Consider the following 72,089-nt stretch of genomic DNA (forward strand, 5'->3'; position numbering starts at 1 on the left):
TACAGGTGCCCCCCACCCACAACCTCTCTGAAGAACTCTAAGTTTCTCCCATCATTTGTCCTTAAAATGAGAAGGACCTATGCACTCCCATAAGATTCCTACTCTTCTCATTCCTGCTCTCCTCCTCTGTCATTCAACCTTAGAGCAGGAAAGGAGGAGATCATGGGTTCTTAACAAAGCCTGATGGGCATATATGGCCAGAGCTCTTGCGGCTCCTTCTCACATTCCTTCTTAGAATGTTGAGTATTGGGGCGCCTGGGTGGCACAGCGGTTAAGCGTCTGCCTTCGGCTCAGGGCGTGATCCCGGCATTATGGGATCGAGCCCCACATCAGGCTCTTCCGCTATGAGCCTGCTTCTTCCTCTCCCACTCCCCCTGCTTGTGTTCCCTCTCTCGCTGGCTGTCTCTATCTCTATCGAATAAATAAATAAATAAAATCTTTAAAAAAAAAAAAAAAAGAATGTTGAGTATTTAGTGTATCTTCACCCAAGTTTTGGACCCCCATTAGTATCAAAAGGAAAGAGGTAAATTCCATTTAAAATCATTTCCATTAATGTGACTTAATAATATAGAAGAACTAGTCCTACCCTCCTTGTTGGCAGGTTCAGTAATACAACTCCTCTTCTGCCTCAGCAACAACTCAGCTCAAATCTTGACCCAAAGAAGTTGCTGAACAAATTGGGGGTGCTGAAGGCACGAGAAGAGCTCCCTACGGAGACTTGGGAAGAACTAACTCCACTCCCAAGCCCAGCAAACATCTGTTTCTGACACTTTCTCAGAAATCATAACAATCCCTGTTGAAGGAAAGGGAGGAAGGGAGAGTTTGACAGGTCTGCATTTCTTTTGGTTGAATAATCACCACTGTCCTAACTGTTTAATTAGACAAGAAAGGGAAAGGCTCACTTTCAGAATGAAGGATGAAGAAAAATTACCTCGTCTGAAAAATATGCCCTCCCCCCCAAATAGAGTTTTTGGCTTGTCAACACAATCACCAACCTTGCTTCCTACAATACGGTAAAAGGGAAGTTGAGAACTGACGGTTGAAGTCAATTTATCAGCAAAATTTCTCCGAACAGGTTTTGGCAAGGTGCTGGTTCTGACTTGGGCTAGAAGCAACAACAGGCACACTGTAGACAAAGGAAGGAAAGCGAGCCTGGGTGAACTTTATTTTGGTTATGCATATGAGTCTTCAAATGAGAAGCATGTAGTTCACTGGCCTTAGAGGGGACAAAATATATTTAACCTGCCTTGTGAAGGGAGATTCCAACATTGCTTTTATGTAATCAATTCTCTCCCCAAAACTTAAAAAAACAAAAACAAAACAAAAAAACGTAAGCTGAATCCCAATGTTGTTATTTTTTTAATTTACTTTTTTTTTGTCTCAAACAACTTTTTACTTGTCCAGAGAAAACAGGCCCCCAAAAAAACAAAAAACAAAAACAAACAACAACAACAAAATACATGTGGCGATACATAAGACAGAAGAAAACCCCATAACTCAGGAACTGTAATATTCTTTCCCTTTGCTTGGAGTTTGGATAAGTCAAAATACCAACAAAGTTTATATCCTTACAATAATGCTATGAATAATTTCTAGAATTTCTGTAACTATTCACAGCTTATAGAGCACTTTCCCTCATAAGATCTCATTTAGACCTTGGAACGATCCTGGAAAATTGCTATTTGCTATCTCCAATTTTATAAATAGGAAAGCAAACACATTAAGTGTAAGGGACCTGCTTAATGTCTTAACAGCTAAGCAATGTCAACGTTAGATCTTGAAACAAAGAGTCATGTTTCCCTTTCCCCATACTGTATTTTCCCCTGAATTAGCTCACTGAATTGTCCAATATCCTTCCTACCTATTTGACTTCGTTTTGTAGTAATCTGACACAAAGACCAAACTTAGGGCATTGACTTCGCTATTCCCTCAACAGCGGCCAACTCAAGTGTCAGACACTAAATAAATGTTTGTCTGATGAGTGAATGCATACATCATTTACTGAGAAGACATTTCAAGTGCCTTACTTGAGGTTCTTATACCTCGATTTTGTCTGGTCCTTAAAATACCTCCACCATAAGGTGTCATTCCTATTTTATAGGTGAGAAAGCTAAGGCCCAGAAAAGTTACTTTTCCCAGGTCACTCGACTTGAATGTGTAAACGAATCTGCACACTATTTTTATTCCTGTATCTCTCTTCTTCTCCCCACATTTCTCCTTACCCACTTTGTACTATCCAATACAAGAAGTACTAGTGACGTGGGGCTATTGAGCACTTGAAATGTGACTAGTCCAAACTGAGATTTGCTATTAGGTGTACAAAATGTACCAGATTTCAAAGACTTAATATGAAAAACATGAATGTAAAATCTAATGTTTTCATGTTGATCACATGTTATAGATATGACAGATTATAGATTGGATAGATTAAGTTAAATATATAAGTTAAATAAGTCTCTTTTCTTATTTTTTGCTTGTGGCTACTAGAAAACTTAAAATTACGTAAGTGGATCATTTTTGTAGCTTGTGTTGTATTTCTGTAAGACAGTGCTGGTCTCAATATTCCACATGACCTTTCAAGTCTTACCTTCTCTAATATTTAACCAAATAGCCTTTCTTTAAATTTATAAGTCACTTGAAATAAATATATACCATGAAAACATAGTACTTGCTTAAATTTGTTCCTAACTCTTCTGTGGAGAAAGAGTCAAGCAATAAAAATATTGCTTTAATCTGCTCCTTTTAATTTGATTCAATTTTGGTGTGAATTCAAGTTCTCATTCTTTTTCTCTAAACTCTCTTGCATCTCTGCCTAATAAGTACCATTTTAAAAATATGTACTATTGTATTGTACTATAGTATATTGTATACAATATACTATATTCTAGTATAGGCTAGAATATGCTCCATCAATGATCTTAAAAACTAACAACAAAAGTTCATTTTTTCACTGGCATAAAATCACCTGTAGGTATGGGTTTCTCCCTAAATATTGGCTCATCCTCCAGGTCACTTTGATTTTATGATACCTCCATATGAGCATAGATTTTGTTATCATGCCAAGGGCCCATAAAATTAATACTTCCACTCAGAACTGATATGTGTTACTCCCACAACATTTCACTGGCTATAGAAAGCCTCATGGTGGGGTGTCTCGGTGGCTCAGTCGGTTAAGCATCTGATTTCAGCTGAGGTCATGATCTCAGGGTCCTGGGACTGAGCCCCACATAAAGTTCTGTGCTCAGCAGGGAATCTGCTTCTCTCTCTCTCTCCCTCTCCCTTTCCCTCCACTCATGCTCTTTCTCTCAAATAAATAAAATCTTAAGAAAGAAAGAAAGAAAGAAAGAAAGAAAGAAAGAAAGAAAGAAAGAAAGAAGAAAAAGAGAAAAGAAAGAAAAGAAAAGAAAAGAAAAGAAAAGAAAAGAGAAAAAAAAAGAAAAAGAAAAGAAAAGAAAAAAAGAAAAGCCAGCCTGCCGTGTGGCTAGGCTTAACTTCAAAGGAATGGGGAAGAACAATTCTATGAATTTAAAGTAAAGATAACTGAGTATTAGTGAACAGTAATAATGTCTTTCCATAACAGCTTGTTGTGTGTGGCAGTAAGTGGCCTTGTGCTAAATATTTCTAATTCTTACAACAATCTTCTAAAATGTATACTAACATGATTAAACAGAGGAATAAAAGAGAGATTAAGTAAGTTGCCCAAATTCATAGCAAATCAGTAGCTGAGTCAAGGTTTAGGCAAAACCCAAATCTCTCTGGTTTCAAAACCTGCAAATTCCTAATTTTTTTTTCCTCACACTTAGTCTAACAGAATCATTCATACCTTCCATGGGTCTTTCTAAGCACTTGGTTCAAATCTGTAGACTTATAATTCATTCTTTGTGACTGTCTATATGGTTGACTTTCTAGCTATATTCTGAGTTCCTAAAGAGAGATGATTATCTACCTTCTTTGCCTAAAAGACTATACAGTACAGAGCTATGGCATAGGCAATGTCTTTTTAATTGAGTGACTACACTGATCCATTTTCCAGGCAATACTATGGAACCACTCAAATGTGTAAAGGTTATCCTATAGACCTTAAGTAATTTAGAGTTCTAGCTGTACAAAAGGACATTTTTATATGATAACCATAAGGGGAGAAGTTTTTATAAAGTACTCATGTTCTAATTGAAAAAATAAAGGTAATTGAAAAAAAAGCCAAACAGGAAAAACAAGTCAATGTGATTCTAAAGTTGGCCCAATCAAGCCAGTCAAACCCAGTGATCCAAAAACAAGCATCTAGAAAACCAAATCCAGCCTCACTTGTTTGTTTAAATATTGACTATGCTGCTTTTGTGCTACAGTGGCAGAGAACTGTATGTGCAATAGAGATCCTGCAAAGATGGAAATAACAACTCTCTGGCCCTTTCCAGAAAAACTCTGGGAGCCCCTGGTCAAAACAGAACTCTTTGATTGAGAGCTAACCAACCGTATTGAAGCAATAATTTAATCCAAGGGTTTCATTAGAGAATGAAATTTTCAGTGTTCTCCCATCAAGGACAAACAATACATCTATAGTTAAAGAAAGTTAGTTTTACTGGCTCACTGCAACGAGAGAGAGCATTCCACGGGGAACTGTAAGGTGTCTCTGCAACAGGACTGGAGGAGGGAGTTATTGTAGCATTGTGTTTGTGTTAGGTGATTTGGGGAAGGGTTTAAGACAGTGTAATGGGTGCTACCAGAAAGTGAGGAAAAATTCTGATCAGGTATCTGCATTACACAGGGTTCTCCTGAGAAGCAAAACCAGTAAGAAATATGTATATATAATATACATTATGCATGCATACATAATGTATTTCTATAGATGATAGGTAGAAATAGATACAAGGAGATTTATTACGAGGAATTAGCTTACAATATTATGGGGGACAAGAAGTTCCACTACCTACTATCTGCAATCTGGAGACCCAGGAAAGCTGGTAGTATAATAATTATGCATGAGCCCAAAATCCTGGAAAGAAGAGAACCAATGGTATAAATCGCAATCCAAGGGTAGGAAAGGATGAGACGAGACGAGACGACATGACACAGCTCAACCAGTGAGGCATGGTTTTTTGGGCTTTTTTTTTTTTTTGCTTTTTTAAAAAATTTAAATCCAAGTAGCGAACATACAGTACATCATTAGGTTTTGATTCAGTGTTCATTAGTTGCGTGTAACACCCAGTGCTCATCAGATCACATGACCTCAATACCCATCACCCTGTTACACCCCTCTCCCCCTTTCTGTAACCCTCAGTTTGTTTCCTGGAGTCCAGAGTCTCTCATGGTTTGTCTCCCTCTCTGCTTTCTTCCCATTCAGTTTTCCCTCCCTTCCCCTATGGTCCTCTGCGCTATTCCTTGTATTCCACCTACGAGTGACACCATATGATAATTGTCTTTCTCTGCTTGACTTATTTCACTTAGCATAATAACCTCTAGTTCCATCCATGTTGATGCAGGAGCAGGGCTAACCCATACAGAAGCAGCTGTCACTCTTATTAGCTGGGGAACGGAGGTGTTTGATCATTGTTGTGATTTGAACAGTGTTCTTGCTTTTGTCTGTGCCTCAGATGATATAGTGGTATTGTTTTGACTTGTTCCATCATGGTTACAGAGTGACCTTGTCTGATATTGGGTTCTGTGAAATTATTTATGTTCAACAGAAGAACACCATGGCCCAGCTCAGGTGACAGTAGTTGAAGGACTGATTTTTTTCTCTCTCAGCACCTCACCGTAAGCTCTTCACAGGAACTCAACAAAAAACAACACCCCCTCTTAAGTTAGGGAGAGCACTTAGTGTCTTATAAAGAGTAGGAGGTTTGAAAGCAGATAGATCAGAGTTTAAAATCCAAGCCCCACCATTATTATCTATGTCATTTCTAAGAAACCTTAGAATACCTTTGTTTTTTTCATATAGACCTTATTTTTTTATATGTAAAACAATGAAGTTGTTATAAGGATCAGGTAAAATATTGTTTGTATACACACAAAGTATATCACACAGGAGGTTCAAATAAATGGTAGCTACTATTAATACCAAATAATGACAGGCATTTCTTGCATCAAATATTTTAATGAACATGAACAATAAACAACAAATATGATGCTGTTAATTGGTAAATAATAAGTTTACCATTTTTTGTGATAGACGATTTGGTGACCTAGAAAAAGATATTGTAACATAGCATTTAGTGCATTTAGTGCATGTTCCCAATTTTCATGAATAAAATATCTCTGGATATTGGCCAAGTTGACTATTTTTATGTACCTATCAGTGATTTATATCTCTCCTTCCATATGTGAAATATTCATGTTCTTTGGCCATTTTTATCAGATTGTTGAAATTATTTTGTACATTACCAAGTCCAAAATAAATAACTGATCACTTTTTTTTAAAGATTTTATTTTTAAGTAATCTCTACACCCAACATGGGGCTTGAATTCACAACCTGAGATCAAGAGTTGCATGCTCTATTGACTGAGCCAGCCAGGCTCCCGTGATCACCTTTCTTTTAAAAAGGTCTCTGTACTGACATAATGATAAGGAGGAGAATCACATTAACTGACTATTTGGCTCCTATGTTATAGTTTATGTCATCATGTTGAAAAATGATATAAAAATGAAATAAAATGATAATTAAAAAAAAGATTTTATAGGACTAAAGGAGCTAATTTTGACTGTGAACTGCAGAAATGAGGTAGGTTGAGCCAACAAAAGGAATACTATGGGCCATCTGGTTTTCACTGAATTGTTCTTAGAGCTGACAAATATGTTACGAGCCATTAAAAACTCTTTAGTTGGCCATACATAAATTATGGCCCTAATTAGTTGGTTCAGTTTTGATATGGTGGTTTATGAGGCACCAGACGGAAAAGACCAGCTCCTGCCTGACTTTAGAATGAGTTCACGTTAAATGTTGGCAATAGGGCAAATACATCTCAATTACACGTTCCAGTAATACCAGAAGAATGTGGCACAAATTCCATATGGTGAACAAATAGGCCAAAGAGTTCTGGGTGACATCAGAGCACATGGAAACCTACTGGCATCTTGCTACTTTACCAAGTGCTCAATAACAGATGGGATGTTAAAAAAAAAATTAATTTAAAATTGCATGTTTATTTTTCTTAATGGTTGCCATGGGATACAGTCAACATATTTTAATACAATGAGTTAAAAGAAATATTTTAATACAAGAGTTAAAAAAAATAAAATGTGAAACATCATAAGTGAAATTATCTATTCAAGTTCAGAAAGTTTACAGGACACACATTTTTAGTGACTTAAAATTTGAAGTGGAAATTAATATATTTGGAATTCCTGGGAGAGTAAGTTAGAAAACATTTTTCCCCAAAAAATACCACTTGTGTTAAATTCTGGGGCATGAGACTGAAAGAGTAAATTTCCTTACATAAGGCTTTCAGAATTGATGGCAGAGACATAATTAAAAAGATCAAAAATTTTGTGACAAGAACTAAATTATATATAAGGGCTATCCATATAGAACTAAAGCATAAAAGAGGTAATGCTCACTGGGAGAGACTAGTCAAAGAAGTGGATGCTATTGAGACCCAACCAAAGTCCCCTTTACCAGCTGTTGCATCCAAGCCCTGGCTGTTATAAGTGCTGGCTGATGACAATTTAGCTCTCCTCTTCTCTGGAATATTACCTTTGTCCAAAGGTGAAATGCCTCCTTGGTATATTCTGCATATACTTCTAGATCTTGGCCAGTCACTGGGCACTAGCAAAAGGTTATTCCCCTTGCCTCAAGATGGAAAATAACTCTGGCACACAATTTGTGCTTCAGACTTTCCCCCAAGGGATCAAATGGAAACTAGTCTCCGGCTGATGCCACATCCTTGCTGAGACCATTTTGCCCCTGCCCTTCCCTGCTTCCCTTATTCCCCTTGTACCGTGAACGCTCCCTTAAGAATTCCCTTGTACAAGAATTCTTATCTCAGATGCTGTTTCTCAACAGCTTTTTTTATGGTCCAAAAGACCAAGCTAAGTGTTAAGGTACATGCATCTTTTCAATCTGATAAGAAATTCAGTTGCAGGGATGGAAATACTTTTTTTTCCATCAACATTTCCCTCTTCACCATGTACAAAGAACAATAATGCCTAGACTATAGTGCATTAAAAGTCATTTACTTCTTTGATATACGCTTGGTCCTTTTTTCTCCACAGTGTCTCACTCTAGAAAGTCTACTTAGCTCTTTGTACTTAATTTGCCTTTTTGGCCCAGGCTTATGAATTTAATCTCAAGTAGATGATGTCTCTTTTATGTTCAAAAGATCATGCCTACACTTACGAAAAAGCCTTCCTTCTAATCCAGAAGCTCTTGATTTCTAGGACACTAAGTAAGTGAATAATAGCATCAGCAAATTATACTTTGGTGTAGACTGCAGCCCTAAATAACTGATGAGAGTTCTTCTGACACTCCCAGGGGTTGCTCTGAACAGCATGGTAAAGTAGTTGCTGTTTGCTTCCCCCCACTATTCCAGCTCTATGTCCCCTTTCAAAGGAGAGAAGAGACTTTTAACAAGTCGTTTAAGCCTGAAACCCCACTACATACTTGAATCCCCAGGTGAACATCTTGACTTGGTCATTCAAACTATGTATGAACATTTTGGGGTCACGAAACTCACCCAAAACAATCCTTTGCATCCTAAAATTATAGAATATTTTAAAGTAAAGAATGTTAGAGACGGAAAAATCCAGGTTCTTCATTTCATTGGATGAGGAAGTTGAAAATCAGAGATGGGGAATTCCTTCAGTGCTATATAGATACTACTTATTATTTTTCGTATGGTGCCACCAATTCATCCTTTCCTGGAGTTTCAGCTTTTTGTCCTTGCTCTATCTTGCTCAAAACAACAACAAAAAACAAAAACTGACAAACTCAGTGCAGCAGATGACTAACTAGAAACTTGGTAGCCAAGTTTATTAATGCTGTGAGCTCTCTGAAAGTACATGCAAACTTTGGCTATGAAGATCAAGAATAGCTGCCAAATTTATTAGGCAATCTGCCCATATTGTGAAGCTTCATTTCTGCTTTACTGAGATGCTTAATCATTAACTTGCCTCACCTGAATTCTTTATAAAGTAGCCAGACAAAATGATCTTAGAGCTTAAACTGCAATTTGTATCTAACGTTATTTCTCAAGAGAATCTAGCTTAAGCTGTAAATCTTGCAGTTTTAAGGTCAAATATGGAATTTCTGTTCCCCTGTACTGCAGCTAAGGAAACAGCATCCCAAGGACATTATGCATTTTTTTAATGTACAGCCCTTAAAAATAAAATAAATAAAAATACTTTAATATAAAATAAAATAAATAAAATAAAATAAATAAAAATAAATAAAATAAAATAAAATAAAAATACTTTTATTCATTCATTCAATAAATATTAACGAGTACTTATTAGGTATCAAACACTGTGCTGAGTCCTGGGATTTAGGAATAAAATTGCTCCCAATGTAGGAGGAGGACTGATAAGCAAATAGTTATAATGCCCATCATGCATATTTCTGCCTTGAGACAATCCCTGATACTGAATAGCATTATGTATGTATATATGTGACTGGTGGTTTCAAAAAAATGATTGTATTGACAATTTGCTAAGTGGAAAGGGAGAAATCAATAAAGCTGCTTAAGTGTATTTCACAGAGAAGAGGGACTTGAAAAAGGCTCAAAAAATAGCAGGAATATGCTAAGTGTATAATATGCCAAGGATCAAGCCCTTCAGGCAATGGGAATGGCATGCAAGTAGGTTTAGAGGTGTAAAACAGCAAGACGAGTTCAAGACCTTCAGGTTGTTTTTTTTTTTGTTTTTTTTTTCCCAACTGAAGTATAAGGCATATGCATCAATGACAAGACATTATGAAGTATAAGTAAGAAGGAAACAAATGAAGGAACTTATCTCCACTGCTAAGAAATTTTGTCTTTTAAGCAAGGAGGGAGTCAGTGAAGAATTTTAAATATGTGATAAGGATAGGTTCCATGCATATGCACATATGTATACATATCATATGCATATACACTACATATGTATATTGATATATATGTATATATTACATACATATTTCAAATATATGTATAATTCATAGCATCATCATCATAACTATGCTTTAGAGTATTTGGGAAGACAGTGTTAATTTTTTAATAGATTGTGTTCGAACAATCAGTTAATCAAGTAGGAAAGGAAGAAAATTGGATTCCGATTTATAGTCAAACAAAAACACATCCCAGATAGATTAAAGACTCAAGTATGAAAAGTAAAAGTTTTAAACGTCCAAAGAATATGTAGGAGAATACATTTAAGATCTTAGGAAAAAATATCATTTTTTAAGAAAGGGGAAAAGACTGATTTATTTAACTACATTACAATGTCAAACTTCTGTTCAAACAAAAACATTAAAAACTAACAACAAGACAAGGCAAAGTCTGTGAAAGATATTTGAGATACGTGTAACTGACAAAAAACTAGTATCCAGAATTACAAAGAACTATGAATCAGTAAAACACAACTCAAGAGACAAATAGGCAAAGGATTGCAATAGGCAATGCACAGAATAGGACACCTAAATGACCAATAAACATTTTAAAAGACTCTTATCTTCACTGGCAATTTGGCAAATGCAAATTAAAACCACAATAAAATACATTTCATACCCATTCTAATGGACCAAATTTTAAGTCTAACAAAATTGCCCCTTACATGGAATGAATGCTCACATTGAGTGAATATTGGTACAACTATCATCAAGGACAATTTGGTCACAATAGTAAAGCTGAAGCTGTATGTGTCCCCCTACCCAGCATTTCCACTTGTGAGTACAGTCCCTAAGAAAATTTCAAACACGGAATAAAGGCTTAACAACAAATGCTACCCTTATTTGCATCAGCAAAAAATTAGAGGACAAGAGATAAATTGTGGTGCATTTATGTAATGTCTTAAGCACTGTAACAGTTAAAACAAATGAACTGAAAATGCATTTAACTACATGGATACATCTCAAAAATCTAATGTTGTACAAAGTAAGTACATATATGTGATACATATATGTGATAACCAATTATGAAAAGGCATTTTTTTTTTTAAGATTTATTCATCTTGGAGAAAGCACATGTGAGAATGAGGGGAGGGGGAAAGGGAAAGAGAGAGAGAGGGAAAGAATCCTCAAGTAGACTCCCCACTGAGCATGGAGCCCAATGTGGGGCTTGATCCCAGGACCCTGAAATCATGATCTGAACTGAAATCAAGAACTGACCGCTTAACCGAATGAGCCACCCAAATGCCTCCCAATTATGTAAAGTTTTAAAACACGCATATCAGGGGCCCCTGGGTGGCTCAGTCGTTAAGCATCTGCTTTCGGCTCAGGGCCTGATCCCAGGGTCCTGGGATCGAGCCCCGCATCAGGCTCCCTGCTCCGCTGGGAGCCTGCTTTTGCTCTCTCACTTCCCCTGCTTGTGTTCCCTCTCTCACTGGCTGTGTCTCTGTCAAATAAATAAATAAAATCTTTAATTAAAAAAAACACACATATCATTACAATATACGATAAATATGTAATGGTTTGCTAAAATATGCATGGGAATGATAAACACCAAAATTTATGATACTTCGACCACAACAGCTAAGTGATTACAGTATTATCAGTAAACAATTACATGTTTTTTGAGAGATGAATCAGTGTCATACACTGCTTCATATGATTTACAGATATTTAATTCTATCAGTGAATCCCAAAGCAACTTTACAAGATACACATCATTATTATTTCAAGTTTATAGATAAGGAAATTGAGGCACAGAGAGATTAAGTAATTTGCCCTTATTATATAGCTAATAAGTGAGTGTTGGAATTTGAACCCTGCTCTTAACCAGAACGTGATATGAATTACCTCTGGGGAGAGAGAGGAGTAAGGGATCCAGGAAAGGTATACAGAAGGCCTCCATGAAAACCTTTCATTTCATTTCAAATACAGAAGAAAGTACGGTGAAATGTTAAGACTTGATTAAACTAAATAGTGGAACACAAGTATTCATTATATTATTCTCTTTATGTATTTATATTAGGAGGAGGAGGAGGAAATAATACAGGCAGGGAAGAAAGGATGAGAAAGTGGACTCAGAAGAGGGGGAGGAGGAAAGAAAGACCACCCTGGCAGCAGGGTAAGGAATGAGCTGGAATGGAGCAAACTAGAAGCAAAAGAGCAAGTAAGAGATTCTTTTCTAGACAAGAGATTACAAATGTAATCAAGACATTTACTACCACTTGGGAATGGTGTACCTAAAATGACTCAAACTATTTTATTCATGAAAAAAATCTGAATAATATGCCTTACAGTTTATAAAATACTGCCTACATATATTATCACTTAAACATTCCCCATAACCCTGTAAAGCAGGCATTATTATCATCTCCTCAGAAACCTGAGGCTTAAAAAAGCATAATAACTTATCTGTCTGCAGTTAAGATGTGTTGGGATCAGGACTTAGGCTCCTGTCCACTGACTTGAAGCTTCTTCTGCCTCTTAAACATGAATGGTTCAAAGAGTCTCACAGCAGCCACGTTTACACTAAATTAACCGCCTGACTTTAAAAATGCACGGTCCTTACATGGTCCTTAGTAGCAGTCGTATTCTTCAAACATAAAACCTTCATCTCAGACATCATTTTCTATAATCCTTATTCTCCATACTTGCGCTTGCAGAAACATCAATATTAATTCCAGCTTTAAAGAAGGAGCTGGATGGGAGGCTTCATTTCATACTCATTTGCTGTAACTTTTTGACTTTGAAATTGACATAATTACCAAATACTCAGTTCCTCTTTTGCCAGATTCTGTCATTCCTGGCAATCTGAACATATAGGTAATATTATTCTGCCTCAGAATACAAGCAAAGAAAGAACTGGGAGAGAGGAAAAGCCTAAGCAATGAATGTTTGCTTCACCCTGGGTCACTAAAGCTGGTGATGTTTCCACTATGAATATATTGATTGTTTATAGTCTCTCCACTTGTGGGGAGAAGCTTGCCCAGGTTCAACTACACTTCCTTTTTGGAAGTGGCCAAGGATGCAATTTGGCATCACTGAAAAAACTGACAGATTCTTGAAGTACACTAATGTTCTTGGAACAGAGCCAATAGATAGAAACCTACATTGGTGCATAGAAAATTCTGCACAATGACTTTGCTCTAGAAAAAGGCTGCCCTTCAAAAAAGATTACATTTGAATGTCTTGCTATCTTAAGTTTTTCAAGAAAATTCAAAATGTGATTAGACTGATCAAACTGAGTTAATTACCAAATTATCCACAACTCTGAATATTACTAAAACAAGCCACACCTGTGCAAACCTAAACGCGTGTTTTGTTTTAATGCCTGAATTTGCCCTCATACTTTGCGCAGATTTAATATTTTTAAGAGCCACTGCATTATGCTCCCTCTGCCAGGACATGGACACCAACACCCCCACCCCCTGACCATTCATAACACTGTGAACCTGGTACAATGTTCGTTCATTTTACTGGAAGAAAGGCAAATCTTTAATACAGCTGTATCACTCCATTTCTGTTTTGTTACTGCCATATTTTTCTGTATGCTTTTTTATGTTCCTTGAAATTAAAGATTAAGGTGGAATAAGTACAGTTTGGGATTCTACTCTGCCATTCTCTTCCCTTCCTTGACAGCTTTGTGTAAATGGCATTCAGCAGAAGAGGATCCATAGATTCTAATCTAAAAAATAGAACCAACTTGTTTAATAGATATTAAGACCCAATTAACACCTTGGCTGATTCAGCGTTCTCAGTAGCTTTTCTTCTAAAATCTGAGAACATACCAAAAACTCCCTCGACAAAGTGATTTATAACTAGAAAGTGGGGGTAAAACACTCTTCTTTCTCCCTAACGTCCTGTATACACTACTGTTTTTCAGATGCTGAAAACAGAGGCTTCAACATGAACAAGGCAATGAGATGGGAATAAGAAAAGCGCATTCAGACAGTGGTGGAAAGACCAACCCAAGCGGAACAGAGGATTCCTTGGGGAGCCATACAAAGTCCGATTGGTGAAATAATTGAAGGCCAGACAATGAGGAAAATCAAATTTCAGAATACGGAACCTGTATTGTCCAGAACGCAGAGCTATTAAAGATCGTTTTTGTTTGTAATGATGATAGTGACTGAAAAGAATAAATGAATCTGAAATAAATTTTAAAAACATATCAACAGAACCTGGCAACTAATTAAATAGCTGAATGATAGGGGATGAAGATAATTAACATTGGTTAAGTGGCTGTATTTCAAGTCCCATTTTTTTTTTTACCAAGTACTTTAAAAAATATTACCTAATTTAATTTGATCTTAACTCTATCCATAAACCTAGTATAATTAGTTGCAGTTATTATATAATGAACCTGAAGTTCACGGAGGTTAACTTGAAGTCAGACAGCATGAGAATGATGGAGATAGATTTTTACTCAAGTTGGCTTAGGCAGGTCTTCCCACACGATCTTTCCAATTCACTAAGTGGCCTTCCAAGGTGATTTCCAGTTTTAAGAATTCATGTAACAGAACAGCAAGTGTGTGTCTGGCGTAAGACTGGCTGGGTTCATATCTCAGCTCCATCATTTAATACCTGTGTTATTCAACTTATATATTATTTGTAGAGTAGGGACAAAAATAGTCCCTACCTCAACAATCTCTGGAAAAGAGCATGCCTTTATTAAGTGCTCAGGGTTCTTGCTACTATTAGTATTCACTGCTTTGTNNNNGGAAAGAATGGCAGTGTTATAGCCAGGGAGACGTGATGCAGAGAGATGATTTTGGGAAAAAAATGGATGAACTGGATTTCAAATATGATGAGACTGTGATACTGGCAATGTATCTATTTTAGATTCTCCACCAAACTAGGGAGGAATCTCTTCTCTAGGGTGCTAGACAAAATTCACATCCTTTTAGTTACCCTGAAAAAAAGTTTTCAGATTTTAACCTTTTAAATTGACATGGCTTTTTATTCCCTATTAAATGCAATACAGAAAGCTTTATCATTCCCTATCAAACACAGTGTAAAAATTGTATTTCACATTGCTGTGACCTCCTGACTAAAACTGAATGCTTCTACAGTCCTGAACTACCTACATTCTAAGTTGGAGCCTTAACAAAAGGATATTCCTGCCGCCTATATCTGAGACTCTGCAGGAATTTCTAGGTCATGAGCTCCAAAGGTTTTTATAATTGTCTTTATAATCTTTTCTTCGGGGGCAAAAAAAAAAAAAAAACACTTTAGATAAAACCTAATCCCATTATACCCTTAATAAACCAATATATGTATAGCAAGTCTCTAAACAAAATAACTTCAACCAGGTAATTAATGTCATATTTATCCCCTGCAGTGCAAACACGCAAACATCGTGCAAATATAAGGGTTATATCAATGTTTTTACTATCTTGTTTAGGAACCAAGGACATAATTTCAATATCCACCATTCCAGTAAAAAGGTAAAGGGAGGGCGCCTGGGTGGCTCAGTCAGTTAAAAGTCTGCCTTCACAAGAAACAACAAATGTTGGAGAGGATATGGAGAAAGGGGAACCCTCTTACACTGCTGGTGGAATGCAAGTTGGTACAGCCACTTTGGAAAACAGTGTGGAGGTCCCTCAAAAAGTTAAAAATAGAGCTAACCTATGACCCAGCAATTGCGCTACTAAGTATTTACCCCAAAGATACAGACGTAGTGAAGAGAAGGGCCATATGCACCCCAATGTTCATAGCAGCATTGTCCACAATAGCTAAACTGTGGAAGGAGCTGAGATGCCCTTCAACAGACGAATGGATAAAGATGTGGTCCACATATACAATGGAATATTACTCAGCCATCAGAAAGAATGATTATCTAACATTTGCAGCAACATGGATGGGAGGGGAGGGGGGGTGGGGGATTGGCATAGGCTGGTCATGGGTATTAAGGAGGGCACATATTGCATGGAGCACTGGGTGTTATATGCAAACAATGAATCATGGAACACCACATCAAAAACTAAGGATGTACTGTATGGTGACTAACATAACATAATAAAAAATTTAAAAAATAAAAAAAGAGTCTGCCTTCAGCTCAGGTCATGATCCCAGGGACCTGGGATTGAGTCCCACATCGGTCTCCCTGCTCAGCAGGGAGTCTGTTTCTCCCTCACCCTCTCCCTCCTCGTGATCTCTCTCCCAAATAAATAAAATCTTGAAAAACTAAAAAATAATTGTAAAAAGTTTAAAAAAGTAAAGGGAGTGGGGGAATGTCTAATGGCTATTATCAGGCACAAAAGAAGGACTTCAGCCAGTCCTCCATAACAATAATAATGGAAATTTCCAAGAACCTGAAATATAGGAATGTAGTCTATGCAAAAGGATAGTACTGTCAATATAGAGTGCTTGAAGTCTTTGATATTTCCAAGGACAAGAGCAAGAGAAACACTTGAAAAATACTCAGCTAGATTGTAGGAGAACGAATAGAGTCAAAAGAAGCAGACGTTGAAATGATAAAAGAATAACAACAGCATGTTGGTTGTAAGAGGTGAAAGTGGCAAAAACTTGAAGGACACTGCAGAGACGTCCAGGAAAATGAGAATTGGAAAAAAAAAAAAAAAGGTTAACAAATGTATAAATAAGAAGTCTAGAAAATGGCCTTCTTTAGAGGAGTTTCAATAGAAAAGTGGAAATTCAAACTACTTTTCAGGAGCCAAACAGGGAAATTGGTGAAGACAACAAGGTAGCAAAAACTTGTGCCTCTTTTTTTTTTTTTTTTTAGAAGACTGGCAATGCAACCAAAGAAAATGCCACGAAACTGCCAATGCAATGAAAGACAAATATAACTAGACTTGTAAACACACAGCATCCCTGCCAAGTCACTTTTATACATAGCTGATATTGATTTCATTAAACTGTACTCAGGATTTTCAGGAGTGAATTAGTTAAGCGTTAATTAATGAGTTTTTAAAAGTTTATTCACAATACAGATTTCTATTTTATTTCGGCAAAACTCAAAGGATCCTATAATATAATGTTTTACAGAATAAGAGAATATATATATATATATATATATATATTTTAAACTAAGTATCAAGATATGGTATTTTCAGATAATATTTGGTATTGCTTTGGGTCCTAAATTAGCTGCTAGAAGACTCATTGCAAATTGAAGTTTCACAAATGTAATCATAATTTATACGTGCCAAAAAAGTTTGCTATTTAAAGCAAGTCTATTTTCCTAGCTCCATCAAAATTTAATATTAATTTTAAACAAATCTATATTTTCTCATGCATATTTAGAAGCAACCAGCTGCCAGTATGTACAACATTTATGAATGCAACATGAATGTTCCTAAAACAGCTAGACCATGTCAGCAACACAGAAAGTCAAACGAACTAATCCACTCTGACCTTTTGTACTCCTCTTTCTCTCAAGCCATTAGGACAGTAGCCTTCCTTCCTTGGTTATTTTTTTTTAGGAGAGAGAGAGAGAGCAACAATAAACTTGTTTCAAACCTTTCTGATATATTAGTTCTAACTAGCAACATTTTTGTCCTCAATCCGTATGCACTTCCATGAGGCCAGACAAGGACTGGTTCTTTCATAAGTGGATGCAAAGGTAAATGCCAACTGTGGCTAGGCATATTCCATAGCTCGGAGATTACAAAAACAAATGTGAAGGCATAATTTGTCAATAAAGTTTTATTGGAACACAGCCACACTCATTCACCTATGCATTGTCTATTGCAATTTCCTGCTACAACAAGAAAGTTAAGTAGATGAGACAATGACCATATGGTCCTCGAAGCCAAAAATATTTTCTACTTGACCCCTGAAGTTTATGAGCTAGCCAGATATCAACAATGACAAATGACAGAGACTGTGATAAACCAATAAAAGTACACTGAAGTACCTAACAATTATTATTATTACATAGTAAAAAGCCAGCCCAGCTTTACCAAATTCAGTACTATTAAAAAGCCAGAAATTCAGATTTTATAAGACATCTTTAATTTTTTAAGTGTTAGCTACTAATCCATTTTTTTTAAAGATTTTATTTATTTATTTGACAGAGAGAGGCAGCAAGAGAGGGAAAACAAACAGGGGGAGTGGGAGAGAGAGAAGCAGGCTTCCCACTGAGGAGCCCGATGCAGGGATCATGACCTGAGCTGAAGGCAGACGCTTAATGACTGAGCCACTCAGGCATCCCTACTAATCCATTTTTTTTTTTAAAAAGAATGAATGAGTTAGCACTGTAAGCCAGACAAAATTAATCTCCTGCTTGGATCTATCCTTCTATAGTCTCTGGAATAACCCTTAATAGCTGTGTGATAGTCTATAAGTTTCTCCATGTGTCTCAATTTCTCATCTGCAACCTGTTGACTGCCAACTCTCCAAAAATACCAACAAAATAAATCCTGATTAAAGAGAGCTGGAATATTTGCTTACTTTCAGTAAAGAAAGCAAAGACAGAATCTTAGTCCTGTCTAGACATGGGGATGAGCTGGGGGAAAGGCAAGATATTTATAAGATTTGGGTGGGGAGGGTCTGTTCTAAAGTGGGTCTTTTTAGTGTGAGGACTGCTGGAGATGAAGCAAATATGTAACATAACAGTTTAGGATTGGTGGACACAGCCAGGGGAGGTTGTGGAAATAATTCTTAAAGAGTGAAAAGTTGTTTGATGAGCCTAGTTGAAATACCTGTCATCCTCAAGAGGGATTATTTACTCTGATAAAAGCTTGAAGAATAGTCTATTATTTGGATAAATGGAGTTGCAGTAAATTCCTAAAGCAAACAATAAAGTCATTTTGAACTTCATCTTCCTGGGCAAGAATTTCCTGAATTAGTAAAGTAATATTACTGCAATTAGCTCTGTTGTTACAGATTACTTCTGTTCTCAGACCCCCTTGTGGCTACTCTTTGGGCTAAACTGAAAGATATACTATTAAATATAAGAACAAGAGCAACTGAAATTTTATTGCTATGGAAATTGTCAAGATTGCACACAAAGTGTTAGTGGATGGCCATTTCAACTTCTAAAAAGTATCCGGTTTTCCTGATCTCATATGTGGCATCATTAGGTGGGACAGTGGTTTAGGAACAGCACCTATGCATCAGCATTTAAGACTGTGGAGATTAGAGAACAGAGCATAGCAAACAAATACTAAGAGAAGGATCATGGTCAGACTTTGTATACAGTGCAGTTCTAAACCAGGAGCCAAGAATGCTCAAAGTAAGCCAAGAGTATATCCCAGCCCCAATCTGAAGAAACTACAGCCCAGAAATGGGATTATTAGCCATATTCCATAATGTGATTTCTTTACTATTTGCTTCGTGGGTCATTTTTATAAATTAAAGACCCCAGAGAGATCAGAAGAAATATAAACATAATATTCTTCCTTTAAAATAGCGTATGTTCCTCCATGAGAGGCTAAGTTACTATGTTAAAAGAGGTTCTCTTTTAAACTACCACCTGTTTAATTTCATGAACCTCTCTAATAAGAAGTTCTAAAGTTTTGAGGGCATTATCTTTCTCCTCACCTGTAATATACCTTGTACAAAGGAGTCCCCTACTTTTTAGACCATAAATAAAGCATGACGTAAAGAAGTCTGATGGCAGAAGAAAGCTTTCCAAAATTCCCCTTGACTGCTGGAGTTTTAGTCTTCAAAATAAGGCTCAGCTTACATTTTTTTTCTTTTTTAAATTAAGAATCTAATTATCTCCTCTTCAGCAAAGGAAAACTGATGGATCAAAAAGGAGCTTGAGTGCAAACCATGGAAGAGAGCAAGAAAAGAAAGGATCAGAGAAAAACTACAAGAACAACCACAAAACAAGTAACAAAACGGCAATAAATACATACATATCAATAACTACTTGAACGTAAATGGAGTAAAGGCTCCAATCAAAGGACATAGGGTGACAGAGTGGATTAAAAAAACAAGACTCATCTGTATGCTGCCTACAAGAGACTCATTTCAGACCTGAAGACACCTGTAGATTGAAAGGGATAGGATGGAGTAACATTTATCATACAAATGGATGTCAAAAGAAAGCTGGGGTAGCAATATTTATATCAGACAAAACAGACTTTTAAAACAAAGACTATAGGGGCGCCTGGGTGGCACAGCGGTTAAGTGTCTGCCTTCGGCTCAGGGCGTGATCCCAGCGTTCTGGGATCGAGCCCCACATCAGGCTCCTCCACTATGAGCCTGCCTCTTCCTCTCCCACTCCCCCTGCTTGTGTTCCCTCTCGCTGGCTGTCTCTATCTCTGTCGAGTAAATAAATAAAATCTTTAAAAAATAAATAAATAAAATAAAATAAAATAAAATAAAACAAAGACTATAACAAGAAACAAAGAAGAGTACTATATAATTACAAAAGTAACAATCTAACAGGAAGATCTAATAATTACAAATATTTATGCACCCAACAATATAAGAGTACCCAAATATATAAAGCAGTTAATAACAAACATAAAGTAAATAATCAATAGTAATACAGTAATAGCAGAGGACTTTAATACTCCACTTACATCAATGGACAGATCATCCAAACAGAAAGTCAACAAGGAAACAATGGCTTTGAGTGACATACTGGACCAGATGGATTTAATAGATATTTTCAGAACATCCCATCCCCAAACAGCAGAATACACTTTCTTTTCAAGTGCACATGGAACATTCTCCAGAATAGATCACATATTAGGCCACAAAACAAGTCTCAACAAATTCAAAAAGATAGAAGTCATACCATGCATCTTATCTGATCACAACACTATAAAACTAGAAATCAACCACAAGAAAAAATCTGGAAAGACCATAAATACATGGAGGTTAAAACACATGCTATGAAACAATGAATGGGTCAACCAAGAAATTAAAGAATAAATAGAAAAGTACATGGAAAGAAATGAAAACACAATGGTCCAAAACCACTGGTATGCAGCTAAAGTGGTTCTAAAAGGAAAGTTTATAGCAATACAGGCCTACATCAGGAAGCAAGAAAAATCTCAAACAATTTAACTTTATGCCTAAAGAAGCTAGAAAAAGAACAAAACAAAAAACCAACAAAAGGAAGGAAATAATAAAGATCGGAGCAAAAATAAATGATAAAGTAAAAAAAAAACACAAAAACCCCACAAACAATAGAACACCTCAATAAAAATAGGAGATGGTTCTTTGAAAAGATCAACAAAATTGATAAGCATCTGGCCAGACTCATCAAAAGAGAGAGGGAGAGAGAGGACACAAATAAAAATCACTAATGCAAGAGGTGAAAAACTGACCAACACCACATACAAACAATTGTGAGAAAATATTATGAAAAATTATATGCCAACAAATTGAACAATGTAGCAGAAATGGTATAAATTCCTAGAAATGTATAACCTACCAAAACTGAAGCAGGGATAGAAAATTTGAACAGACTGATTACCATCAATAACATTGAATCAGTAACCAAAAAACTCCCAACAAACAAAAGTCCAGGACTAGATGGCTTCACAAGTGAATTCTATCAATTACTTAAAGAGGAGTTAATACCTATTCTTCTCAAACTATCCCCCCCCCCAAAAAAAAGAAGAGAAAGGAAAAACTTCCAAATACATTCTGTAAGGTCAGCATTACCCTGTTACCAAAACTAGATAAAGACACCACTGAAAAAGAGAAGTACAGGCCAAAACCTCTGATGTACATAAATGCAAAAATCCTCAACAAAATATTAGCAAACCAAATTCAACAATACATTAAAAAAAATCATTCACCACGATCAAGTGGGATTTATTCCTGGGATGCAAGGCTGGTTCAATATTCACAAAACAATCAACATGACACATCATATCAATAAGAGAAAGGATAAAAAACATGTGCTCACATCTATTCATGATAAACAAAAAAAAAAAAACCTCAACAAAGTAGGTTTGAAGGGAACATATCTCAACATAATAAAGGCCTTATATGAAAAACCTGCAGAAAACATCACACTTAGTGGTGAAAAACTGAGAGCTTTCACCTCCTAAAATCAGGAACAAAACAGGAATATCCATTCTCACCACTTTCATCCAAGACAGTACTGTAAATCCTAGCCACAGCAATCAGTCAACAAAAAAGAAATTTTATTGGTAAAAACATTCACTATTTGCAGATGACACGATCCTCAATATAGAAAACCCTAAGAACCCCATCAAAACAATACTAGCACTGATAAATGAATTCAATAAAGTTTCAGGAATCAAAATCAATGTTTGCATTTCTAAACGCTAATAATGAAGCAGCAGAAAGAGAAATCAAGAATACAATCCCATTTACAACTGCGCCAAAAATAACAAATACCTGAAAATAAACTTAAGAGGTGAAAGACCTGTACTACACTGATATAATTGAAGAAGACACAAATGGAAAGACATTCCAAGCTCATGGATTGAAAGAACAAATGCTGTTAAAATGTCTATACTAACCAAAGCAATGTATTCATTTAAGGCAATCCCTATCAAAACACCATCAGCATTTTTCACAGAACAAGAACAAACAATTGTAACATTTTTATGGGACCACAAAGACAACAAATAGCCAAAAGAATCTTGAAAAAGAAAAACAAAACTGGAGGTAGCACAATTCCAGACTTCAAGATATATTACAAATCTGGAGTAACCAAAACAGTGTAAGAGTGACACGAAAACAGAGAAATAGAGCAAGAGAACAGAAAACCCAGAAATAAACACATAATTAAATGGCTAATTTTTGACAAAGGAGGAAAGAATATCCAATAGGAAAAAGACAGTCTTCAACAAATGGTGTTGGGAAGACTGGACAGCTACATACAAAAGGATGAAACAGGACCACTTTTTTTTTTTTTTTAAGATTTTATTTATTTCTTTGACAGAGAGAGACAGTGAGAGAGGGAACACAAGCAAGGGAAGTGTGAGAGGGAGAAGCAGGCTTCCCACCGAGCAGGGAGCCCAATGCAGGGCTCGATCCCAGGACCCTGGGATCATGACCTGAGCTGAAGGCAGACGCTTAATGGCTGGGCCACCCAGGCACCCCCGGGACCACATTCTTACACCTTACATAAAAGTAAACACAAAATGGATTAAGGACCTAAATTAAGATCTGAAACCATAAAAATCTTAGAAGAGAGCATAGGCAGCAATTTCTCTGACATCAGCTGTAGCAACATTTTTCTAGATATGTCTTCTGAGGAATTAAAAGCAAAAATAAACTATTACAACTACATCAAAATAAAAACCTTCTGCACAATGATGGAAACAATCCAACAAAACTAAAAGCCAACCTACTGAATGGGAGAACATACTTATAAATGGCATATTTGATAAAGGGTTAGTATCCAAATTATATAAAGAACTTATACAACTCAACACCAAAAATACAAATAATCCAATTACAAAATGGGCAAGAGACATGAACAGACATTTCTCCGAAGAAGACATCCAGATGGCCAACAGACACATGAGAAGAGGCTCAGCATCACTCATCACCAGGGAAATGCAAATCAAAACCACAAGGAGATATCACCTCACACCTGTCAGAATGGCTAAAATTTTTAAAATAGAACTACCCTGTGATCCAGAAATTGCACTACTGGGTATTTACTCAAAGAATACAAAAACATGATTTCTAAAGGATATATTCACCCCTATGTTTATTGCATTATTTACAATAGCCAAATTATGGAACCAGCCCAAGTGTCCATTGGTAGATGAATGGATAAAGAAGATGTGTAACGTGTGTGTGTGTGTGTGTGTGTGTGTGTGTGTGTGTATTCTATAATAATGGAATATTATTCAATCATAAAGAATGAAATCTTGACATCTACAACAACATGGATGGAGCTAGAGAGTATAATGCTAAGTGAAATAGAGAAAGACAAAAAGATAAATACCAGTTGATTTCACTCATATGTGAAATCTAAGAAACAAAACAAAGAGAAAAGAAAAGAGAGAGAGAGAAACCAAGAAATAGACTCTTAACTACAGAGAACAAACTGATGGTTACCAGAGAGGAGATGGATGGGGGGATAGGTAAAATAGGTGAAGGGAATTAAGAGCTCACTTATGACGAGCATTGGGTGATGTATAGAATTGTTAAATCACTATATTGTATATCTGAAACTAATATAACACTGTATGTTAACAATACTGGAATTAAAATTTTAAAAAACCTTAAAAAACCTGAGTGATATTAGGGACTATCCTGAAGGTTGATAGTCAGTTTCTAAGGTTACAAATCCATTTCTAGTTTGCAGATAATATATTCAGTTGACTTTTGTGCCACAATCAAATGATTATCATCTAAAGTCAACTAAGGAGTTATTTCTCACCAAAATATGCATATGAGGTTACCAAATAGTTTTGTATGAAATTTGTAATGAAGAAATCATTAGGCAAATCTAAATCAAAAGATCTTGGAGTTTAATTTAACCAGAATGTCTGACTTGTGAGGCCTATGGAAGTAGCCTGCAACATAGGTACCTTCTATTACCTAATCCTTTTCCAAGTTCTAAGTCCGTGAAATTTTGAAAATAGTAACAAGTTCCAAAATAGTACAAAAGCTATCTTCCATGACAGGCCCCATGTTGTTCGTACAAACAGGGACCTCTTTATGCAGGCATGAAAATTTCAGATTTCTGAATTTTATATTTCTGGCGGTATTGTCTATTGTGATGTATGCAATCAAATAAGCCATGTAATGGCCAACTCCGGTGACTCAGGAAACTAACAGATTCATACCAAGAAACTGATACAAAGGGAAAGAAGCTATATGGTTCCCAAAGGAAAATGTATACAAACCCAAGTGTTGGTTAATTTTATTCTTTTATCAACATAAAAGTAAAATGTAGTTGGGTTCTGTACTGATAGCAGAAATGACTAAGGATTCAAAAATCAATAGTAAGAAGAGGGGACTAAAACTGAAGTTAATCTGGAAAAAAAAAGGGGGGGGAATAAATACCTAAACCTTGCAGATTTAACCAGAACAATTTGGACTCCACATTCTTATCTGGATTTTATCCCATGAGTTTTGGTTAGACGATATAGTCGATCCCATTATTTTCAGATTTCATTTTTGCAAGTCTGTCTATTCACTAACATTTATTTGCAATTTCAAATCAATACCCATTCATGGTGCTTCTGTGGTCATTTGAGGACATGACCAGTGCAGCAAAAAATTTGAGTTTTTCAATGTGCGTATTTCCAGCTGAGGTCAGGCAAGGTAACATTCTGTCCTCCTGTGTCAACTCTCATACTGTAAACAATTATCTTGTGTTCTGCTCAGTGTCATGGTTTGGGGTTTTGTTTTTTGGTTTTTTTTTTTTTTTCATTTTTGCAGTTTTTGTTGGCAATTTTGCTCTTTAAAATGGCCCTAGGGCACAGTGCTAAAGTGCTGCCTAGTGTTCCTAAATCCAAGAAGGTTTTAGATGTGCCTTATGGAGAAAATACATACATTAGATAAGATGAGTCATAGCTCTGTTGACCATGAGTTCAACATTTATGAATCAACAATATATACTAAATAAGGTGTCCTGACACAAACACATACAAAACCAATTTGTATATTGATAAATTGACAAAAGGAGAACCAGAGACTTGCAGGAACTTATATTAACCCTGTATTTCAGTAGAGGAGCAATGGTTTAGTATTAATTATTTCAGTGCTTAAAGCAACTTTACAGAACATAATCACCACAAATAATGAGAATCTACTGTATCAAAATCCCACACCACCATCTATTTGTTCCAAACATCTCGGGTAAAAGTTGTCTTCCTTCAAGGACTGATTCTTAGTGAGAAATATGCCTGTGACGTCTGACTCAAAGGAAATCAAATAGATAACCACAATTTCATTTGTTTAGTCTTTCCCATTGCCACAAAATTTTAGTTAACAATAATAATTTCTAATGCTATTTAAACCTCAAGGTTCATCAACTGTTTGGATAGGATTTTTGCTGTACTTAGTTCACAGGATTTCTAAAGATGTATACCACTGTTAATTTATTGTCATGATTCTTTCTCCTTAAAAGTCTATCCTCTCAAGCATCTATTTGTTGGCTGCCTTAATCAACAAGAAAATCTATCAAATTCACTTTTATATACTCCTTCATAAATTGAAAAAACAACCTTCCTTTCTAAAATCCCATTAACTTATGTTCCCTTCCAAACAATATTAGACATATGAGCAATTCATAGTTCTAATATTTGTGAATCTTTTACTTTTTAATTAAGATTTACTAAATTACGCTATGCATTGTCAGAATTGTTAAACTGAGTTTATTTTTCTTCTAAGAGGCAATAATCCTCATTCTGGGGTGCCTGGGAGGCTCAGTCGATTAAGGGTCTGACTCTTGATTTTGGCTCAGATCACGATCTCAGGGTCGTGAGATGTAGGGCTCTGCGTTGGGCATGGAGCCTGCTTAAGATTTTCTCTCTCCCTCTGCCCCTCCCCCCCCCCCAACCCCAACTCTCTTTCTCTCTCAAAAAAATGGTAAAAAAAAAAAACCAAACAAACAAAAAACCAACTTTCATTCTGCTAAATTTAATGAATCCCTTTCATTCCTCAGTTTCTGCAACAGGAGCATTTGGCATCATTGATGACTCCTAGATTTTTAAAAAAATGTTTTCAAAATAATCCATTGCTTTTATCATAAAGACAATACATGCTATTATACAGGTACCTTAGAAATATGGAAGATAAAAAATAAAATTCCTATTTGCTACTGCTTTTCCATTCCTCAGAGTAAATGCATGGTAAACAGTTTTGAGAATGAATATATCCACATAGTCTAACAATAAACAAAAAGCCTGTGTGTTTGTGTGTATATTCATGTTAGACTTTCCTCCGATAGGAATCCTCTTATAAATTTGTTTCCTTGATATTACTTCTAATTCCGTTCCAAATGTGTACATTAAAAAAACTGTCTGAGCAGAATAGAACCCAGAAATGGACCCTCAACTCTGTGGTCAACTAATCTTTGACAAAGCAAGAAAGAATATCCAATGGAAAAAAAAACAAAAACAAAAACAGTCTCTTCAACGAATGATGTTGGGAAAATTGAACGGCCACATTCAGAAGAATGAAACTGGACTATTTCCTTACACCATACACAAAAATTGATGCGAAATAGATGAAAGACCTAAATCTGAGACAGGAATCCTTGAGGAGAACACAGCCAGCAACCTCTTCAACCTTGGATGCAGCAATTTCTTGCTAGACACATCTCCAAAGGCAAGGGAAACAAAGGCAAAAATGAACTTGTGGGACTTCATCAAGATAAAATGCTTTTGCACAGCCAAGGAAACAGTCAACAAAACCAAAAGACAACTGACAAGATGGGAAAAGATATTCGCAAATGACTTATCAGATAAAGGGCTAATATCCAAGATCTATGAAGAACTTATTAAACTCAACACCCAAAGAACAAATAAGCCAATCAAGAAATGAGCAGAAGACGCGAACAGAGATTTCTGCAGAGAAGACATCCAAATGGCCAACAGACACATGAAAAAGTGCTCAACATCACTTGGAATCAGGGAAATACAAATCAAAATCACAATGATATACCACCTCACACCAGTCAGAATGGCTAAAATTAACAAGTCAGGAAATGACAGATGTTGGTGAGGGTGCAGAAAAACGGGAACCCTCTTACACTGTTGGTGGGAATGCAAGCTGGTGCAGCCACTCTGGAAAACAGTATGGAGGGGTTCCTCAAAAGTTGAAAATAGAGCTACCGTACAACCCAGCAATTGCACTCCTGGGTATCTACCCCAAAGATACAAATGTGGTGATCCAAAGGGGCACCTGCACCCTAATGTTCATAGCAGCAATGTCCCCAATAGTCAAACTATGGAAAGAGCCCAGATGTCCATCAAGAGAGATGAATGGATAAAGAAGATGGGGTATATAAATATACAATGGAATATTAGGCAGCCATAAAAAATGAAATCTTGACATCTGCAATGACGTGGATGGAACTAGAGGGTATTATGCTAAACGAAATAAATCAATCAGAGAAAGACAATTATCATATTTAAGAATTTAAGAAACAAGGCAGAGGATCATAGGGGAAGAGAGAGAAAAATGAAACAAGACGAAACCAGAGAGGGAGACAAACCATAAGAGACTCTGAACCTCAGGAAACAAACTGAGGATTGCTGGAGGGGAGGGGGGTGAAGGAATGTGGTAGTTGGGTGATGGACATGGGGGAGGGGATGTGTTGTGGTGAGTGCTAGGTGTTGTGTAAGACTGATGAATCACAGACCTGTACCCCTGAAACAAATAATACATTATATGTTAATTTTAAAAAGCTGTCTTATTCTTTGTAATAAATATCCTCACCTTTGTAATAAATATTCCCCTGAATGAATGTGCCATGACTCACTGGTTATTGTTCATAAATCCAGTAAGACTACAACCTTAAAGTGAAAATATTCTTAATTTTCAGTGAATCACAAGCCATCATCTTGGTAGGAAATATCATATCTCCCTATTAAAGTCTCCCCACTGAAATATCTAAGAATCCAGGTGGTTTACTTAGAAATATGTTTTTCCTTCACATGCCAAGTGGAGGGAAACTACAGAGTCCAATCAGCCCCCTACTGTCCTTGCTTCTGCTTCTTCAGCAAGTCACTTTTGTAAAAAGCTGGTCCAATTGATGTGTCTCTACCAGTAATACCACACTTCCTCAGGCTCCACGTGGTGATCCCAAGACTGGACTCCATATTTACATTTACATCCACAACCTCAGCTGTTGCCAAATCAGGGCTACTCTGGTCTGATGACCGGGTCATCTTAGGGTTTTTAGTCTCAGCCTATTGCTGTGTTGGAAGCAGGCTTAAAGAGACTCTTGGTGTCACCCTGACCTCTGCTCTAGATACTTCTCAGTGGGCTGGACTGTCATCTCCAGCCAGGATTCACATCAATCTGATGCCATCAGTAAGCTCTAATAACATTGTGTTTTAAAGGGAAAAGATCTGGGGTCTCAATATAATTGGGGTCCTCCCAAGAGCTTACATGACTGCTACGGGAATGTACCCAGCTTCTTCCCATGAAGCAGTTCTCAATATGGAGTAATTAGGGAGGCCTTTGCCAGGCCATAAAGAGTCTTGCCACAGCCTTCCTCAGAGTTAAGTTATGTTTGCTTAATTTGGGGAACCAAGGGGGTCCTTTTAAGTGTTTTAGGAAGAAGTTTATAAAAACCATATTTCAAAATTCCATCTTCCCAGGCTAAGAAGCAGAAACAGTTTCACACACTCAAACCCCGAAGCCCACTTCTTTAGGCAGAAATTACCCTTATTTATAGGAAAGTAATTATTATGTATATTAACTTTTAAGTCAACAGTATACTTGTTTCTAAACTGTTTTTAAATCAATTCTCCTTGTTTTTATCAGCTGCAAAGTTTCACTTCTTCTTTGCTGTTATTCCTATCATATTTCTTATTCTTTTCTAATGCAAATAGCTAGTTTTTCCACATCAATGTTAAAAGTGACCATGGGCATCCTTATATTGTTCGTAAATTTAATGTGCCTAGAGTTCTATATTAAATCTATCACAACATATTTAAATATATTTAATAAATATTAAATGTGTATATCAAATATGAGTTTATATTAAATATATTAAGTATGTAATTTTAGTGTTTCCAGAGTTTTATATTAAATAATTAAATATTAAATAAACATTTGAAAGAATCACATAGTTTTGTTTGTTGTGCTTTTAATTAATAATTATTTTCACCACACTATATTCTTATAATGAACCCTGCCTAGCCATGCCATATTATTTTTTCAATTTACAGCTAGACTCTACAAGCTTATTTTTTAATTCAGGATTTTTTCATCAAGATTAATAAATTTTATGTGTAATTTTACTTTTACGTATCCTATATCAAATTGAGTATCTTCCAAAAATTAAAAAGAATGTTGATGTCTATCTTATTTCTCCATGCCCCAAAACTCACAAATCACATCAGATTAATGAATTCTTTAAAGTATAAAATAATTAACTAGTGAAACATGTAAGACTAGTTGTTCATTTTTGTTTTTTTCATCTTAGAAAATACTTCTTCAATAACTTTCTCAGGTATTTCTATGGCTTTTGTTCTGTTTTCTCTTACTACTCAAAGACACTTTTTATTTCCTTTAAAAATAATTATTTTTTTTCTAGGACACCTGGGTGGCTCAGTCAGTTAAGCTGTTGTCTTCAGGTCAGGTCATGATCCCAGGGCCTTGGCATGGAGTCCCACATAGAGCTCCTTGCTAAGGGAGGAGCCTGCCTCTCCGTCTGCCTGCTGCTCCCTCTGGGGGCTGCTCGTGTTCTCTCACTCTCTCTCTCTCTCCCCTACAAATAAAATCTGTAAAAAAATAAAAGTAATTATTTTACCAAGTTGTAATTCATTTCCATAATGTTATAAAGAATATTCTCTCATATTTTATTTTTTTTAAGATTTTATTTATTCATTTGAGAGAGAGAGACAGAAGACCACAAGTAGGGGGAGAGGCAGAGAGAGAAGCAGACTCCCCACTGAGCTGGGAGCCCTACGTGGGGTCTGATCCTAGGACCTGGAGATCATGACCTGAGCCGAAGGCAGACTCAACCATCTGAGCCACTCAGGTGCCCCTCTCTCATATTTTTAAAAAACATTCTCTATATCTGTTCTCTATATCTGTTCTCTATATCTCTATATGGTTCACTTTTCACTCCTAATTATGTGTAATTCTGTTCATTCACATTTTTTTTTTTTTGGTTAGAATTTTATATAGACAATTTACTTTCAATATACATCAACATAGTGTGATATTATGTACGTACTAGTCTAAGTTACATTTGAAGCTAAAAAAAAAAAATCCATATAAATTCATGACCCAAGACTGGTCATCTAAGCATTCTCACCAGGAAGCCTACATTTCAGATGCGATTAGTATAAATGCTTCAGCTATTGATATATCTGTTATTAGTAGAAACCTTGTGAATTAGCATAATTTATATCAGAAATTAATTTTCACCAATAAAATGAGCAGATTGTTTATCTGTATAATAAATGTTATATAGTGTACTCTTATTAGATGGGTTACATTCAATACATATAGATTATCTAGAACATATTAAAAATATCGCTCTCTATAACTGATCATCTTCATATGTAACCAGCATTTAATTCCTTCCCTGGGTACATAAGCTGTTCCTTCCATTAAGAGATTGAGGTATTTCTTATTTCCTCAAGTCTGGGTTGGATTTACAAACCCGTTGACTAAGGGAATGCAGAAAAAGTATGTTTTGAGTATTCCGAACCCAAGTTCTAAGAAAACTGGGTACCTTCTCTTTCTTTCCTCCTAAAACCCAGCAGCCACGCTGTAAGAAGCCCAGAATACATGGAATGACCACATGGAAGAAGACTGAAGCATTCCAGTAGGTAGTTCCAGATTATTTCTCAGCCAGGAACCAGTGCTAGCCTCCAGTTGTACAATGAGTCATCCTAGACACTGTAGTTTAAGTTAAGCCCCCAGATGAACACAATACCAAATAATATCACTTGGAGCAGTAAACTATACAACTGAGCCCAGTCAGCTTCCATAATCATAAAACATAACCGAATCGATGATCTCACTCATATGTGGAATTTAAGAAATAAATGAGCAAAGGAAAAAAGGAGAGAGAAACCAAGAAACAGACTCTTTACTAAAGAGAATAAACTCATGGTTACCAGAGGGGAGGTGGGTGAAGGGATGAGTCAAATAAGTGATGGGGATTAAGGTGTACACTTATTGGGGCACCTGGGTGACACAGTTGGTTAAGCATCCAACTCTTAGTTTCAGCTCAGGATCGTGAGATCAAACCCTGCACTGGGCTCCATGCTCTGCAGGGAGTGTGTTTAAGACTCTCTTCCCCTTAGGGCACCTGGGTGGCTCAGTCAGTTAAGCAGCTGCCTTTGGCTTGGGTCATGATCCTGGGGTCCTGTGATCAAGCCCCACATCGGGCTCCCCGCTTGGTGGGAAGCCTGCTTGCTTCTCCCTCTCCCTCTGCCTGCCACTCTCCCTGCTTGTGTGCTGTCTAATAAATAAAATCTTAAAAAAAAAAAAAAAAGACTCTCCCCCTCTCACCACTACTCTTGCAAGCATGTGTGTGCTCTCTCACAAATAAACACATTTATTTATTTATTTTTTTTTTATTTAATAAAAGGTGTACACTTATGATTAAAAAAATGAATTTCCTTAAAAAAGATAACTGGTTATTTTTTTTTTTAAAGATTTTATTTATTTATTCGACAGAGATAGAGACAGCCAGCGAGAGAGGGAACACAAGCAGGGGGAATGGGAGAGGAAGAAGTAGGCTCACAGTGGAGGAGCCTGATGTGGGCTTGATCCCAGAACGCTGGGATCACGCCCTGAGCCGAAGGCAGACGCTTAACCGCTGTGCCACCCAGGCGCCCCTGAATGGTTGTTTTAAACCATTAAATTTTGGATTGGTTTGTTATGTACCAATAAATTATCAAAACAATCATGTTTATATTAAAGAGTGTAAGTATTTAAGAAGGTATTCAACACAGTATTGGAAGTCCTAGCCAGAACATTTAGGCAATACAAATAAATAAAAGATAACCAAATTTCTAAGGAAAAAGTAAGATTATCTGTTTGCAGACATCTTATATGAAAACAATCCTAAAGAATTCACTCACATAAACAAAAACTGTTAGAATAAATAAATTCAGAAAAGCTTCAGGATGTAGGGGCGCCTGGGTGGCACAGCGGTTAAGCGTCTGCCTTCGGCTCAGGGCATGATCCCGGCGTTATGGGATCAAGCCCCACATCAGGCTCTTCCACTATGAGCCTGCTTCTTCCTCTCCCACTCCCCCTGCTTGTGTTCCCTCTCTCTCTGGCTGTCTCTATCTCTGTCGAATGAATAAATAAATAAAATCTTAAAAAAAAAAAAAAAAAAAAGAAAAGCTTCAGGATGTAAAATCAATACACAAAAATCAGTTGAATTTTTATACACTAACAATGACCAATTCAAAAAGGAAATGAAGAAACCAATTCTATTCACAATAACATAAAAAAGAATGAAATACTTAGGAAGAAGCTAAACCAAGAATGCAAGACTTGCACACTGAAAACTATAAGACATTGCTGAAAGTAATAAAATAAGACACAAATAAATGGGAAGGCATCCCATGTTCATGGATTGGAATACAATATTATTAAGATATCAATACTACCCAAAGCAATGTGTAGATTCAATGCAACCTCTATCAAAATCCCAAAGGTGATTTTTTTTTTGCAGGAATAGAAAAATCCATCCTAAAATCCATATGAAATCCCAAATAGCCCAAAAAAATCTTAAAAAAGAACAAAGTTGGGTATCTCCTACTCCCTGATTTCAAAATTTACTTCCAAGCTACAATAATCAAAACAAGTTTGATACTGACATATAGACATATAGACCAATGGAATAGAGAGCCCCAAAATACACCTTCCATACATAGTCAAATGCCTTTTTTTTTTAGTGGGTATCAAGATCATACAAAAGGGAAAGGACAGTCTTTTAATAAATGATGCTGGAAAAACTGGATATTTACATGCAAAAAGAATAAAGTTGGATCCCTATCACTCTACACAAATTAACTCTAAATGGATCAGAGACCTAATTATAAGAGCCAAAACTAAAATTCTCAGAAGAAAACATAGGACAAAAGCTTCATGACATTGGACTTAGTAATGACTTCTGAATATAAGACCAAAAGCACAGGCAACAAAAGAAAAATAGATAAACTGGACTACATCAAACTTTTAAAATTCTGTACAGCAAAGGACATAATCAACAGAGTGAAAAAAGAAACCTATGGAATTGGAGGAACTATTTGCCAGTTATATATCTGGTAAGGGGTTAATACACAGAATATAGAAAGAACTCCTACAGCTCAACAGCAAAAATTAAACAATCTAATTTAAAAATGGACAAAAAACATGAATAGGCTGGAAGAGAGTAATTTAAGTACTTAAAGGAAAAGAAAACAAAACTGCCCACCAAGAATCTTATACTCAGAAAAATTATCCATGAAGAGTAAAGGAGAAATTAATAAGACATCCCCAAATAAATAAAAGCTAAGAGAGGTCATCACTAGCAGACCTGCCCTAGAAAAAAATACTAAAAGAAGTCCTCCAGGCTAAAATAAAAGAATACTATTCAGTAACTCTAAGTTAGATAAGAAATAAAGAACTGCAGTAAAGGTAACTCTATAAGTAAATGTAAAAGCCAGTATTATACTTTATATTCTCAACTCTTCCTTTTATTTCCTACATGACTTAAAGACAAATGTGTAAAACAATTATTATAAGTCTAGATTAATAAGCACACAGCATATAAAGATATAATTTGTGACAACAGTATTAAAAGAAGAATAGACCTGTAAAGTAGCAGAGTTTTTGTATGTTATTGAAGTAAAGATGGCATTAATTCAAAATAAATTGTTATAAATTTAGTATGTTAAATGAAATCTCCATGGCAACCACCAAGGAAATACCTAAAAAATATTCACAGAAGGAAGTAAGAATGAATCAAAGTGGGACACTACAAAGAATCAATTAAACACAAAGAGAGACAGTAATGGAGGAACAGAAAGACAACAAACCCAGGACATACTGGAAACAAATATGAAAATGGCAGAAGTGTGTCTGTCCTGTAAGTAATGAAAAATAAATGGATTAAATTCTCCAGTCAAAAGTCAGAGACTGGCAGGATGGATTTAAGAAAAAAACATCATCCAACATCCCTATATTGTCTATAAGATTCATTTTAGATCCAATGATGCAAATAGATTGAAAGTAAAAGGATCGAAAAAGATATTCCATGCAAACTGTAAGCAAGAGGGCCGGGTTACCGACCATACTCATATCACACAAAATAGACTTTAAGTCAAAAATTGTTACAAAAGCCAAAGAAGGACATTATGTACTGATAAAAGACATTATATACTGAAGAATATTATATACTTCAATTCATCAAGAAGATATAATAATTATAAACCTAAGTACCAAACAATGGGGCTCCAAAATATATGACACAGATATTGACAGAATTGAAGGGGGAATTAGACAGCTTTACATTAATAGTGGGAGAGTTCAGTACACTTCTCCAATAATGGCTAGAATATCTAGACCAAAGAACAATAAGGAAATAGAGGATTAGAACATTATAAACCAACTAGACCTAACAGACATATGAAGATTACTCTACTCAACAGTAGCAGAATGCACATTCTTCTCAAGTGCATATGAAATTAAATTTATACTGTAAAATGTTTGAAACGTTCTGTGTTGTATTTTAAAATTTTTAGTAATTGATACTAATAACCAATCTAATAACCATTTTTAGTCTAAGACTTGTCATTAATAACTGGTAATGAGGTTTTGGAAGCATTTTATCTAACACGTCTAACTATTTTGGAAGCTATTCTTCTGCATTAAAAAGAACTAAACTTCTTAGGTCAGTTTACAACAGGTCAGAAAGTAGTTTCTCCCTGCAAATAATCAACTTTTAGTTCTTTTAGCACTTTGTTTTTTCTGTTTTCTATCTCATTTACGTCTTTTATCTTTATTTCCTCTTTCAATTGTCCTAAAGTTGTTTTTTTTTTTTAAATGATTTTTTATTATATTATGTTAGTCACCATACAGTACATCCCCGGTTTCCGATGTAAGGCTCGAATTTCATTAGTTGTGTATAACACCCAGTGCACCATGCAATACGTGCCCTCCTTACTACCCATCACCAGTCTATCCCATTCCCCCACCCCCCTCCCCTCTGAAGTCCTCAGTTTGTTTCTCATAGTCCATAGTCTCTCATGTTTCATTCCCCCTTCTGATTACCCCCCCTTTCTTTATCCCTTTCTTCCCCTACCGATCATCCTAGTTCTTATGTTCCATAGATGAGAGAAATCATATGATAGTTGTCTTTCTCTGCTTGACTTATTTCACTTAGCATTATCTCCTCCAGTGCTGTCCATGTTGTAGCAAATGTTGAGAACTCGTTCTTTCTGATAGCTGAGTAATATTCCATTGTATATATGGACCACAACTTCTTAATCCAGTCATCTGTTGAAGGGCATCTCGGCTCCTTCCACGATTTAGCTATTGTGGACAATGCTGCTATGAACATTGGGGTGCATATGGCCCTTCTCTTCACTACGTCTGTATCTTTGGGGTAAATACCCAGTAGTGCAATGGCTGGATCATAGGGTAGCTCAATTTTTAACTTTTTAAGGGACCTCCACACTGTTTTCCAGAGTGGCTGTACCAACTTGCATTCCCACCAACAATGTAGGAGGGATCCCCTTTCTCCACATCCTCTCCAACAATTGTTGTTTCTTGCCTTGTCTATTTTTGCCATTCTAACTGGCGTAAGGTGGTATCTCAGTGTGGTTTTGATTTGAATTTCCTTGATGGCTAATGATTTTGAACATTTTTTCATGTGTCTGTTAGCCATTTGTATGTCTTCATTGGAAAAGTGTCTGTTCATATCTTCTGCCCATTTTTTGATTTGTTTATTTGTTTCTCGTGTATTGAGTTTGAGAAGTTCTTTGTAGATCTTGGATACCAGTCCTTTATCTGTAGTGTCATTTGCAAATATATTCTCCCATTCCGTGGGCTGCCTCTTAGTTTTTCTGACTGTTTCCTTGGCTGTGCAGAAACTTTTAATCTTGATGAAGTCCCATAAATTCATTTTATCTTTTGTTTCTCTTGCCTTTGGGGATGTGTCATGAAAAAGGTTGCTTTGGCCGATGTCGTAGAGGTTGCTGCCTATGTTCTCCTCTAGAATTTTGATGGATTCCTGTCTCACATCGAGGTCTTTCATCCATTTGGAGTTTATTTTTGTGTATGGTGTGAGAGAGTGGTCAAGTTTCATTCTTTTGCATGTAGCTGTCCAATTTTCCCAGCACCATTTATTGAAGAGACTGTCTTTTTCCCACCGGATGTTTTTTCCTGCTTTATCAAATATTAGTTGCCCAAAGAGCCGAGGGTCCATTTCTGGGCTCTCTATTCTGTTCCATTGGTCTATGTGTCTGTTTTTGTGCCAGTACCATGCTGTCTTTGTGATCACAGCTTTGTAGTACAGCTCGAAATCCGGCATTGTGATGCCCCCAGCTTTGTTTTTCCTTTTCAACAGTTCCTTGGAGATTCGGGGCCTTTTCTGTTTCCATACAAATTTAAGGACTATTTGTTCCAGTTCTTTGAAAAATGTCCTCGGTATTTTGATCGGGATAGCATTGAAAGTGTAGATTGCTCTGGGTAGCATGGACATTTTAACTATGTTAATTCTTCCAATCCATGAGCATGGAATATCTTTCCATCTTTTTATGTCTTCCTCAATGTCTTTCAAGAGTGATTTATAGTTTCTAGAATATAGGTCCTTTACGTCTCTGGTTAAGTTAATTCCAAGGTAACGTATGGTTTTTGGTGCTATTGTAAATGGGATGGATTCCCTAATTTCTCTTTCTTCGGTCTCGTTATTCGTGTATAGAAATGCAACTGATTTCTGAGCATTGATTTTGTATCCCGCCACGTTACTGAATTGCTCTATAACTTCTAATAGTTTGGGAGTGGCTTCTTTTGGGTTTTCCATATAGAGTATCATGTCATCTGCAAAGAGAGACATTTTGACTTCTTCTTTGCCAATTTGAATACCTTTGATCCCTTTTTGTCGTCTGATTGCTGTTGCAAGGACTTCTAGTACTATGTTGAATAATAGTGGCGAGAGTGGGCATCCTTGTCGAGTTCCTGATCTTAAGGGAAAGGCTTCCAGCTTTTCCCCATTGAGAATAATATTTGCAGTAGGCTTTTCATAGATGGCTTTTATGAGATTGAGAAATGTACCTTCTATTCCTACACTCTGAAGGGTTTTAATCAGGAAAGGATGCTGTATTTTGTCAAATGCTTTTTCGGCATCGATTGAGAGGATCATATGGTTCCTGAGTCTTTTCTTGTTGATATGATGTATCACGCTGATTGATTTGCGAATATTGAACCACGCTTGCATCCCAGGTATGAATCCCACTTGATCGTGATGGATAATCCTTTTAATGTACTGTTGGATTCTATTAGCAAGTATCTTGTTGAGGATTTTGGCGTCCATATTCATTAGGGAAATCGGTCTGTAATTCTCCTTTTTGAGGGGGTCTTTGCCTGGTTTGGGGATCAAGGTAATATTGGCCTCATAGAATGAGTTTGGTAGCTTTCCTTCTGTTTCTATTTTTTGAAATAGCTTTAGGAGAATAGGTATTATTTCTTCTTTGAATGTTTGGTAGAATTCCCCAGGAAAACCGTCCGGGCCTGGAGTTTTGTTATTTGGAAGGTTGTTTATCACTGACTCAATTTCTTCATAATTAATTGGCCTGTTTAAGGAATCAATTTCTTCCGGTTTCAATCTTGGTAGTTTATAGGTTTCCAGGAAGGATTCCATCTCTTCCAGATTGCTTAGTTTATTGGCATATAGCTGTTGATAAAAATTTCTAATAATCCTTCCAATTTCAATGGTGTTCGTCGTGACCTCTCCTTTTTCATTCATAATTTTAATAATCTGGGTCCTTTCTCTTTTCTTTTGGATAAGTCTTGCCAGTGGTCTGTCAATTTTATTGATTCTCTCAAAGAACCAGCTTCTAGTCCTGTTGATCTGCTCTACTGTACTTCTGGTTTCTGCTTGATTGATTTCAGCTCTAATTTTGGTCAACTGCTTCCTCGTGCGTGGATTAGGCCTGTCCCTCTGTTGCTGTTCCAGCTTCTTGAGGTGAGAATATAAAAACTGCATTTTAGATTTTTCTATTCTTTTGAGTGAGGCTTGGATGGCTATGTATTTCCCCCTTAGGACTGCCTTTGCAGTATCCCATAGGTTTTGGACTGTTGTATTTTCATTCTCATTGGTCTCCATAAATTGTTTAATTTGATTTTTGATTTCCTGGTTTATCGAGTCATTCCTGAGCAGGATGGTTCTTAGTCTCCAAGTGTTTGAGTTTCTTCCAAATTTTTCCTTGTGGTTGAGTTCCAATTTCAGAGCGTTGTGGTCTGAGAATATGCAGGGGATAATTTCAATCTTTTGGTATCGGTTGAGACCTGTTTTGTGTCCCAGAACATGGTCTATTCTTGAGAATGTTCCATGGGCATTAGAATAGAATGAGTATTCTTTGGTTCTGGGGTGTAGTGTTCTATATATATCTATGAGGTCCAACTCGTCGAGTATGGCATTCAAAGCCTTTGATTCTTTGCTTAGTTTTTGCCAGGGTGTTCTGTCTATTTCTGAGAGTGGAGTGTTGAGGTCCCCTACTATTAATGTATTTTTATTTATATGTCTCTTTATTCTGGTTAAGAGTTGGCTTGTGTATCTTGCTGCTCCCCTGTTGGGGGCATATATATTTATAATTGTCATATCCACTTGTTGAATACTTCCCTTAAGAATAATATAGTGCCCTTCTGCATCTCTAACTATAGTCTGTAGTTTAAAATCCAATTTATCTGATATGAGAATTGCTACCCCAGCTTTCTTTTGAGGTCCATTTGCGTGAAAGATGGTACTCCATCCCCTTACTCTCAGTCTGAATGCATCTTTGGGTTCGAAATGAGTCTCTTGTAGACAGCAAATGGATGGGTCATTTCTTTTTATCCAATCTGCAACCCTGTGGCGTTTTATGGGATGGTTCAAACCATTTACATTAAGACTGATTACTGAGAGATATGATTTTAATGTTGCCATGTTGCCAGTAAAGTCTTTGTTTGTATTGGCTGTGACTTTCTGTTCTGTATCACTCTTGGGGCCTTTTTACTTTTATAGAACCCCCCGTAATATCTCCTGTAGGGCTGGTTTCGTGGTTACAAAATTGGTTAGTGACTGGCGATTCTGAAATGTCTTTATTTCTCCATCAATTCTGAATGACAGCCTTGCTGGATAAAGGATCCTTGGCTGCATGTTTTTCTCTGAAAGAGCTTTAAATATGCTCCCCCAACCCTTTCTCTCATTCCAGGTCTGTGTAGACAGGTCTGACGTAATTCTGATGCTTTTGCCTTGGTACGTGAGAAATTTCTTTGCCCTGGCCGCTTTCAATACTGTATCCTTGCATCTAATATTTGCGAATTGCACTATGACGTGACGTGGCGTAGGTTTGTCGTGGTTGAGCTTGGGAGGGGTCCTCTCTGCCTCTTGGACACGAATGTTTGTTTCCCTTGCTAGATTAGGGAAGTTTTCAGCTACAATTTGTTCAAATATCTCTTCTAGACCTCTGTTTTTCTCCACCCCCTCGGGGATGCCGATGATTCTAACATTGGATCGTTTCATTGAGTCAGTAATCTCCCGTAACCTACATTCGTGGGCGTGGATTTTTTTAAGACCATCTTCTATTTTCATTTTTTCCTCTATTAACCCATCCTCCAATTCACTAACCCGTTCCTCTGCTTCTGCGACCCTGGCCGTCAGAGCCTCTAGTTTTGCCTGCATTTGGCTCATAGAATTTTTAATTTCTGTCAGATTCGCTCTCATTTCTGTCCTTAGGGATTCTATATTCTCAGTAACCTTTTCGTTAATAGTTTTTTCAATTCTACTCATCATTTTGACCATCGTTACTCTGAATTCCATTTCTGATAATTTGGTTACATCCATATCCATTATTTCTGTGGCAGAGGCCACAGAATCACTGTCTTTTCTTTGCTGGGGGGGGCTTCTCCTTCTTGTCATTCTGATGAAGAGAGGTTGCGGGGTTTCCAGAGCCCAAATTATTGACTGGGTCCCAGGCCGTGCCCCTTGTTTTATAGGGATCTTAGGGATGTGGGCTTCTTCTTTAAAGATTTTATTTATTTATTTATGTGGCAGCCAACCAGCGAGAGAGGGAACAGAAGCAGGGGAGTGGGAGAGGAAGAAGCAGGCTCCCAGCGGAGGAGCCCGATGAGGGACTCCTTTCCGGAACGCCGGGATCACGCCCTAAGCCGAAGGCAGGCGCTCAATGACTGCGCCACCCAGGCGCCCGGGTTGTGGGCTTCTTGATTTTTCAGCCTGCCTTCTGTGTTCTGGGGGAGGGGCCTGCCGCGCCAATACTCAGGCAACCCTGTTTGGGTAGAGTCTCCGTGTCCCCTGCGAGGGAGGATGGGGATGGGCACTCTCTGAGCCGGTATTTCCAGGCTTTTGTTCTCTGGCGGCTTTCCCTGGCGGTTTGCTGTGCCTCTTCTGAGAGTCAGAGCAGCAGCGGCCAAATTTCAGCCTCTGTCACGGAACAGAGGGATTGCGGCCCGTTCTCTACTAATGTTCTGGCCACTTTAACTCTGTTTCTGTTGGTGCTGCTCAACCCTGCAGCGTCCCGGGATGTGCGCCCCACACTCAAGGCGCCCTTGCCTCACTTCCAGGGCCGCTGCTCTGTCCTTTGTGTTTCTAGCCGCCAGCCGCCAGCTGCCAGCCGCACAGCTGGCTCCCCGGATCTCCCGGTCTCAGTCTGATCCAGTAAGGCACACCGGGATTCTGGTGTTCGCGAGATGCCTGGTGGCGCGCGCACTCCGGCTCACGGTCTCAGCTCGCTGTTTTCGGTGCCGACCACGAGCCCGGCCTCTCCCTGCAAGTGGCTAATTTCCGGGCCCCAGCACGGCGGCTCCTCCCCCTTCCGTTTATCTTCCGATATCTGTGCACAGTTTCATGGCTCCCCGCTTCGTACCTCAATACTCAGCGCTGGAGATGTTCATTTGTAGAGATCCAGATGCGTCTTCCTGCGTCTCAGGCTGGTTCCGTGGTTGTTTAGGCTGGTCTGGTACCTATCCAGCTCGACTCGGAGGACCGGCTGAAAACGGTGTCTCCTACTCCTCCGCCATCTTAACTCCCCTAAAGTTTTTTTTTAATTTTCCAATTAAGTTTTAAATATTTAATTCAATGAATGTCAAAGCAATGAATTTTTTAGTACAATTTTAACAGTATCATATTGTGATATGTTATTATTTTTACTTTTTAGATTAATTCACATTTTAACTGAATATCATTCTATTTACTTTGTGTGCCTCTATTTCTAAGTAGTTGTTTTGTGTTGCTTTTTCTATTTTTACTAGCAATTTCTAGTTGCAATATACTCAGCTCAGAGGAAGTGACCTTTATGATGACAACTTTAGGAAATTATTGTGCTGTTTACGATATTGATGTGCATGTATATCCTAAAGAGAACAACGTTACATATGTGTATATGTATATATAGAAAAATATGCATGAGAATCTCCCAAAAAGCAAAATACCTGGGTATGTGTGCTTCTGTATGCATGCACAGGCTCTGGAGTTGATTAAATTGAAAGGTCATTGTCTGTTAGCAATTCAGTCTGGAATATAGATATATATGATAAACTTATTTATCCTCCTTATCCATATTCATTTTTTTGTCTGTGTCTATTTTATCTGTCACTGGCTGAGAGATAGGTCTATGTCAATTTCTCTATTTTCTTTATTTTTGCTTTATGTAGTGTGATGATATTTTAGTAGCTATATAAAGACTCATGACACTTCTATGTTCCTTATGGATTACATCTTTTTTTTCGCATCAGGAAGTGCCCCAGTTTGTTTCCTTTAAAGCTACACCTTGCATTCAGTCTTGTTTGAAGCTAACATTGCAATCCCTGATTATCTCTGCACACATTTGGCTTTTATCTTTTTAATGTCAACTCTGGTGGATATGGGGCGGTTCACACTTGTCTTTGTAATCATGACCCTCAATTCTCCACACTACCACGCAAAGATATACAGGTACATCTCACTTTAGCAGATATTCAGCTATTTGACAGTAAACAAATGTGTTTATAATATTAGAAAAGAAAATGAAAAAACAAATGCTAGAGAGGCTGGTTATCACTGTCCTGGTAAAAAGAAATTCAACTCAACATTGTATCCTCTCACCAACATTTCTCAATTCCGAGTCCCGATAAAACCTTCTTCCCATACCTGCTTCCTACCTCAGGATTTCACACTACTTATCTCTTAACACCCTTCTGAGAAACCCCACATTCTTACTCCTTTCATTTTTCTCCTCCCTGAGCAATCGGATCCACTTTCCCCATTTTCCTTGCCATCTACATCCTTACAGTCTCTAAATGTATCTCTCCAGACACCATGTGTCCTCTGAGCTCTAGACTCACACATGTGAACTTGTTTCCCAACCCTCAAATCTATTCCCCCTCTTTCTTCCTCATCTGAAGAACTGGCCCATGTACTTGCCCACTTCCCAAACGTAAGATTCAGCCCCGTTCTCCTCCCCCACTCCTCATTTCTGAATCACAAAATTCACAAAGGCTGACTCCTAAGTAGCTCAAACCCCAACCACCTTTGCTGCTGCCATTCCCTTTGGGAAATCATTATTCTTTTCTCAGGCAGTTAAAAGGATTTTTTTTTCTAAGATTTTATTTATTTGACAGAAAGAGCACAAGCAGGGGGAGAGGCAGGCAGAGGGAAAGGGGGACATTGTGTGTCTTTCTCAACTTTTAAGCTCCAAGAAGGCAGAGAGAAACCCTGTCCTGGACATTACTATGTTCCCAGCACCTGTCATACCTCCTGGGATGTAACAGGTCATAATAAATACTTATTAACTACATAGTAGGTGTACATACTTACTTCTATATTCTTTTTATTTTAAAAGTTAATTTTAAAATAAAAGTTTATTTACCCTAAACCACAGAGAACCCATTTGCTCACATCATGAAAATAATCTCATCTACTCTAAATTGGAAAATCACTGCTGATGTCAGAAGCACTTGTAATTACAAGTTCCTTTTTCCTTGGTTCCTTCTTTTCTATCAAACAAGCTGATAAACTCCTAGAATGTTACCAATATTGTGTCATGTTGTCTAACGATTTCTGATAATTTCAAACTTTGGCATGTTTCTGGTTGACACGCTTTGGGTCTTATTATAAGAGATCTGTACCTTTGACAGCTGTATAAAATTAATCAAACATTTTTAAATAGATACCTTAATGACAAATAGCTTTTGCAAGGAGACAGAGTTATACTTTGAAATATTTTAATGGGTATAGAAGTGTAATAGCAATATTTCCACCCATTTCTTATCTAAAAGTAAAAAAGAAGTTAGCTAAAATGTAGATGATGTGTAAAAGAGCAAACTCTGCTGATGGACTTTTTTTTCTTATTAAGTGAAGGAAGTGCACAGGAATGTGAGATGAGCTTATTTATAGAAATGTCAAAAATAACTTTCAACACATGCTGAAAACCCTTTTCTCTGCAACGACTTGAGCTGGCTTTATACCGTGGTTTGACACTTTCCCCTGAAGCTTTCTCTATTTTGGATATAAAGAGAGTAGAACAGAATTAGATATTCTTTTTAAAAAATAGATAGTATATAAAGTTTTTGTCACCAGCCATGTCTGTGGACTTAATTTAAAGGCTTAATATTCTTCAAGCAGTTTCCAAGCTTTCCAGAATCCTAAGCAGGTGAATTGAGAATGTCTATGTAAAATAATATTGCCAAACTCTAGTACTCATCTCAGCTAGTAATGGCATTTAAAGTCACTAAATAACAAAAACTAAGTTTATTTTTAAAGTATAAGCACTTTAATATTTGTTAGGTTTGAAAGTTCTAGGAGCCTAAGCTGCCATCCTCACCTAGCCAAAAATCCTTTAATAATTATAGCTGTGGCTTTCAAATGATTCTCTCAATCTTAGAATTCTACAGACATGCTCCAGCAGTTGGCACAAGCAGAAAGGGTTAGGACTTCATGAATTTCGGCAGCCACATTCAACCTATAACATCTACTCTCATAGGGATAATTGGATATACCAATCTGATGTCTGGAGGAAAGTTTGGAGCTGGAAATACAAATTAAGGAGTCATGCATATGTAGATAATATTAAAAGCCAAGAAATTAGGTGATATCAAAAAAAAAAAAAAAGGAGAGAGAGAGTTCTGAAGATTATAGCCCTGAGCACTATGGTATAGAGAAAGGAAATTAACTGAAACTAGTGAGACTAAGAAGGAATGGCCAGTGGGTATGCACAAGTAGAAGACTTAGCCCTGGTTTGAACATGGGGTAGCCATCTGTAGTACCAGGACAGAAAGCAGAGGATATGATGCAGGCAGGTGGGTTGTGGTGCTTATGGAAGCTCGGGAATATCTCTTCTGAATACTTCTATGTTCTCAGTGAAGTATGAAGCAAGTTCTTTAGGTGAGAGTACAATATAGGAAAGGTTCTGGGGGATTTGAGGAGAGAAGAGAATGAAAGAAATAGGTGTTTTAGGCAGCAGGGGACTGAATAGATCAAGGAAAAATAGTCTGGCTGGTAGGCAGCATTAAGGGCCCACATGAGACCACAATCATGAATTTAAAGAAAGGCCATTAGAACAGTCGTATGCTTTCTGCAGCTGGGTTCCACTCTGTGCAGGGGCATGGTACATAGTAACTTGGGGCTCATCAGGTTTAGGAAGAGAGTCTGAGAGAATGTATTCAAGGGAGTGACTACAATGTTTGGATAAGAAGATGCAGTGAGTATGCAAGTATCGGAGGGGGGTTAGAGAAAATCAAGAGATGGATGTCTGGTGGATTTTAGGCATGAGTGAAGGGGTGTTAGGGATGGGGCACTAGAGATGAGCGAGAAAGATAGTAGGTGATAGCGGAGGAGTGGAATGTTTAAAGTGAGGTATGGTTTAGCCCCGTTAGCCCGGCAATGGGTATTAAGGCGGACACGTATTGCAGGGAGCACTGGGTGTTATACGGAAACAATGAATCATGGAACTCTACATCAAAAACTAATGAAGTACTGTATGGTGACTAACATAATAAAAAAAAAGTGAGGTATGAAGGAATCACTATTATTAGTACTGACAAGGCTAGCAAATGGTCATGGAAAGGACTGGTTTGTCTACAGCACAAAAGAAGAGGAGGAAAACAATCCAGAAAATTGAGAAGTAAGGATTAAGAAAAGTGGAGACAAGGACTAGTAAGTGATTGTGGGAATTAGTGGGGCAATGTGAAAGATCAGAATACTGTAGAAGTAGTTTAAGAAGAGAAGGATCCTTTGTTAATTTAAAGAGAATAAGTCAGTTTGGCTGTTTGTGGAAATGTGTAATAGGGTGAAGAGGAGATTGGTTGAAAAGGCAAGGAGAATACTGCAACAGCCCATGAAGACTATGAGAATTGATCTAAGGTGGTTTCCATGAAGGTGATGACAAGTAATCAGATTTGGTTATTATGCCAGATATAGTCCATTTGCCTCTCCTGATGGGCCTCCACTCTACCTCTCTTTAATGACTGATTTGTTTGAACTGCCTCTACTGGTTCTACCCTAATAATAGGTTGAAAGGGGAGAGGAGGTAATGTTGAGTTATTTATTCCCCTGGTTCCCTCCCTGACCAACTGCTCCATCCATCCACCAGAACCTCCTCTAAAGTATCCGCCTCCTCAAGACTCTCTCTTCCTAGGTTCCAGGAACTGTTCCTTCCTTGCCCCTTCAATTCTGAGGTTGGTCTTCATTCCAGGGCACTTCACTATCTCTTGTGGTTCCCAAACAACCCACCTATACCCTTGTAAAAAAACCAAAAACAAAAAAGAAAAAAAAAACTCCTTTTATTAGGGGCTCCTGGGTGGCTCAGTTGGTTAAGCATCCGATGCTTGATTTCAGCTCAGGTCATGATTCTCCAGGTTGTGAGATCGGGCTGCACACTGGGCACTTTCCCTCTCCCTCTGCCCCTCCCCACCCCAAATACTACTACTAATAAAAGTCCTTTTATTAAACACTCCCTCAAAGCATTCTGATCTGAATGTCCTGTCTGTGTCCTTCAAAGACTACAACCAATAAACATATTTAGCACAGAGAATGAAAAGGATTTAGTGATAGATTTGTATGGAGTGTGAGAGAAAGAGAAGTCAAGCAAATACCTCAACGACATGCTATTTCACCTTCCTTTTCACAAAGGATCTACTATCATATAATGATAACTATCAAAGTATTTGATATAATCTTTAAAATTATATATATATACATTTAGACTATATACATATAATTTTCAAAATTTTTGATAATTAGAATCTCATATAGTAGCAAAGTCAATAGACTGATAACAAAAAAAAAAAAAAAGAAAAAAAAGAAAAATCACAGGAACCCCCAAAAATGTTATGAAGTGTCATTGAGGCAACATTTATGTGACTATTAGCCCAATTAGCTGGAGAATTAAAGTATGAAAATAAATTCAACTCTCCAAAAGTTATCATCACACTGGAGCTATTAATAACACTTGCAAAGGATGGCATTACACTACATGCAAACATGTTAATAAATGTAAGAGATGATCAGGTTAACCATAAGCAGAGTTAAGAATTAAACTGGGAAAGCTTTAGTAGAATGTGATCAGACCTAATTTTTGGAAATGGCGAACAATATAAAATGGCAGCAATGAGAGGAAATAATGTCTATGAATATAAAAATAATGTCTATGAATATAAAAATTAATGGTGATTCCTAGAAGGCTCCATAAACCTCCAAGGTAAAACCAAGTAATGGTAAGGAGAGGAAATCTATGAACATGTAACATACCATATGTGTTCAGGAGGCCTGACTTCTGTTTCCCACTCAACTAGAATCCTGTGACTTTTCAAATGTATTACTTAATATCTCTAACCTTTCAATGCTTCCTTAATAATGTTCATGTTATTTAATTCAGAACTATTTTGAAGACTAGAGGATGGAGTGCTTTTATAGCACTGAAAAAGTTCAAGTAAGTTATTTGCGTTATAATCATTACTAAAATTATTTCTACATAGTTTGCATTGATATGCCTCTTTAGTGTGTAATCATTTCCTGGGACACATCTCTGTTCAGCATCCTGTGTCGATAGCTTGATGGAATCACTTACCAATCAAAAACTTAAATCTTACATTCTTAGTACTATAGATTTGTCCTCTTATATTCCCCTAGGACATTTCTATGGGTCACAGGAACAAAACTGACTATGGCGATGAGGCAGAAAGGGGACTGTGAAAAGGATTGTAGGGAACCCACACAATTGTTGAGAGGGCTGGAGAATCCAATTCCTAGCTAAACCTCCAGGAATAACAGCTAAAGCCTTACTACAGAACTGGCTACAATGCCATTGTCTCTCCACCCCCCCACCCCCACCCCCAATTCCAGAGGCTAGTTTGCACTGCTGGTTGGGACTAGAATTTATTGTAAACACAACTGCTAACAACATCAATGCCACTTCTATGCCAAGAACTTAACCTTAAACCCACTGCCTCTCTAAAAGTTGTGTCCCTCTCCTCACTCACACAAAACAGATTCCGTATGGAGATCAGGTTACTCCTTTCCAAACAGAAAAATAAGACACTGTGTTAGTCTGTTAGGCCTGCCATACAGCAGACCATGGTATAGCAAAATACCAGCAATGGTGTGGTTTAAACAACAGAAGCGTATTTTCTCATAGTTCTGGAAACTGGAAAGACCAAAATTCTGTCAGGGCTTAGTTTCTGGTGATAGCTTTCTTCTGGCTTCTTGCATATGGCTTCTTTTCATCATGTGCTCACATGGCCTTTCTACACACTTGCAGAAAGCAGCAGGGAGAGGGATCGAGAGAGAGGAAGGGGAAGAGGGAGAAAGGACACTTAGCTTAGTGAAAAATGTAGGTATTTTCTCCCTCAAAGTTTTTCACCAAAAATTTTAGAAAGAATTTTGTAAGTAGCATTAAATGGCATGACATAATGAGGTCCCTTCATATTCCATATAAATCTTTATTCAAGTGATTTTTTCTTGATTAGAAAATATGAGAACTCAGGCATAAAAACACATGCAATATTTTTTAACATACCGCTCAAAGCTCAGTTTTGATTTGTCCATTTTCAAAGTTCCAAGATGAAAGAAATTCATCAGTGCAATGAAGAAAATTCTAAATTACCACCAGAAACTAGCCAAAGAACACATCTATGTGCCTGAAAGTTGGTAAGTTTCAGAGGGAAGTAATTTATACAAGAGCAAAGTGAAAACGCCAATGCTGCCATTCATGAAATGTGCCTGTGGATACCACCTGCAGTAAACAGAGCTAACACAGTGTTCAAGGAATCATACCTCAGCTATCTCGCTGGATCACTGTGAACCACTCTCTCCCAAAAATGAACCAATAACAAACCACTGGACATCCAAAAAGACCCATACTGTAAGTATGGAGAGCAATGGCATTTTGTAAAACAGGGATCCTGCAGGAAACTCACACACCTACCTTGTGCTTTCACACCATAGACAGCTGGCAAATGTTAGCCTATAATTCAACTTACAAATATCACAGCGTGTGTGATTTGCCTAATTTTCTGTGCCTGGCATATTTCAAAAATGAAATCAAAACATGTTGATTCTGGGGCACCTGGGTGGCTCAGTCTGTTAAGCATCTGGGTCATGATCTGGGAGTCCCAGGATCAAGCCCCACAATGGACTCCCTGCTCAGCAAGGAGTCCGCTTCTCCCTCTCCCTTTGCCCCTCCCCCTGCTCCTTCTCTCCCCGCTCCTCCCCAGTCTCTCTTTCAAAATAAATAGAATCTTTAAAAAAAAAAAAAAAAAAAAAAAAGGTTGATTCTATTTTTTCCCAGTATTCCCACAGGCAAAACAAAACTATCCTAATTTAGTTAAGGCCACTTTTAACCTTTCTATTTCAGATCACAGCAGGAAATAAAATAATAGCTGAGCTTTTCTACCCTTTTGGCATAATGAAAATCGTGAAACCATTTCAATCTCATTTTTATCAGTTATATTGGTAACCTCTATTAACTTTTCCTGTTTCCTTTAATCTACCCTTCTAGTCTCCATTCTACCCTTCATAGAGGAGCTACACAGCCTCAGGGGCATGTACCTGGGAGCAAATAAAAACGTTTGCCTACTCAAAGTGAGTGATGATGAAGGACTAAATGTTGTCCCTAAGAAGTCACTTTGCATTCTTTGGGGCCTGCGCTTCTCTACCACCAGATATCCAAATTAATGTGACTGTATTTTAATATGGATGAGACTATAGCTGTCATGATGACAACACAAACTCACCTGAGCCAAAGAACTTAACCTAACTCCTAAATCTTTCCCAGGTGGGTTTTAGTGGTTGACTCCAGAGTTTGTGGTGGTGCTTTTGTTGTTAAATCTCTGTGCTAATTCCTTGCTACTTCAAGTGTGGCCCAAGAACGAGCAGCATTGGCATCAATAAGGAGCTTGTTAAAGTGCAGGGAGGAGGTGAGGTCACAGTCAAGACTAATGAATCAGAATCTGTTTTTAAACAAGATCCTCAGGTAATTCTGTGTTCATTATAATCAGGAGTCCTAGGCCTGTATACCTGTGCACAAAGCTTAGAGAGCACTCACTGTGTAATGCAACATTAGCTGAGACTACAAGCTTGGCTGAGACCATTTGTGTTAATATAAGAGTAAACTGTTAAATTAAAGCGACTCACATAGTTAATCCATCCATCAGTCAATAAAAGACTATATTTAGCATTTTGGCCTTAGGAACACACACTTTGTTTCAAATTTGAATAATTCTGTTTTAATCTTTACTTAGCTAAAATTAAATAAGTAACATCTAGGTCTCTACCTTACCTTATAAAAGGTAGCCTGAGAGATAAGGATTGGGCTAGTTATAAAACACGTTATATCTATTCCCACCAGCCAGTAACTACTCACTGCCTGCTGTGTTCAAGGAATTATGCTTGTCTCTGTAGTACTCCAAATGCAAAAAGCTTCTGTCATGTGCTAGAGACTCACCAATGCTTGGACTCAACTATGCCTACCTAACACCAAAGACCTGATCCAAAACTAAAAACAGAACTAAAAAGTATAACTATCTTGCCTGTCTTTAAGAAATCATGTAGATGGTTGGGAATGTTCCAGGCTGATTATCTAGATAAAAAAACAAAAACCAAGATGAAAAGATGACAGCACCCACGTGCTCCAATGTGAGGTATAACCTAGCAAAAACAAAAACAAAAAAGGCCACTCTCTGTTAGATATGCTTGAGCACTACTTGAGTAGAATAATTAAATTTATTTATCCCTTCTCTTTATAATGGCACATTGTGGATCAACATTCTGAATTGTTCACTATTCAATAAAATCAAGGAGTGAGAAGCACAACAATTATATTATAGTACAAACACTTGCTTGCAAATTTGTTATGTTTGTAACAAATTTAACAGTATGACTCATCAACTAAGCACCGTCTTTAGCAATCACTAGATATATAACTGTGTAAGCCTGGGTTCCCAGAAAGAAAAGCCTGTATCCAGAATTTGTGTTCCACTCTTGGACTGGAATATGCACTACTAAAAGGGGAAGGAGTGAGAGAAAAGGGTCTGAAGAGAAGAAAGAGAATAAATAAGGAGCCATTACCGAGCTGACGGCTAACCGTCATCAAGTGCAAGAGATTTCTTAGTCTGGCAGGACCATCTTCCAAATGCTTATGAGAAATTCTGCATCTCAGATACCACCTTACACCAGTTAGAATGACAAAAACTAACAAGACAGGAAACAAGTGTTGGCAAGGATGTGGAGAAAGGGAACCTTCCTACAATGGTGGGAATGCAAGCTGGTGCAGCCACTCTGGAGAACAGTATGGAGGTTCCTCAAGACGTTAAAAATAGAGCTACCATACTACCCAGCAATTGCACTACTGGGTATTTACCCTGAAGATACAGATGTAGCAATCTGAAGGGGTACCTGCACCCCAATATTCATAGCAGCAATGTCCCCAATAGCCAAACTGTGGAAGGAGCTGAGATGTCCTTCAACAGATGAATTGATAAAGATGTGGTTCATATATACAATGGTATTTTATTCAGCCATCAGAAAGGATAAATACCCACAATTTGCATCGAATGGATGGAACTGGAGGGGATTATGCTAAGTGAAATAAGTCAAGCAGAGAAAGACAATTATATAGTCTCACTCATAGGTGGAACATAAGGAATAGCGTGGAGGATGACAGGGGAAGGGAGGGAGAACCAAATGGGAAGAAATCGGAGAGGGAGACAAACCATGAGAGACTCTGGACTCCAGGAAACAAACTGAGGGTTACAGAAGGGGGGAAGGGGGTTAACAGGGTGATGGGTATTAAGGAAGTCACATGATCTGATGAGCACTAGGTGTTACACGCAACCAATGAATCACTGAACACCGCATCAAAAACTAATGATGTACTATATGTTGGCTAACTGAACATAATTTTTTTTTTTTAATTTAAAAATTCTGCATCTCAGGACTGTCCTCCCAGCCTTTTATCCGCTTGCTCCCATCTTCCACTGGTCAAACGTTTGCTCCATGCATACTAGCCTCCCCCAACCTCCAGGTTACACACATGTGAAGGGAGAAGACCCCCACCCCTGCATCTCATCATTCAGCAGCAACATGGGAGCCCCCTAGGAGAAAGACAGGTGCTGTCAAGCTGTGCCTGCTTGAGGCTGATCACCTCAGCGAGAAGCTGGGTAATGCCCACACAGACCTGGTCAGTGTGGCTACAGATGTAGCTCAAATAGGAATTCCTTTACTTATCCATCCATTCATATTCCAGGCTCTGTTCTCAGCACGGGGATACAAAGATTAAAAGGCATAGTTCCTAAAACAATTGCACTGTAGTAGGAAAATAAATATATATTTTTAAAAAACCTAATGTTACTGGGGGGTCGAGTACTAAAATGGGAAATACAAATAAAAGAAACCCCTAAGTCTGTCTGCTGGAATCAAGATATTCATTGAGCAAAAATGTAACTGAAGAAGGATAACCAGACATAGAGGCTGGAGGGAGACCCTGTAGTCTGAGCTTGTGACATGGGTTGTGGCATGTGTAGGGCAAATGAGAGGTCATTGTTGAAGCTTCATCTGTGATGAGAGGAGAGCAGGAGATGAGGCCAGGCAGGTTCAGAGATACCAGATTATCACTGACATTTTATGTCCTATGAAGGTGAAATTTACGCTAAAGGTAATGGGGAACCATTTTAAAAAAATAATTGAGCAGGAATAGAGTTGATGAAATGTACATGTTAGAAAGATGATTCTTACCTCAAGTGTGAAGCACAGACTAGGAGTGAAACCAGAATTTAAGTAGACCAGAAAAAAGACTAATAAAATTCTTGAGCATCTATTCTCCTGCTTTATGTGATTGCTGAAAGGATTAAATGAGACCGAAGATATGAATGCCAAATGAAACCATAAAGCATCAGACAAAAGTAAAAGAAAATGAGGAGGTGCTTACAATGTTGCTTTTTCTGTTGCTGTTGTCTTTTGTCCAGGGAGGATCCATACCTGCTGGTCCCTTACCTCCAAAGATTCTGACCCAGACTACTGGGGGGCGGGGGCACATTTTGAAGAAACTCCCCAACTCACTCCGATAAATACTGATCTATTTCTTTGAGGAGCGGACATTCTTTACAAACCCTGACAGTGCAAACACAACTTCTGGATGTTGCTTTTGATGATCAACTAATGATTTCTTTTAGAGATCATCTGATGCAGTCATCTACTTACTACTGATGTACGACAAGATCCTTGAAGTCCAACACGTCGTCATCATAAGCCTGAATGCACTCGATTCAGGGCTCAACAAGAAAAGATGACAAAAGGTTTCCTTGCAAAACATGCCCCTTTCCTCTGGGGTCTAGTTAGAAGTATTCTGCCCAAGTTTTTCAGCAGGTGTAGCATAAAATTTTTTAGGTCTACTGAGGGATAATGTCATTTTCCTCAAACCAGATGGATTCTATTCCTGAGAGACATGTATAATTTTATTTTCTTCAAAGGTCTAGAGGAATCAAGAAGACTGGCAGGATATCAGCAATTAGTGTTCACATTTCCACTTAGGTATGTTCATACACCTGAGAGGAATCACAGGCACATTGTGCTAGGGAGCCAGATGGACTTCCACCTGACTTGATTTCACTGGACTGCTTTCTTTCTTCAGGGACTACGTTTTGATTTTCCACCTTTGTCTGGTTATGCTCCCGGAGGTTTAGGGCCTAAACAAGAAAGCGTCAGTTTCCAAATGGCAACTTGGCAATTCAAACTTAAGTGAAGCAAAATGCGGAGATATGCAAATATTTTTTATTTTTTTATTTAAACATTCAGAATAAGGGGTATATTCAGATCTATAGGATCTCGGTCAATTTCAGCAAACACATGCATAAATGGAACACCAGAAAATGTAAATTTCACAAACATGGGATAACATATGGTGAAGCTCCATAATAATTTCAAGTCCTTTGTTTTCATAAATCTTCATCAAATTATGTGTATCTGTTGGGAAGGTAGAGATTTGTGCAGGGCCTTGGGCTAGGCAGTAGCTCCATTTCAGAACTTCTAACTGAAACTCAGTAGAAAGGTACTAGCTGAGGTTGACTTATGCACAACACATTTTATATATCCAAGTAACTTCCACCTCTCTCACAATCATGACCATCTGCAAAAGCTACTAGTAGTCAAGACTGAATAAAAATTTCTATTAGAATAGTTCTGAAATACATCTACCTTTATATTCCTATTTCTTATCTACTTTTACAAGAAATTTCAATTAAACAAGAAAACTATTGGAGCAAACAGAAATTGAAAAAGATATATTGCAGTGTAATAGGAAAATATTAGTCTGGAAGTTAGACCATATGGTTCCAACCTTGGTCTTAAGCATCTGGGGAAAGAAATGTGTTCTGGCTGTGCTGGAGGGTTCTGTCATGTGTAGGCAATCTTCACAGGTAAGAATTTCAGCCTTAAGGCAGAAAAACATTAAATGTCATGTTTTACATTTTCTCTACATCAACTTAATTTTGACCTTAACCTCTTCTCTCACTGGACTGGTGGAACACAATCTCAGACTATCCTGGGGTACCCCAAATTATGCCACAGTTCCTAGATCTGGAACAGCAGTTCCAAGAAGTGGCATTGGTAGGCTGTCCAGACTAGCCCTATTCTGAGAAATTAACCCTGTTTGTATAAGCCATTCAGTTCTGTTCATCTCCTATTCTGATCCAGTCTTTTTTTTTTTTTAAGACTTATTTATTTGAGAGAGAGAGAGAGAGAGAGAGAGACAGAGAGCAGGAGGGAGGAGGAGAAGGAGAGAGAAAATCTCAAGCACACTCCCTGCTCGATCTCAGGACCATGAGATCATGACCTGAGCCAAAATCAAGAGTCACTCACTCAATGACCGAGCCACCCAGGCACCTCTATTCTGACCCACTCTTGGGACAAAGCGTTTGTTGTTGTTGTTGTTGTTGTTGTTGGGGTTTTTTTGGCAAAGTTGGTTGTGATCTCACCCCCTGTGCTGTCTCCCTGGGGCTATGTGCTATCCGTATGTCCCCATGATTTCCCACACTGTGAAAATCATCTTTGAAGCACAAAACTTCGAATGCACAAAACTGCAAATTTAATTTCTTGGAACTGCTTACATGTTGCTCTTGAATTTCCATTTTGGTTAAAAAGGAAAAAAAATGTTAAACTCATTAACAGTAAGAGTAATTGTTTTATTCATTCTATACCTATTGACTAAAATATTCATTCACTCAAAATTCACATTTTCAGGACACCTGGGTGGCTCAGTTGGTTAAAGCAACTGCCTTCAGCTCAGATCATGGATATGTCAAGAGAAGGCCCATATAGAAAGAGACAGCAGGTGGAAATAGAGAATAGTGACTGGTTTTAGACACAATGAAAACTAACAAAAGATACCTGTAGAAAAGTTGGCAGGGAAGGTATCAGGTGAAATACTATGCATAGACACTACCTTGAAACCTACTAAGATTAACTGTTGGATCAAGAGGTACTGTTAGGTGGCAGTTAAGAGCTCAAACACCAGGCCAGAGTTTAGATAAATGATTTCAGTAGCTGGGCAAGCAGGGGAAATGGAGCAGAGAAAGGCAGAATGCTCATCTTACAAAGTACAGAGTAAGTGACAGGTCACACCGTCAGTAGTTAAATACAGTAAACAAGACAGAAGTAAAGCTTTCAACACTGGGACACATGATCAGAGCTAGAGTAAAACAGCAAGAGTAACCAGAATTTGAATCCCAGAAGGTTAGGTTAAATCTCCTTAAATCCCTCCTGCTTAGGAATTAGTTCAAGAGACTCTGACAGACTGCCATCAGGAAGCAAGGTCAAGTAACCCAGCTGTGAGAAGAACAAGTTTGCAGAGTCTGGAAAACAAGCAGAATAAGACTTAATTTGAAATATGTTTAGGAGATTCCACTATTAACTACAACACAAGAGATTCTTAAAGACCTGTAGCTTTCTTCAAACTGAGAAATACTTGTCAGGGCGTCTAAGAGATTGTATTGTGTTATAACACAATTATAATCCACATGTGTGTGAAATTAACACGGTAAATTTGTTTTAAAAATTTCCTCCTCTTTTACTTTGTACGCTTTTTAAATTGCAATGTAACAGACATATGAAAACAGGCATGAATTATAAATGAATTATTGCAATGTGAACACATCTATGTAAATCTTACCCAGATCAAGAATAGAATATGCCCATTAAATCAGAAACACTCCTAATGCATTATCTTAATCATCTCTCTGTTTTCGTTTTAGCTAGTTAACATATAGAGCAATATTGGTTTCTGGAGTAGAATTCAGTGATTCATCATTTACATACAACAACCAGTGCTCATCATAACAAGTCCCCTCCTTAATACCCATCCCCCATCTAGCCCATCCCTCACCCACCTCCCTCCACCAACCCTCAGTTTGCTCTCTATCTTTAAGAGTCTCTTAAGGCTGTTTCCCTCTCTCCTTTTTTCTTTTCCCCTTTCCCATATGTTCATCTCTCTTCTTTCTTAAATTCCACATGAGTGAGATCATATGGTATTTGTTTTTCTCTGACTTATTTCACTTAGCATAATACACTCTAGCTCCATCCATATAGTTGCAAATGGCAAGATTTCATTCTTTTTGATGAGTAATATTCCATCCCAATCATCTTAAATATAGTTTTGAAAGTGTGTTTTGGGAAAGAGACTTGTTCCCTTTAAGAATCAGAAGCAAATTTGAAACTACTTGAAGAGTGCAGAAATCAGTGAAGAAATGAACAGAGCTGTTACACCAAATCCAGCCTTTCAAGGCTAAGGAGCTGGAGGGCAGAGTCGATTGAGGTGGAAGAATAATCTCTTGACAGAAAAGTGCCATTCAGTCATACTTTCTCTTTTGTTTATAATGTGCAGAACAGAGAAGAGAGCGTTATTTATAAATAGGTTTGTTAAAAATGTACATTGCAGGGGGCGCCTGGGTGGCACAGCGGTTAAGCGTCTGCCTTCGGCTCAGGGCGTGATCCCGGTGTTCTGGGATCGAGCCCCACATCAGGCTCCTCCACTGGGAGCCTGCTTCTTCCTCTCCCACTCCCCCTGCTTGTGTTCCCTCTCTCGCTGGCTGTCTCTATCTCTGTCAAATAAATAAATAAAATCTTTAAAATAAAATAAATAAAATAAAAAAAATAAAAAATATATAAAAAAATAAAAATGTACATTGCAAACTTTAAAACCATTAAATTTTTTTGAAAGAAGTCTAATTGACACACTAAGAGTGAACAGACATAAAATTAAATCATATAAAATGCTTAACTAAAACCAGAGAAGTCAGGAGGAAAACAGAAACAAACAACAGATGCAATGAATACTAAATAGTTACAATAGCTATTAATCCAACTGTATCAATAACCTCTTTAAATGTAAATAGTCTAAACACACCAATTAAAAGAGACTGTCAGGCTGAACTTTTTTTTTAAAGATCAATATGTTGTTTATAAGAGATCCATTTTCATGTAGTGACTCAAAGACATTGGACGTAAAAGGCTGGAGAAAGATTTATCATGAAAACACAAATCAAAAGATGAATGATTTCAGACTAAGCAGAGTTTAGAACAAGGAAAATTATCAGAGATAAAGAAGGGCATTATATAATAAAGAGGTCAATTCTCCAAGCAGACATAACAAACATATATGGGAATCCTCATAACAATCAAGTGAGACGAAACTATTACAACTGAAGGAGAAAAAGAAAAATTTACCATTACAGTTGGAGACTTCAACAACCTTGTATCAGTCAGTAATTGAAAGATTGGGCAAGAAATGAGTGTAGTCTGTAAGACTAAGGAAAAAACAAAAGGAACTGTAGAAGCACTATATTCCAGTTGAGAAACCTGATTCCCATGGAGGTATGGGTTAGCAATTCTGAAACCACTATACACATATACGTGAATTAAATAATTAAGCAAATGGATGGCAGGTGGAATAAGATTTATCAGTGTTGGAGTGGGGATTACAGATAAGCAAGGGGGAAAGGCAAGAATAATCCACATGTTAATGGAATAGAGATTGAGACGTCAATATGAATTCATATTTAGTTTAACATATATACAGATGGCTACATATGAAGATATTTATAGATATGTGCATATAAACTAGTTATATTACATACATATATATTTCCTTTCCCTGACAGCTAGAGGACCTAGAAACAATGACTCTGTGGAAGCAACAAGAACAATAGAGTCCAGATCTCAATTTCTAATGCCATCTCCCCAAAGAAAAGAAACCAGGACTCTTTGGAGAAGTAGCTGATTCTAGCGCTGGAGCAGAAAATAGACAAAACGAACCTGGAGCATCTTGGAGGGCCAAAATGTAAAGAAGTATTGAATTAAACACAGACATGCACACACACAGTGATAGGAATTATGTCAAAAGGACACAAGAACCAACTGAAAGAGATCAAAATTGCTAAAGCAGAACAATTTGAGCAACAAAGTACTAAATAAGTAAATAAAGTAGTACTGGTTCTAACAAAGTATAAAATAAGTACCCATCAGTCCATACTGATATAAAGAAATGATTGAATACATAAATGGAGAACAGACAAATGTCCCATGCAGAGAAATTCCACATAATTTATGCCCATACATATCATTCTTTAAAAAGATGAAGCATAACTTTCCATTCCCTCAGCACAGGCTTTGTACAGTGAGTAGTGGCTTCCTAAAAGTACAGTATGGAAAAGGATGAGGGAGAATAACTTTACAGTGGAGGCACTTGTTAAACACGGCCTCAAGCAGGATTGATCAAGGTTAACATCAGCAGGGATATGTTGATAGTATGTCCCCTTGATACGAGGTGATGAGACTGGCACTTGACCTCTGAGATTATTCCTCCCCAAACTTCACAACCGCAATCTAATCATAAGAAAAACATCAAATTCCAACTGAGAGACTTTCTACAAACAGACTACTACTCAAAACCCAGGATTATCAAAACTAAGGAAAATCTGAAAACTATGACAGCCAAGAGCCTGAGGAGATATGACAATTAAACAGAATATGGTTTTCTGGATGGGTTCCTGGAATGGAAATTAGGTTAAAATGGAGGAAATCTGAATAAAATAGGGACTCCAGATAATAATAAGGTATCAACATTTGTTCATTAATTGTAATAAATGTACCATATGAATAAATATTAAGGAAACTAGCTGTGGTGTATATGGGAACTCTCTGTACTATCCAAATCTTTCTGCAACTCTAGACTATCCAAAAATGAAAGGTTTATTTCAACAACTCTAAGTCTCTTTTATAGTGATACAGAAAACCTTTCTCAGACTAAAATGGAAGTCCCAAGTCCCACCTCTTCTACCTACAAACGTTTCAGAAAACCTCATCACCTAATCTTAGTCTGGACACTAGATTAGACTCCACTGGACTGCTGGAAAGTTCATGTCATGAGTGTGGAGGTGATGACCAGGATGATGTCACCTACATGGCTTATATGACAAAAGGACTACATGGTCATTGGGATCCTGTGGTTAAATCACTATCTGCCATGATGTGGGTGCTTCAAAAGTGCTAGCTAGAGGGAAAACAAACACATTTATTCACTCCATCATTCCGATAATCCAGGAAAAAAATTAAATTCATTGCTAGGGAGTGGAAAACAGTCTCCCCCAACGTAAAGCTGGAAATTAATCTTAACGTGTAATTAAACAGACTGCAGATCATAAAGGGAAAAAAGTGTGTATATGTGCCTCGTAAGAGTAAACCTAGATGGTCAATATTGATTAAAGGATTAGTTTAGCAGAGGGAGTCAGTTAATGGAGTCAATTAGGTGCCATATTATTGTCATTAAAATTAACTGACTAGGCTTTGTAGAGGATTTCTCAGCAACCTGTTTTGCCAGCCATCAGCCTTGGGTTTACTCCTGGACATAGCTGCAGCTACATTTGTTCTTAACAGACAGGTATAAGCAGATATTTAAATGTTTCTGCTCCTAGGCCTATGTTTTTTCTGCACTCACTGGGTAATCATGGGCAAGGAGCAGAAGGCTTTAAAACTTTCATAGAAAGGAAAAGTTTAAGGTTTCTACTTAAATATAATGAGAGAAGGCAAGGTTTGGATAAAAAAAAATTCTCTCAGTTTCAACTTCATTCGATTTTTACTTCTTTAAAGGTAGCTCTACTGTTGGTGACAACTAACAATTTAATAAAAATGTCTTAAATCCCTAAAAATATTTTTTATTCTTCTAAGTGTTCTAAAAATTGTAAAATATTTTAAAGAATGAAAGTGTAGTTTTGTTTTTTACCAACAGCTAACCGTCAAACATGATTTACTAACATCCAAAATTATTACTTTTCTTGGATCAAAAAATTTGAAACAAAAGCATTATGGAACTTGTGAATGTAGTGTGGCTATCACAGACAATAATATACATTTTAAATCCAATGTCTGGCACATATAGGGACATATTATTGAATTAATTTGTGTCATTTGTAGATTTGCACCTGTCCTTTATTAAATTGTAAAAGTCCATAGGGCCCTTGTGAAGAGCTATATATTTGCTTGTAACTTTAGCAAAGATGATTTTTGTTGTTGCTGTTGTTTCTTTTCTTTTTTCTTAAGAAAAGGCACCATTGTAGGAGGATTTGCTGGTTTTCTCAGTTCACACATAATCGGTAATAGCATATACTACACCATACAGTCTATGTACTGTCGCTCAAATATACTCTCTAAATAAGAGCCACAAACAGGTCTCCAGGGGCTGAGCAGGTAATAAACGTGTCAAGCAGCAAGGATGCCAGGCAAAAGGGCACGTACACATACATACATCCTCACTGGTGTCAAGGGGTATAAATGTAAATTAAACTTTATTAGAGACAAACTTATAAACAGGACAAATAATCATAAGTTCCTATTATTCCATAAAGAGGAGAGCTTGAGCTGGTATTGCTGGACTGTATGCACAATGTAAATACCTTCGGGAGAGGAGCTCTGCATTACAATGCTCCATATCAATGGTTTTCAAAATGTGGTCCCCCATTGTTCTGCTGCTACCCCTACCATGGACCAGCAACATCATTATCCAGCAGAAACTTGCAAGAAATGCAAATTCTTGGACCCATTCCAAGTCTATTGATTTGCTTTCCCTTGAGACTTCTATTTGACCCATGGAATATTTAGAACTATGCCGTTTAATTTCCAAATGTTTAGGGTTTTCCTGTTATCTTCCTGGTATAGATTTCTAGTTTGGTTCCATTATTGTAAAAGAACATTTTTTTTTATTATTTCCTTAAATTTATTATGGCTTTTTTTTTAATGGCCCAGAACATGGTCTATCTTGGTAAATGGTCCATGTGCACTTGAAAAGAATGTGTATTCTGATGTTGTTGGATGGCATGTGCTATAAATGCTAATTAGATCCTGTTGTTGAGTGTTGAGCTCTTCTACATCCCTGCTGATTTTCTGTCAAATGTTTCTACCAGTTATTGACACAGGGATGCTGAAGTCTTCAACTATAATTGTGGATTTGTGTATTTTTCCTTTGTTCAGTCATTTTGGCTTTGTGAATTTTGAAACCCTCTTGTTTGGGACTTATATTTAAAATTATTATATCCTCTTATTAAACTGACCTTTGTCATTACTTGATGTCCCTCTCTACCCCAGTATTTTTCCTCTGAAATCTACTTTCCAGTATATTAATATAGCCAGTCCAGCTTTTTTTTTTTGATTGGTGTTTGCATTGTGTATCTTTTTCCATTCTTTTATGTTCAAGCTACCTGCATCATTATATTTGAAGTTAGTCTCTTAAAAGTATAATTGGGTCATGCTTTTTTTTTTTTTAAACAACTTTATCAATCTCTGCCCTCTGCCATCTACTACTGAGTCCATCCAATGAGTTTATATTTCACATATTATATTTTTCAGTTCTAAAATTTCTTAGAAATGAACCCCCAGTCTCAGCCATGCCTTCAGATAGTCTCAGCTAACATCTGGAGTGAAACTTATGAAATACCATTCATCTATGTCATTCCTAGATTCCTGACTCAGAATCTGTGAGACAATAAATGTTTATTGTTTTAAGGCACTGAGCTGTGGTATAACTTGTCATGCATCAATACATAATACACCCTTTATGCTGTTTATGCTAGATTTTACAGGGACAGATATATTCAGACAGGAAGACATCAGGGATTCCATTGTACCACTTTTGTGAAATGGATTAGTCTTCAGGAATATTGTGCCCAAATTTTGTGCAAATAATATCAACACCAACCCAAGTTTTTTGCCCTTTTTTAATGGAGGAAGTCTACATCCCCAACATACCTGTTGGGAATTAGCTACGTGCTAAGAACTTACGTTCTTTTATGCCATGAACTATAACACTAGATCATCCTGGAAATATTTCCATTTTGTTAATATATGTCCTTGCTCAGAGCCCCTAGATATAAACTATAACTTGAGGGTAGACCCTTCACTTTTTTAAGGTCTCTGGTTTAAACAATCTATTTCTGCAATGTCTCCTCCCCTATTCCAACTAAGAAACTGGTATCAAACCCCCCTATGGGTAAGCAATATATCTTTATTTATGAAATATGGAAAGACACCTTATCAGAGATACTTTATCTGCTTCAGGTCCCTGTGCACTTGGAAAATTTCCAAGCTATTTGAAGAATAAAACAAATCCCAAATAGTCTAAGCTCTTTTCAGATTGAGCCTTTAACCCCAAATTATCAATGGACACCTGAGACTGCAAACAAGAGGACCTAGTTGACTGGGCAGTTAAAATAACCATGCCATATCACAAGTAATTACTGCTGTTCTGTCTATAACAGCCCACCTGTCCAGGCAGAGAAAATTAATAACAAAATGGCCAAATGTGCAGGCCAAAAAAATGTTTGAGAAACCTCTGAGGAATCTGGAAATCGGGATTTCTAGTTTGAAGTGTTTGAAAGCACCTGTTCTTTGCATAAACCATCCAGATGTAAGATGATGTTATAGTTTATCCTGGGACTAAAAAGATAATATCTGATCATTCTATGTCTATGAAGTCTTGGTTATGCTTCTGTCATTCAAAGTCATACAAAGAAAATATAATTTGTGTGTATCCATGCGCCTCCTAGACAGATGGAAGCACAGCAGGTAGGTAAATACTGACATTCTCTTCCATGAATACCTTCAAAGGAAAGGTCAAAGATAAGATAGTAAGAAAAGTGAATGCAGATTAAGGCAAAACATCTGTTTAAATAGGATAACAGAGGAAATATTCATTGCTTTTTCATGTAGAATTTTCTCTTCTAATTTTCTCAATATCAATGAGCATCTGGTTAATTCGTCATTCCTTGCAGCCTACCACATTAGCTTTCTGATTAAAATTAATAGCTTGATAAAGTACAATTAGCCACAAGGAATAATTTGTGCCTTCTTTTTTTTATTAGAAAGTGCTAATCTTGTAGACATAATGGAAGTTAATATTGTCTTTAGAGATGGCCTAACTCAGTTTGAGAAAGAAGGCATTTAAAGAAAAGCAATCTTTGAAATATCAAGAACATATTTGAATTCTTGCAAATTCTCAATGGCAAATTAAAACTTCCAAGGATTGAGCCATGAGTTTTTATAAACTCTATTTCTGGTTTACAAAAGAGGAGACTATTTTGTAAGCAATAAAGAAACCAATATGATTCTATCTTAGTTTCTACCCTGCTTTTTCTCTTATGCAATATCTGATGCCTTTTCTTTCCTTAACTCATTCTACCTCCTGAGCATTCATGACAGAGAACAATCTTGGTTCCTCCACCTCTATTGAATTCCTTCTTCTCCGTCACATGCAACCCCCTCCATTTAAGCATTCTCTTCCAAATAGCAGTTCCAGAGATTCTGATTTAGTTGTTGCAGGTGTGGCCCATGCCCAGGCTTACTTCTTCACATATCTTGTAATTTTTATTGTATTCTGGACATTGTATATTAAAAGCATAGTAGAGAAGAGAATATATTTTTTTTTGTTTTGTTTTCAGAAAATGAAAATCTTTTCCTATGTCTGAAGGTTATGGTAGAAGGCTCCAACAGTGGGGTTTGGGTTAGGCTGCAGTTTTAATTAGTCTGAGTTTACCCCATTAGCCCAAACTCCAGCTTCCTGAAACACTATAAGAAATCAAACCCTTTGATCTTGATAGTATTTGAAATGGAAGTGGGAATGGGCCACATTTTCAGGTAGTTCTGGTTCATCATTTAATTCAAATCCAAAAGAGTTAGAATCTAAATAATATGAGAATGAGCACATTTCTGTAAAAAAATAATCTGCTTTCTAGACCTTCCTCCATATACTCTTAATAAAACTTTGGTGTGAAGAGGGTATAGCAAAGGAATGTAATGTTTAGACTGAGTCTGATTATGTACAGATTCTAATTTATTCCACCACACTGTCATTTAAAATCTCACCTGGTTTCTCCTCATGCCTACAAAATTTTATGTAATGTCAGATCAACTGTTTGTTCTACTTGGAGATACTCAAACCAGGCATTTTCTCTGTTCATCTCTAACGGGCCCCTCTCTCTCTCAGGAATTCAGTTCATCAGGCCTTTCTTGTTTGCTTCGTAGCCTGATAGAAAAGCATAATTTTTGTACTATTTGTGTTTCTTGTTACCATGGAGACAAAGTTCTTTTGTACCTGGAAGTGGAAAGCCACTCCTTCCAGAGATGTTCATTCTTCAACTCACGGGCCTTACTTTGAGACATATACTAGTGTTGGCACCATGGACAACATCTAGGAGGATCTGCTTTAGAGTCATAAATGGGAGTTTTATATTCCCCATAGCAGTTTGAGACATGCAGACAAGCCAAGTAACAAAAATGTTATCTCAAAGACATTAGAGCTATCGGCCACTAAAATCTTTTACAAAACATTCCTTATTTAGACGGACTTTATCTTGAGTCTTTTTATTACTAATCCAGAGACCAACCCTCTTCTATTTAAAATACTAAAGTAAGGCTTGTCCTCAAAAAGTGAATATTGAAGGCATCTTCTATTTTCCCCTTAAGTGTTAAATGGGTATGTAAAAAATTAATCAATACATTGAGTCTTTGACACATTAAATAAGAAATAGGCACTGTGGCACTTAGTGGACACGAGTAAATATTTTTAATGAATGGATGGTATTGCTACTCTGACTCCTCCCTTTATCTTTGTTCTCTTTCTTTACCTCCCAATATCATCTCTCCAAATCCTAGCCAGAATAATCTTCCTACTCATTTCCTCTTTCTACTTAAAAACCTTTAATAGATTTCCCCCCGCACCCAACACACTGAATTAAGGTGAACTCTTAATTTGACCATTAAGCTTTTCCAGAACAGGGTCTCAAGCTATATTTCAAACTTACTTCTTTGCATGTATCTTGCATTACAATCAAACTGAAAGAATATTCTCTCGATTTTCCAAACATGTTCTTTGCTTTCCCATCTCTACATGATTATGCGTGCTCCAGATAAAATTGTCTTTTCTCACTGCACTCTTAACCTATCAAAATCCTTCAGTACCCATCTCAAATGCCACCATCACCTTGACATACAACCTGATCCATGGAACTGGACATGATCCTTTTTTCTTTATTCTCCCTACAGCATGTGGCTTCTACCTCTCTAAAATATCTGCTTAACTCTATATTACAGTAAGGAACGGTTTCTGAAACCAGCATGAGATCCTTGAGGGCAAGGGTTATGTTAACTCATATCTATAGCCCATGTCACTATAACGCCAGAGCAACAATCACGTTGCATCATTCCTACTATCTTTTAACCAAATATTTCTTTCTTCACAGATGACATGATACTCTATATGGAAAACCCAAAAGAAGCCACTCCCAAACTATTAGAAGTTATAGAGCAATTCAGTAATGTGGCGGGATACAAAATCAATGCTCAGAAATCAGTTGCATTTCTATACACGAACAATGAGACTGAAGAAAGAGAAATTAGGGAATCCATCCCATTTACAATAGCACCAAAAATCATACGTTATCTTAGAATTAACTTAACCAGAGACGTAAAGGATCTATATTCTAGAAACTACAAATTACTCTTGAAAGACATTGAGAAAGACACAGAAAGATGGAAAAATATTCCATGCTCATGGATCGGAAGAATTAACATAGTTAAAATGTCTATGCTACCCAGAGCAATCTACACTTTCAATGCCATCCCAATCAAAATACCAATGACATTTTTCAAAGAACTGGAACAAACGGCCCTTAAATTTGTGTGGAAACAGAAAAGGCCCCGAATCGCCAAGAAATTGTCGAAAAGGAAAAACAAAGCTGGGGGAATCACGTTGCCGGGTTTCAAACTATACTACAAAGCTGTGATCACAAAGACAGCATGGTGCTGGCACAAAAACAGACACACAGACCAATGGAACGGAATAGAGAACCCAGAAATGGACCCTTGGCTCTTTGGGCAACTAATCTTTGATAAAGCAGGAAAAAACATCCAGTGGGGAAAAAAACAGTCTCTTCAATAAATGGTGCTGGGAAAATTGGACAGCTACATGAAAAAGAATGAAACTTGACCACTCTCACACCATACACAAAGATAAACTCTAAATGGATGGAAGACCTCAACGTGAGACAGGAATCCATCAAAATCCTAGAGGAGAGCATAGGCAGCAACCTCTTTGACATCGGCCACAGCAACTTTTTTCATGACACATCTCCAAAGGCAAGAGAAACAAAAGATAAAATGAACTTGTGGGACTTCATCAAGATAAAAACCTTCTGCACAGCCAAGGAAACAGTCAAAAAAAACTAAGAGGCAGCCCACGGAATAGGAGAAGATATTTGTAAATCACACTACAGATAGAAGACTGGTATCCAAGATCTATAAAGAGCTTCTCAAACTCAATACATGAGAAACAAATAATCAGATCAAAAAATGGGCTTTGGACACTTTTCCAATGAAGACACACAAATGGCTAACAGACACATGAAAAAATGTTCAAAATCATGAGCCATCAGGGAAATTAAAATCAAAACCACATTGAGATACCACCTTACGCCAGTTAGAATGGCAAAAATTGACAAAGCAGGAAAAACAAATGTTGGAGAGGATGTGGAGAAAGGGGATCCCTCCTACATTGTTGGTGGGAATGCAAGTTGGTACAGCCACTTTGGAAAACAGTGTGGAGGTCCCTTTAGAAGTTAAAAATTGAGCTACCTCTATGATCCAGCAACTGCACTACTGGGTATTTACCCCAAAGATACAGACGTAGTGAAGAGAAGGGCCATATGCACCCCAATGTTCATAGCAGCATTGTCCACAATAACTAAATCATGGAAGGAACCGAGATGCCCTTCAACAGATGACTGGATTAAGAAGATGTGGTCCATATATACAATGGAATATTACTCAGCCTTCAAAAAGAACGAGTTCTCAACATTTGCTGCAACATGGACGGCACTGGAGGAGATAATGCTAAGTGAAATAAGTCAAGCAGAGAAAGACAATTATCATATGGTTTCACTCATCTATGGAACATAAGAAGTAGGAAGATCGATAGGAGAAGAAAGGGAAGAAGAAAGGGGGGGGTAAACAGAAGGGGAATGAACCATAAGAGACTATGGACCCTGAGAAACAAACTGAGGGCTTCAGAGGGGAGGGGAGTGGGGGAATGGGATAGGCTGGTGATGGGTATTAAGGAGGGCACGTATTGCATGGTGCACCGGGTGTTATACCCAAGTAATGAATCATGGAACTTTACATCAAAAACTAGGGATGTACTATATGGTGACTAACATAATAAAAAAATATAAAAAATTAAAAAATAAAATAAGAGAATTTTTTTTTCATAATAATAGTTTTATTGTGTTAGTCACCATACAGTACATCCCTGGTTTTTGATGTAAAGTTTGATGATTCATTAGTTTTGTATAACACCCGGTGCACCATGCAATACGTGCCCTCCTTACTACCCATCACCAGCCTATCCCATTCCACCAACCCCCTCCCCTCTGAAGCCCTCAGTTTGTTTTTCAGAGTCCATAGTCTCTCACGCTTCATTCCCCTTCTGATTGCCCCCCCTTTCTTCTTCCCTTTCTTCTCCTACCGATCTTCCTAGTTCTTATGTTCCATACGTGAGAGAAACCATATGAAAATAAGAGAATTTTATACCTGGAAAGGTATGGGTCACCATGAACCACCTCTCTCATTTCATAGACAAAATGTATGAGGCTCTAGGAAGTTTAATAAACTGAGTTAAATTTCATCAAATTTAAACAAAACCAAATATGAGCTACTAAAGTGATAAGTGATTCCATGCTGGGTAAGACTAAGCATGATTTAAGTAAGAGAAAATATGCCCCACAAATTTCGATTGTTTTCCATGTAATGTTTAGATTTACTACAGCAGAATGTTGCCCTTTAATTTTACTCTGAATTAAATACTAGTCCTAACAGAGTCAATCAAGACTAATCTTTATTCATTTACTGGGTCTTGTGGGGTAAAAATGTAGTTTATAGAGTATTGATGTGACTAAGACAGTTCAGGACATGCATTATTACCCAATTATGCATCTTGCGGTAATAACAACTTTTATATATTCTCATTCTAGGCCTTTTGAACAGTTTAAAAAACATGAATACATTCATTAAAATTAATGCCAAATTTTAATTCTGAACATATTATATAATATTTTGACCTACATTAAGAGCTGCTTCCTTGTGGGTCACCTGGGTGGCTTAGTCATTAAGAGTCTGCCTACAGCTCAGGGCGTGTTCCTGGTGTTCTGGGATTGAGCCCCACATCAGGCTCCTCCGCTGGGAGCCTGCTTCTTCCTCTCCCACTCCCCCGTTTGTGTTCCTTCTCTCACTGGCTGTCTCTCTCTCTGTCAAATAAATAAATAAAATCTTAAAAAAAAAAAAAAAAAGCTGCTTCCTTGCAAGCAGTCAGATGGTACTATTAATATCATGAAACTCTGCATTTACATAAATTTGTGTGTGTGTTTCTTTTAAAGGCATATCAGAGCTTCTGTGCTGGGTCCTCAAGAGAAATCCAACGTGTGAAGAGGACTGGGGGAACAGTGAGTAACTAACCATAACACAAAAGGGTGTATGGTTCTCACCTGTGACATATGAATCCACATAGGCTTGCTTCAGAAGTAGAAAGCCTTGGGGGCGCCTGGGTGGCACAGCAGTTAAGCGTCTGCCTTTGGCTCAGGGCGTGATCCCAGCATTCTGGGATCGAGCCCCACATCAGGCTCCTCCACTATGAGCCTGCTTCTTCCTCTCCCACTCCCCCTGTTTGTGTTCCCTCTCTCGCTGGCTGTCTCTATCTCTGCCGAATAAATAAATAAAATCTTAAAAAAAAAAAAAAAAGAAGTAGAAAGCCTTATGGACAAACATATAAATGATTCACCTTCAACTCTATTTTGTATTCCATTTCAGCCGCTCTAAAGCTGTTCTTTATTTTGAAGAGCAGCCTGGAATTCATCAGAGACAACAAAGGCCAGCACTGAAAAAGTCAACACCCCTCTAGCTACCTATTCCTTGTCACCTCCAACTTCTCCTGTGTGCCACTACACAGTGCTTCTAAACAAGTAGAGTGGCATGTGAGCCATGTGTTTACATGTGTATCTGACAGCAGATGTTGCCTAATTTTGAGAAATTTGAACTAATTCTTTTGCCTATGAAGTCTATGTGAATCATTAGCCTCAAACTTACAAGTAGTTACTCATATGGAATCATAATCAACCTCCTGGAGTCTGGATGGAAACTTCTTCCAAACCAGGATTCTCAATATAAGGGAAACTTTGAACTATACATAAATACCTGTATTACTGTTAGCCTAGCAATTATGAATGGGCACACACATAAGTAATGTTCAAAATGAATTCTGAGAAAATTGAGAAATTACACTTAGTCCAGGTAAGTAACCATATTCGTTCCCCAAATCAGAAAAAGAAAAAAACCTCAACACTGATTTTTCACATTTGGGTAAATTTTAACTATCCATTATGTAACTTTCCAAATATGGTTTGGTATGGTATAATTAAAAGATCAATAGTTGGGGAATTAAGAGAACTAATCAAAACATCAACACAGGGGCACCTGGGTGGCTCAGTCATTTGAGCATCTGGCTCTTGATTTTGGCTCAGGATCCTGAGATCAAGCCCTGGGTGCAGATTCGCTCCCAGCATGGAATCTGCTTGTCCCTCTCCCACCCCCTCTGTCCCTCCCTAAGCTGTGCGTGCTCGCTCTCTCTCCCTCTCAAAAGAAAAAAAAAAATCTTACAAATAAACAAACAAAAAACCACAGCTCTAGGGACACTGCCACACTTAAAGATGGGAAGGAGGAGGAGTGAACAATGGAAAGCAGGCTTAAATGGCAAGTAATACTGGCGAAAAGCCAGAGTTGTGTCCTGAAAGCCAAGCAAAGAAAATCCTTCAAGTTAAATATTGCCAAAGAAAGGCCAATTTCAATGAGAAATATAAATAAACCACTGCATATAACACTGAAGCCTTCAGAAGCCTTAACGTGAGAAATCTGAGTGGAGTGAACTGAAAAACTCTAGGAAAGTGAGGCATGGCAATGTTTTCAAGCAGAGTAGGGGACTGGGGCAGGAGCTGAAGAGATACACAGAATTAAGGGAGGGCCTGGTTAAGAAGCGAGATATTCAAGTACGATTGTATGGTATATTAGTTATCTACTGTTGCATGGCAAATCATCTCAAAGTTTTACAGCTTAAAACAATGCATTTATTCCCACACTATTTCTACAAGATAGGAATTTGGGAGCAGTTTGGGTTTTTCTGGCTCATGAGGTTACAGTGAAGACGTCAGCTGGAAGTACAATCATCTAAAGGTTTGATTGGACCAAGGACATCAGCTCCTTACCAGGTGACATACAGAGTGACAATGGCAGTGGCTTCCTCCAGAGTGAATGACCGGGGGTGGGGGGGAGAGGAAAAGAAAATCCAAAACAGAATCTTCATGGTCTTTTATAACTAATTTTAGAAATAACATATTATCCCTTTGGCCATTGGTCATACAGACAAACTCAGGTACGACAAAGAAATGGGCTACACTGAATACCAGGAGACAAGAATCATTGGTAAATCATCTTAGAAGGCCAGCTACCATATATAATGAAGTAAATGCATGGGGTGGGTAGTGAAGATTCAGAATAAAAGGAATAAGTTCAGGATTAAAGTCCTTGAAGGAGAAAGAATGTCATCTAGCATATAAGCAGAAGGACCAGTCTTAAACAGAGCAGGCAGCTGATAAAAGTGTAGCTATCTTAACAGGGAAGAGGAAAAATATATTCCATGAGATAGTTCCTTATGACTCCTTTTATCTTATCAGTGACATCACCAAGATCAAGTTAATAGTGAGGAGGGGAGAGAAGAAAGAAAAATTTGAAGACAGTAGTGGTGTGAAAGAGCCACTTCAGAAAGCAGAAAGTTGAAAACAGAACTGACTAGGAAAAAGGTAACAGGATTTAGGAACAGTATGGGAAGGGAAAACCAATGTAGTAAATGAGACATGAGGGAAACACTTATCCCCTCTTCCAAGCTCCATGGAACACAGGAGAAGAGAAAGAAGAGAGAAAAAGAAGAGAAAGAAAGAGAGAGAGGGAAAGGAAGGAAGGAAGGAAGGAAAGAAGGAAAGAAGAAAAACAGCCACCAAATGGCAGGATAACAGAAAAGCAAGGTCCTTAGGCATAACAAAGTTTCAATTACAGCAAGAAAACCCAGAAAGTATTCATACCAGAGACTGAGGCCCTGAAGGATTTATATAATTTTACTGATGAGTTCC

The sequence above is a fragment of the Ursus maritimus genome, unplaced genomic scaffold, assembly GCF_017311325.1.
Source record: "Ursus maritimus isolate PB19 unplaced genomic scaffold, ASM1731132v1 scaffold_24, whole genome shotgun sequence".
NCBI lineage: Eukaryota > Metazoa > Chordata > Mammalia > Carnivora > Ursidae > Ursus > Ursus maritimus.